This window comes from Nyctereutes procyonoides, unplaced genomic scaffold, assembly GCF_905146905.1.
Source record: "Nyctereutes procyonoides isolate TBG_1078 unplaced genomic scaffold, NYPRO_anot_genome, whole genome shotgun sequence".
Taxonomy (NCBI): Eukaryota; Metazoa; Chordata; class Mammalia; order Carnivora; family Canidae; genus Nyctereutes; species Nyctereutes procyonoides.
In genome coordinates, this window is record NW_026575117.1 from 22,169,882 (window position 1) to 22,241,262 (window position 71,381).

General features: G+C 47.0%; 2 protein-coding genes across 2 annotated transcripts in view; both read left to right on the forward strand.

Moving 5' to 3' along the window:
• Positions 1 to 10,875: 10,875 nt before the first annotated feature.
• LEMD1 (LEM domain containing 1) lies at positions 10,876 to 35,164 on the forward strand. Its single transcript, XM_055333963.1, has 5 exons — positions 10,876 to 10,957; positions 11,569 to 11,691; positions 14,289 to 14,359; positions 33,408 to 33,484; positions 34,677 to 35,164. The coding sequence occupies exons 1-5, from the start codon at positions 10,876 to 10,878 to the stop codon at positions 34,873 to 34,875; spliced, it is 552 nt and encodes a 183-aa protein (XP_055189938.1). The 3' UTR covers positions 34,876 to 35,164.
• A 33,215-nt stretch (positions 35,165 to 68,379) lies between these two features.
• KLHDC8A (kelch domain containing 8A) overlaps positions 68,380 to 71,381 on the forward strand; it is a 7,861-nt gene continuing 4,859 nt past the window's right edge. The window contains exon 1 of the mRNA XM_055334156.1: positions 68,380 to 68,755. Within this exon, the coding sequence (XP_055190131.1) occupies positions 68,380 to 68,755 (376 nt within the window). The remainder of the gene's footprint in view (positions 68,756 to 71,381) is intronic.

Below are 71,381 nucleotides of genomic sequence, written 5' to 3' on the forward strand. Positions count from 1 at the left end.
AGCTGCCTCGTGGCCCCTTCCGGATCCAGGTCGCATTTTGAGGCCCAGCCCCCACCTGCACACAGCATCCCCACCATCAGCCCGTCCCCGGGGGGATGCAGCTGAAGGGTTCTTCGGGAGTCGGCGCGCACGGGGGGAGGGGGCGGTGCCTGAAGATCGGGACCCTTGGGGGTTCCCGAAGTGGAGACGGTGACTTAGCCCTAAACGCCCGGAGTGGCAGGCATTAATTTTTCTCTGCAAAGTGAGGGACCTGTGGCTTTGACACTCCTGACGCTTCTTTCTGGCTCTCTCGCTCTCTCGGGGGCAGTGGGATTTGAGACAGACGCTGGCTGGCCCTGCTGCCATCAATATGTGTCCCAGCCCTGTCCAACGTCTGCTCCGTAATGAGTAGTGTTTCGGAATGTCACCTCTGTTAATGGGGAAGCGCCACCTGTGCACAGCCGGAACCACCTCTCCGTCTTCATTAGGCGGTGCGCGGCCTGGCTGCCGGCGGCCCTCGCTGGGTGACAGATGATGGGGACGAGAGTGAGCGCAGTAGCCTCCCGCTGTCCAGGATTCATTCCCAGACAATGACTCCGAATGCCGGTCCCAGCCCTCTCCCCTGCCCCCCCGCCAAACAATAGACAGCTGAAAAAAAAAATTGCCCTTCTAGGGCAAAATGGATAATCGGGTGGGTGAAGGAGAGTTGCTGTCATTTCCAGAAACAGACACCTGCCTGGCCACTGTGGTATCCCGTCTAGATTGCATTTGGGGCATCTTCCTCCTCCCTCCCCCAGCTAGCTTCACAGACCACCTTTTATATCCTTTCGAATTGGTGCACCGTGCACAAGTCACAGGATTGAAATTCTAATGCTGGGCTTCCCTGTAGCCAGACCTACATACGGCCTCCCCGCAAGATCCTGCTCCTTTTGAATCTCAGCTATCATAACCGCCCGAGACAGGGGACATTGAGATAAGCCCCAAAATGGCATGAGGCACAGACATGGTTTCAGAGGACTCCTGCTATGATGATGAAAACATCACCATGGAGACCATATTCCTCTGATTCAGATTAATGTTCCCACCCTCCCCCAGAGGCTGTGGCATCTCCTTCATCTCCTCCACTGCCCAACCAAATTAAGCTGGACCCAGAAGCATCCATCCATATGCCATATGCTCTATGTGATTGGAAGTGGAGGTGGGTTAGTGTCCCTTTGGAGGGTTAGGGGTGAGGGCGGTGATGGTTTGGATTTTCTCAAGGCAACTGTCGGGTCCACAAGCTACATAGATAGTTGGTTTCTTGACTGGAGCTGGTGGTAGAAGTAGCTTCACTTCGAACAGCTGTGAGGGGCCCCCTGGGAGCCTGAGTTCTACACATGTCTCTTCTCTGTCTCAGTAAAGGTCACCCTTGTCCACCTAGATATCTGAGCCAGAAATCATCCTTCAAGCCGGAGAGTCGTTCTTGACACCCACACTCTCCACCCTACATTTGACCCATCACTAAATCCTGTTGGCTCTCCCTCCTAAATCTCCCCCAAACATGCTTACCTGCACCTCCACCGCCGCCAACACCTTCATCGGAGCCATCACCTCTTCTCACCTTGCCTCTCTGGTCTCACCTCTCCCACCCTCTTGCTGATGCTGTTGCGGCCACCTGGCTTTCTTGTTCCGGGCATACAAGCATGACCCTCCCTGACCACCCAATCTGAATTAGCCCCCTGCCCCCCCGCCCAAGTCCTTCTCTGTCACATCAGCTTATCTCATTATCACACTCTGAAATGTTCTTGTTCACTTCATGAATTGAAGGGAATTCCTAGGACATGAGCTCTAGGAGGGCAGGAACCCCATTACTTTATTTACTCTTTTTTTTTTAAAGATTTATTTATTTATTTAACACAGAGAGAGTGAGAGAGAGGCAGAGACACAGGCAGAGGGAGAAGCAGGCTCCATGCAGGGAGCCCAACGTGGGACTCGATCCCGGGTCTCCAGGATCACGCCCTGGGCTGCAGGCGGCGCCAAACCGCTGCGCCACCGGGGCTGCCCACTTTATTTACTCTTAAATCCAGAACAGTGTCAGGCACGTTCCTGAGGTAGACCTCAGGAATTATTTGTTCAATGAATGAATGATTTGCTGCGACCTAATGATACCCCTGTGTGCAATCCTGCGCCACTCCTACCATCCTCTCTACAGCATCTAAAGGCATCTCTTCTAGACACAAATGTCATCATGTCACTCCCCTGCTCAAAGCCCTGTGCTGACAGGCAAAATGTTCACAACCGTTGAAGCAGAGTGAAGGGTTTGTGTGAGTTTCATGAAACTTTCACTTTACTTGCTTATAATTTCCTTCTGCCTGAAACTGTTTAAAATTAACGGAGTTTAAAAGTTATGGCTGGCTCAGTCAGTGGAGCATGAGACCCCTGATCTTGGGGTTGTGAGTTTGAGCCCCATGTTAGGTATAGAGATTCCTTAAAAAAATTTTTTTTGAATCCTAGAAACGTTGTGGAAATTAAAAAAAAAATGGCTCCCATTGTCCTCAGGACAGAGCTGAGAGCTCCTTGTGCTCCCTAATTCCTCCCTCGCCCCCACTGCCACCAGTCGTCAGCCTTGCACCTTAGCTGTCACCTCATTGCTCTACACACTCAGGAGATCCCCAGGAAACATCAACATTCCTTAGTACCAGGAACAGATAGAATTCTCTGGAACAGTTTTGTTTTTATTTTGTGAGTATGGAATGGGCTAGATTTTTGTGTGGCTGTGGAAAGCTAGGTCAAATCGGAAATCCTCCTGCATGCACAGTAACCATATATATGGGCTATTAGGGTTTCCTTCTCTTTTAGCCTTGTTCTTGGTTCCGTTTGCTGCTTCTACTTGTTCTTTTTTATTTTGCTTCCACCTTGATTCTCTTTCCGTGATTGCCCTCAACTCTTGCATAGTTTCCTTTAAATCGCGAGAATTGACCTCTCCTGGGTTTTAAGGGCAGGTCTGGATCTCCCACCATGCCCTCTCCATCTGGTTTGTCTAGCCTTTTTTTTTTAAAGATTTGATTTTTATTTATGAGAAAGGGGGGGGAGGAGTAGAAGGAGGATCTCCCACCATGCCCTCTCCATCTGGTTTGTCTAGCCTTTTTTTTTTAAAGATTTGATTTTTATTTATGAGAAAGGGGGGGGAGGAGTAGAAGGAGGGGGATAAACAGACTCTTAGCTGAACTGGGAGTCTGACTTGGTGCTCGATCCCACAACTTGAGATCATGACCCGAGCCAAAACCAAGAGTCAGATATTTAACCAACTGAGCCACCCAGGCACCGCATGTCTAGTCTTTTATTAAATGTGGCTGCTCCTTAGTGAGTGTTCTGAGTGTTCCTCTCACTGAATGAATACCCTCCCTTTACTGCACTGGAAGTCTGTTCCCTCTCTCTGGAGTGTTCCTTGGAGGAAAAGCAGATCCCTGACTGTTCTTTACAGAAGGACAGTTTCCCTGGCCTCAGGACAAAAGGTGGGCTATGATACTGGATGAGGTTGGAAGATGTCCCTGTCATCTCCATGTCCGTCCTCTCCCCACTGAGAGCCCTGGGATATGTCCCTAATGCCATGGCATAGTAATGAGGCTTTACTCACAACTCACACTTTTGAGCACTTACTTGTGGGCACTTATTGAAAATAGTGTTTCAAGCACCTGAGATGCAGTAATTCAGTCCTCAGTAATTCCACGAAACATGTACCGTTATTATATTTCCATTTTGTAGTTGTGAAAGCCAGGGCCCAGGGTAAGAGAGCTTCTAGTATGTCGCAGGTCCAGGATACAAGCAGAGGCAGACAGTCATGACACAGTCCTAACCCCTCTGCATTTGCCTCTCAAGGTCCTCTGGTGGCTTTCGAGCTCCTGGCTGGGACTCTGGCAGTCCAAAGCCTCTTTGCGTTCCTCCACTACCATTCATGACCATTTCATGGGGACACTAGGGCCAGGAGCCCATGACATCTCCCTGCTGGTGTCTCTTCCCCTGAAATGCATCTTGCCCTGCACTGTCAGGACAGTCTTCCTGTTGGCCTTGCTGTCAGACTGAGCACCCCATCAGCCGCATGAAGGGGCGACCTAACATTGTCATCAGAGGGCCTCAGAATGGGAGGATCCTGGAGGCAGAGCGGTGCTGGGGGCCTAGACCTAGCCAGGAAATCCTAGGGCTCTGGTTCCACCGTATCCATCCACTTCTCTAAGCAAGCGCTTTGCTGAAGCCAGCCTACTCCATTCCTTTGTTCGAGACGTGTCCTCGCCTAGAATGCCCATCCTCCTGCTTCCTGCCTGCCCGGACCTTGCCTGTGCTTTAGCTCGCACTCTGAATTCCACCTCCTCCAGGAAGCTTTCCCTGAACACTTGCCACTCCCAACCAGCGGGGATGCTTTTCTCTGCTTCTGAACCGCTGCGGCACTCGCGGGTACTGCTGTGTTGGCGATTGTGAACTTTGATTTACCTTTTCCCTTGTGTGTGGTTTGGTTTCTCCATTTAGAACATCATCCCTTTGAGGACAAAACACACGTTTCTCGTTATCTGTCACCCATGGATTATACAGAATTTCTTGCAGACTTATGCACAATGAATCTCCGTATCAGGACTTCCGGGACACCAGGAAGGAAGCCCTCAGGATCAGAACTTGTCACTATCTAAGGTTTGATTTGTGTTCATAACAGGACTAGAGGTCATTTTGGTTTTAGGAAGCAGTATAGGGAACAGTCTAGATGAGTAGCTTCCTAACTTTGTGTGGCACTCAAATTTTTCCTTTAAGGGCACCTGGGTGGCTCAGTCAGTTAAGTATCTGCCTTTGGCTCAGGTCATGATCTCAGGGTCTTGGGATCAAGGCTCTTTGCTCAGCTGGGAGTCTGCTTCTCCTTCTGCCCCCTGCTTGTGCCCTCTCTCTCTCTCTCTCTCAAATAAAATCTTTAAAACTTTTTTTTCCTTTAAAGCAGTCTTCTGGGGCACCTGGGTGGCTCTTTCAGTTAAACATCCTACTCTTGATTTGCACTTAGTCATAATCCCAGTATCAGGAGTTTGAGCCCCACATCGGGCTTCACTTTGGTATGGAGCCTGCTTAAAGATTCTCTCTCCCCCTTCCTTCTGCCCCCTGCCCCCGCCCCCCTAGTACTCTGAAAGAAAGAAAGAAAGAAAGAAAGAAAGAAAGAAAGAAAGAAAGAAAGAAAGAAAGAAAGGCAGTCTTCATAGGAGCTCCATATGTAAAGCAGTCAGGGTTGGGCTTGCTCTGGGCCCTCAGCCCTCCATGGCAGCTAAGAGAGAATCTTGGGGCCGAAGTATTATAGCTTAAAAATCACTAGGGAGGATCATGTCTTACTTCACAGAAGAGGAATTTACAAATTTGAGCCCCTGAAAGAAGAAACTATATGCACACATTTTAGTAAAAGCATATTTGCTGGTGTGTTTATAAAACGGCAATGAAGCGACTTTCTCCCTTTGTTTAATACAAATTTGTTTTTGTTTTTTTTCCTCCATTAACCTTGTTCATGCCTTATTCTCTTGAGAAGATGCTTCTGCCAGAGGCCTGCCTGCATTTGATTAAACGATCTGTTTACTCCTCCCTCCGTTGTCCCCAAGAAACAGGCAGCTCCTTGACAGCAGAGACACTGCTGTGTTCTTACCTTCAGGCTGAGCCAGGTGCTCAGTGCATAGTGGGTGCTCAGGGACGAAACTCCCAAGGGAGCTAGACCCAGCTCATGCCCACTCCCCACCCCACCTCACCCCCAGCAGATGATTCACCCGAATTTTAATGTGAAGTGTCTTTCTCCTGCTGCTCAGCCTAAGTCTGAGCAGCTACCCTGCCCTCCCCTTCCCTGCTCTCCCCCTCCCCTGCCCAGCTGTTACAGGCTCAGAGAATATTAGTTAATTTTAATATTAGCCTAAGAAAGATTAATTAGGAAGGCAAATTTGCTCTAAAAGGTGTAATTAATTCCAAAGCCAAATAGAAGAGCATTATGGATTATCTGCATCACTGCTGCCTTCAAGTAGTGTTGGATAATCAAGGACTGACTAGACAATACAGAATCATTGCAGTGTCGGTGCAGTGTAGACCAAACCCCATATGGTTCCTTCTGTAAGTGGGCTCATGACTGAAACAAAAGATTTAGATGGAGCTCATGCCTGTGACAGTGAAGTCAAGAGGAAACATCCAATCAGACATCCTGTCCTGACTATTCCAGCTCCTAAATCCTTCAGGAATCAGTCCTCCCTCCACACTGGCCTGGTCCAAGTCTGAATCAACTCTTCTCTGGACTGTTGGAACAGCTCCCCTGGGTATAGCCTCCAGACTCTGCACAACCAGCTTAGTCTCCACACAGAACCAAACTTAAGTTGTATCAAATGCACAAACACAGGAACCCCCAGCCAGTGTCAAACAGAAATTTAATCTTGCCAAGTCCCATCTCCAAACTTGCAAATGTGCCCAGAGGTGAAGAGTGAATTCTTTTAACGTGGCCCACAGGCACCTTCCCAAATTAGCCCCAGACTATCCCCCAGCTCATTTCTCTCATTGCTCTTCTATCACCGCACTCCTGGAATGACTGTCCCCAGCCCCCCTTGTTATAGGGCACACTGCTCATTCTGGAGGTCTCAGCCTAAACACATCAACACTTGGGGTTGGGGGTTTCCAAATCTGGGTTCCTGTAGCACTCTGCTAACAGCTTACCTTATTTTCCTGCCATTACTCTCTTTTTCTTGAAGGAAGAAATGAGCGCCTTACAAGGAGAACTGTATCTTTGTTTTCTCCTCTCTACCACTTTATAATTTAGGCCAAGCATGATGTCTGTCTCGTAGGAGATGATCAATAAATATTTGTTGAAAGGGGGATGCCTGAGTGGCTCAGCGGTTGAGCATCTACCTTTGGCTCAGGGCGTGATCCCGGGGTCCTGGGATCAAGTCCTGCATCGGGCTCCCTGCGTGGAGCCTGCTTCTCCCTCTGCCTGTGTCTCTGCCTCTCTCTTCGTGTGTCTCATGAATAAATAAATAAAACCTTAAAAAAATATTTGTTGAAAGGGATGGGTCAGTTAATGACTCCAACGATGATACCAACAGACTTTGCCCATGTGAAACCCAAACTTCCTCTTTTCTCCCCGGGGCAATAGTAAATTCAGTTTGAAATATCTGGGGAAAATGCCTCCGTTCTCTGCTTCCTTTTGCCCGCCTCGCTGAGGCTCAGAGACAGGTGCCTTCAGGAGGGAAGTCGAGGATAATGGCAAGTGATGCAGACTTCAGCCTGACAGCTGCTGATCTTTGCTTTAGTTGATTCCCCCCTTTGCAAACGGTTATTGGCAATTGAAACTGCAAATCTACTATCTGCTCCCCTACGTAAATTGCATTTACATTTAAATTGTGCATTCTTCCAAAGGACCGGGTTAGTAAATAACAGCAGATTAAACTTGAGGAGAGGAAATTGTGCCCACGTCAAACCTGAGACCGAAGTGGCATCTGGCTTTTACTATTTCCGTTATTTCGGTTTAATAACAGCATGTGGCATTAAGGGAAAAGAAATTGGATCTACATTTTAATGAAAAGAGGAAGCTCTCAGGGTTTAGATACCTTATCATGTTGAATACCTCCTCGATTGGCAATTAAAACTTACTTCCCTCAAGAAATGGAATAAAATATCTTTGCAGCCATGGAGGGAATAATAAACAAAAAGACAAGTGAATGCCCAGGACTTCACAGATAAAACCGAGGGAAAGGGATGCTGCAAACATCAAAACCAAGTATTTCCAGATCCTGCAGAGTGTAGGAATACTTAAACAGAATAACGCTGAGAACAGAATCATGGATATGCTGGTGGGATCTTCAAGAGAATAATTTCAGATAGAATGGTTCGCACATAATAGGAGGCTCAACCCAATCAGATCATCTGATTGAATCCTTTGTCAACCTAGCTTCCTTTAAACTGCAGAGGTCTAAGAAAATATTCTAGAAATGCCTGTTTCATCCTAATAGTCTAACTGTTTAAATGCAAGCAGTTCCACCTGCTGGCTGCTTTTTGTTGAAAGCAATTCTGGGAAATGTAAACAAAATGCTTATGCATCCTAATAACCCAAGCCTATCATTTATTTGCTTTGATTGAAACAAATGTGTCAATTTTCCAAGTCTTTGTTTGGTGAATCCAATGTTTGGGTGTTGGCAAATGTTTGCATTACATGTTTGTTTGGAAACTGATGCTCTATTCAGAAAGTCTAGAGCTATAGCCCTCGGAACCGCAGCCTGGAATCATTCAATGAGCCTCCCTGAGGATGCACACAAAGATGCTCAATCTTTTCCCAGAATCTGGGTGGTGATGAAATGGTAGAGTCTTATGGGCAGGTGTAGATGGGATGGGGCCTGTTAGGGAAGAGACTAGATACACCGACTTTGAGGACATGGCTCATGCATAATTAGAATAATGGGAAACATTTATATAGTGCTTACCAGGTGCCAAGTGTTTTATGTATATCATAAACTCATTGCCTCTGAGGAACAGCCCTATGAGGTAGGTCCCATAGTCATCCCAGGTACAGATGAGGAAAAGGAGACCCAGTGAGGTTACTAACTTACCTTACCCGATGTCCCCCAGCTGGTAAGAGATAGAGCTGGGATGTGACTCCAGGCAGGCTGGCTCCCTATCCCCTGAACCCCTCCGGGTGACTCCCTCCTATCCCTTAATTAAGACAGCGTGTTCTTCCATATTTACATCTCATCTTGTGTAATTTTTTCTCAGGTCTTGGCCTCCTTTTAAAAAGACTCAAGCTAGGGATCCCTGGGTGGCGCAGCGGTTTGGCGCCTGCCTTTGGTCCAGGGCGCGATCCTGGAGACCCGGGATCGAATCCCACGTCGGGCTCCCGGTGCATGGAGCCTGCTTCTCCCTCTGCCTATGTCTCTGCCTCTCTCTCTCTCTCGCTGTGTGACTATCATAAAGAAATAAAAATTTAAAAAAATAAAAAAAAAATAAGACTCAAGCTAATAGACTGAAGGGTCTTCTTATTCTTAGATGAGCAATTCTCTGAGGGAGGTTAGTATAGCCTCCCACTCTGCCTAGAGGTCATGGCCAAATTACCCACCTCCTACTGTAGATCTTTTGAGGATGGCCAAGACGTTTGGGTTTGATTTTTTCCCTTTACCTTCCCATTTTCCTGGCTCTGCTAGGTTCGGTAGTATCTGTTTCCCCTCACTTCTTGTGCATAATGATAACTTCTCTGCATCTCTTGACATTTTATCATGGCAGACTGCCTCTAAAGTCAACCAGTGCCTCCTCCTGTCTGAACTTAGGTTAAATTAATCATCTGGTTTTCACCTCAGTCTGTTGCTATGGGGTTTACTGATGTCACACTGTCCGTATTGTGATTACCATAATATGTAACAGGCAAAAAGGGACTAGTTGCTACTAAAACCCTTAGGTGAAACTCCCGCAGCTTTAGTAACCAATTCAACTGCGTGGACATTAGACAACCATGTAAAGGGGTAAGTGGATTAATCATCCAGTTGGATTCCATTTGAATATTTTTCTTCCATATGTGTGTTCCCTCTAGGCAATTGTCTAGTGTCACTTGAAATTGATGAGGGTTCTTTTGGAGGTTATTCTGGGGAAGGTGGTGAAACAACAGACAGCTGTTCTCGAGAACAAATGTCACAGGATCCGTCTTAGCCAGCCTCTAATGATAATAGTACTAAAAAAAAAATCTGAGGCTCATTGTCTTCTTCCTTTCTATATTAGGTTGTTTACTAGGGGCCAAGAATGGTAATTCAGCTTCCCCCACATAGAAAAGAAGGAAACTTCCATTTACTAAACCCCAACCGTGTGCCAGAACGTGATTCTGGTCCAAGCGTAGCTTTATGGAGGAAAACTGTAAAGCGACGCATTCTCCAACGACCCTGTTATACATGACAACTCACAGCTTCTTTTAGCTTGTATACAATGTTCTTTCTAATTGGACATTGATTGATCACCAATAAAGGCAAAGTCATTACTTAAAATTGGTCCAGATCCTCTTATGCTGAGCGATCGTCTTGTAGGAGTTTTCACCGCAATATTAAAAAGCCTGGAAACGTGAGAGAAGTGAGGTACAATAAATAAACTCCTAAATTACAAACCTCCGTTGAAAGATTTGACAAACGCGTCTTTTTTCAAGATTTTTGTTAAGTAGGTAGAGGGGTCCTTTTGAGAGGATAAAGGGATCAAGTGAATAAACCTGATTGAACTTGAGGCTGGTATAGGGCTAGAAAGCCAATCAAGACTTGTGTAAGCCTATATAAATCAATTTATGTGCCAGAGAATGAATAGCTTTTTTTCAAATGCCAATTCAGCAATTACGAAGTCTGCTGGCGGTTAATTAAAAACTACCATCTCGTTATGTTCTGAGTTAAATTACAAGTGTGAAAACTACTAGTGTTTGCAATAACTGAATGCTCTGGACTCTCTGTACTCTCATCAAAAGGAGGGCAGGGATAAATAACTTTTATTTAACTCACTAGAAAATCTCTCTCAGCTCTTTCATACTTAATTAACTTCTTATCTTCTCAGAGTCTGGGTCTTAGAGTTCCTAAGCAGTCATAGAAATATTTGTTCATGTGTTCATTTGGTGCGGAAGACTTTTCTCACATTAGCTGTGTAGAAAAGTTAGAAATAATTCAACCCCAGAGACACTGGGGAATGTGACACCCACCCAAAGCTTTGCATCGAGGCAACCTAAACCCAAGAAAGATTTATGGCAGGGAATGGTGATTTGGGGATTAGTGCACCTCCAAAAATGGAGAGGTGGGGTTGTAAGCACATTTGTGGACTTTTGGGAAAGTTCTTATTTGCAAGGCTACCTTAATGAATTTAATGTTTTTCTCTTTCAAAGATTCCACTGTCTGAAAGAGACCAAACCCCTATCACACCATGGTGGATGTGAAGAGTCTGAGTGATTATGAATTACAGAATGAACTTAATAAGCTTGGATTTTCACCTGGCCCAATATTACGTATGTATGCAGCAAATATTAGAGACTGGTCATTTCTCACTTATAAACTACCTGCAAAGATTTAAAATTATTTACAGTGGAAGGAACATATGCAATAAAAAAGAAAAACCATCAAAATGGAAATAGAAAAAAAAATTTTTAACACAGAAAACCATAAAGAGAAAAGAAGTGATAAATATACCTAGATGCTACACACAAATTACTAAGTATGTTGCCACAGAAAAAGGATTTTTTTTCCCCAAGGAAAACCCAGTTACTTTTGATTATATCACCCTGTTGCTTTTTTTTTCGTTCCTAGCATATGCACTGTTAACTATTTATGTCCTTACTGTTTATACTCTCAATAGATAGGATGTGCAACTTTGTCAGTCTTACTGTCAGATGTATCCAATGCCCCCCTCCTTGGCTAACCCAAGGAGGCCTCACCTTAAGTGTTTGTGGAAGGAAAGGAATACGTTGAGTAGCTGTGGGGTGGACCTGATTGTCAAAGCCATAATTAACCAACAATGTAAGGTGCAAGAATAAGGATCTGGGTGGTGAAATACGGCGGAGGCGGAGAGATGGCATTCGCGAACGGAATACCTTACTCTGTTCTCCACATTCTTCTTCAGCTTCCACCAGAAAAGTGTATGAAAAAAAGTTAGTGCAATTGTTGGTCTCGCCTCCCTGTGCATCAGCTGTGATGAATGGACCCTGCGAGCTGGACAGAGCTCAGGATGATGACGACAGTGAAGGTACCGTCAGAAGCTGTACTGTTAGCCACTGTGCGCTTATTCATACCTTGTCTGGGATGATCTATGCAGCTTGAAATGCTATGCAGGGTGACCTGTGTAATGTCTGAAAGGCCTGTTTGCCCACAAACAGCCTGGAGAACAGGCTCCTGGCCTGCAAAAGGAATCTGTGACTCCATGTCCATATTCATGTCAGTGACTCCCCTGGGCTGTGGGGGGTGGGGGGTCAATTTGCATGTCCTCTTATTAACCAGGGCCAAATCTGTGTTTGATTTCTAAAACCAGAAGTTCCTGCAGGGAATTTCCACATCTCCTTTGAGGCACCAACCTCTGCTTTACCTCTATCAATAAATTTGACAATTATTTTCTTCAGATTAAATGTTTTCAAATCCGTTCAGAAAGATGAGCCAAACTGTACCTCTCTGAACTCCTCTATGCCTCCTGCCCTCTTGGCTCCATGGGAGCTGACCACAACTGGTCTCCTCTGGGCCCCAGGGTAGTTGCAGAGCTGTGGTCTCTGGGATCCGGGAGCTTCTGGTCCAATGGCCTCTGCCCCCTATATACACCATTCTCCTGTACAAAGTGGGCTTGAAGATTCCTACAATCCATCCCAAGGCTGTTTCATTAAATAAGTTTTTATTAGGAGTCCTCTATGAGTCACAGTAAAATAACAGGAATTACCATGCATTGATAGTCACCAATGCATTTCCTGCCTAATGTGCAATATCTCATTTAACCCTCACAACACTTTTAGCTGAAGTTCAGAGAGGTCAAGTGACTGGTCCAACATCCAATAGCTAGGAAGCGGGCCCAGAATGTGTCCAGAATGTGCTATGAAGAGCAAGGTCCATTGTCTCTGTCACCACTACATGGCCAACTCCTTGCACAGTACCAGGCATGGAGCAGGAATTCAGGATATGTTTATTGAAAGAAGGTGACAAAACTGAGATTTGAAGCCAGGTCTAGTTCTCATAACTGTGCTCTTCCCATCACATGTCTTAAACTTTTCTCACAATTTCTGTGAGGATGAACACATTAACTATCTGCCTCTGACCTACAAAAAAAAAAAAAGACAAAAATGGCAATTTCATACAGTTCAAGTGAATAGTTCAACAAATAAGATAAGTGCCTAGGGCCCTTTGAAAAATCCCCCGTGGTGCCTGGTATTGGAGGGTAGTACAAGTTCTGAGAGCTTTCCCTAAGTCACACATGGCCGACCTCATTTGAAAGAGCAGCAGGGCTGGGGATGGACCCTACCGTCCCCTAAGACCAGACCCTTTCTGGTTGGGGGCTATCTTCAGAGTCCTGTCCCAGACCTGGGACTGCATGTGATCCCATGTGATCAGGGACTAGACCAGTCCTCTGATGAAATGAAGTGCCAGGTTGGAAGGTTCGAGAGAGGAAGGTTAATGTACGTACTGCTCACAGCTGCCCAGGACTGCAAGTCAAAGCTGTACAGCCAAGCTGTTGTGGTCACAGGTCGAGTCCTCCCGCTTCCCAGCACGTAGCCCTCCAGAGGGGAAGTTATACCCAGGCTGGGAGAAAATGGGCCCTTCAGTTTGTAAGCTTTGCCATTGCTTTACAGACTGTGTCCACCTGATGTTAGCTCAGTCAGGTCAGAGGTGGCAGCTCTGGTTCAGTCGCTGCCTTGTAGTGCAATTCTGCGGTGTCAGTGGATGGTGGTTAGGTCAAGTAGGAAAGGACAGCTTTCTTTGGGTCAGGTCTGAATCATCGGACATTTGAATCTGCCCAGTGGAGAAGCCTCCTAGACCCTGGTGCCATTAGAATGAAGGGATTGCCATAGAACTGATAAGGTCCTGGGGAGATTCAGTGCTGAGCATTTCACAGAAACACCTGGTCCTGGAGTGGGGTCGTGATGGGGACCGTGTGGCCACGGCCAGTTCAGACCCAAGGCTAAGCTTTAGGTTATTCAGACAATGGGTAGGTTTGATTTTTCTCATTTTCACTCATTGTTTTGGCACCAGCTGGACATAGCTTTAATGACTGAACCTCTTTTCAAGCTTCCCAAGTATTTTTGAATCGGAAAGCTCATTTAAAATCCCCTCCTAACATCTCTGCTGAATGTGCAACAGCGCATGATTGCTCCAAGTTTATCAAAATGCTTCTCCACAGGCTGAAGCCAAGGGCTGATGAGCAACCACCTCTCTTGTCCTTGGCATTTGCCTGATTTTAAAGCCTTTTAGCGCAGCTCTGGCCTTCCCTCCTCTGGGGGCTTCTTCGGACACAGAAGGAGAAAATCCTCCTGCCCTATCTTGACATTCAGAGGTGCTTGAAGCTTGCGGCTGGTGCAAAGGGGCAAGGACCAGGCTGAAAACAGCCTCCCAGAGGAGCAGCCAGCTTGGGCTCAGCGATGTATTTCTTTCAGAGCCATACCAATACAACAGTCCTCCTGTCGGGGAGCCCTCCCCGGGTCCCCAGGGGTAGGCCTCAGTACATTGCACAAAGGCCACTGCAGAGATGCCCTCACAAAATTCTTCTGCCCCGCAATGGGGAGAATTGCCCCCCAAGATTGGTGTTGACTTCCTTTTCTAGCTCTTATGTTCTCATGGCCTATTTTCCTTTTGTTTTCCATGATCCAGAGCTTAATGCCACTATCATTTTGAAAGGAAATATCATTCTCTCATCAGAAAAAAACAAGGCACTCAAAAAAGTATGTACAATTCTAATGCATGAATACTTTTACCCATAATATATTGAATATAGGAAATAGCGCTCCTCCTGTGTATTTTTTTTCCTCCTGTGTATTAAGAAAGGAACTAGCAAGTCACTACATTCTGTTCTAGGGGTAAAATCCTAGTTTAAAGCAGCTAATTTTAATGCAGGCTTCTGTTTTGTGGAGCTATTTCCACATTCTGGTCATGACCCGGAGTAACAGGGTCCTCCCAGCCAGCCCTGAAATTGCAGCTACCCCCCAGATGCCATTCCCTTCCCATTTCCCCGGCCCAGGGTCTGCATTCATAGGGAGCACTGAGCAGTGGAGAATGAACAGCAGCTCCTGTTTCCTTTGTTTTCCCCGACCCTGAGTCCTGGCTTCCACCCTCACTGCCATGTTGAAGCAAGTGGCCAAGTGTGTGAGGGTCACAGGTTTTGCCGTGAGGCCTCGCTGGCCGAGAGACCCTGTCCTTCCCCGTGCTTAGTGCTGGGGCTTTGGGGGAAGTCACTTAACAGACGTAAACTCCTACTGCAACTTAGTAGCAGTACCTACCTTACAGGGTGGCTGCCAGGTGAAAGGCCACCAAGGGAAAGCTCTAGGATGAGGCACATTAGTTCACGTCAACCCCAGGGATTTTTTTCTCAGCCTTCTGACCACTGTCCCTCTGTATTTAGAGATGCCTGGGTCTCCTTCCATGGCAACAATACTGTCCTCGCTCAGTTCCTGGTTCTGCACCTCTCACGGTTTTCACTCTGACTCTGTCTTTTGGCTCCTGTGTGAGAGCTGTCTCCAGCCCCAGCTCCTGCTCTGCATCATTTCCATTGCCTGCCCCATTCCCTTTACCTCAGGTCATCTTCCCACACAGAATCCTCCACATGGGCCCCCTCCCCTGAGGCAGAGGCCTATACATCCAGCCACCTCCTGGAAAGCTTCCTTTTCCTTGTCTTTCCTTCCTCCCCTCCTTCCTGCAGTAGCACGCAGGGTTACTTATAATGGTGAACATTTCATAGATTACCTAAGGGTGTTTATCCTTCTCCCCATAGCAGTCTCTACCTCCCAGCTCCTCACACAGAGGACCTCTAGGACCACGCTCATTTTTGCTTACCCCAAACCTGCCATTTGTGGCTTCTGTTTCCCTTGATGGTTTCACCATTTTCCCACTGCCCTGGCTCATGGCCTCACAAATAAAGAGTTGCCAATGGATTTGAATTATGATTTTTTAAAATATTTTTTTCTTTATTTATTTATGATAGTCACAGAGAGAGAGAGAGAGAGAGAGAGAGAGAGAGAGGCAGAGACACAGGCAGAGACACAGGCAGAGGGAGAAGCAGGCTCCATGCACCGGGAGCCCGACGTGGGATTCGATCCAGGGTCTCCAGGATCGCGCCCTGGGCCAAAGGCAGGCGCCAAACCACTGCGCCACCCAGGGATCCCTGAATTATGATTTTTAAAAATCTATTGCTCCTTTCTGCTATCCTAGCTTGCACCCATATCACTTTTTTTTTTTAAAGTAGGCTCCACACTGGATAACATGGAGCTTGAACTCAGGACCCTGAGATCAAAGACCTGAGCTGAGATCATGTCTCACCCTTAACCGACTGAGCCACCCAGGAGCCCCCATATAACTCTTTATTTTTTTTACTGGAATGATTGTAATATCCTCCTGACCAACCTCCACCTCTAACCTTTCCCGATTCCAGTTCAGATGTACAAGCAGAGTTTGAGTCGCATCATTCATCTGCCTGGAAACAAGGTGCAAACTTAGCACACACCACGAGGAGACTCCCTCATCATCCTAGAAATTTCTTTCCTGGTTTCCCACTTCTCTCATTTCCTTCCCTGTGTCTTTGCCTCAGTGGTTCCTTATGCCTGGAGTTCTTTTCCTCCCGCCCTCCCTCCCGCAGCCCATTTCCCTTCTGGTTAAAATCCTCTGATTATTTAAGGACCGACTCCAGGGCCATGCCTGTGCATCCCCTTCAGTAGCTGTCATAGGCTCTTGCACAGAGCAGGAGCCCAGAGCTCACCTCATCAAACCACCAAACAGCTCTAGCAACAAACTGGTTAGTTTGCCAATATGGTCTAGTATTTCAACTACTCACTGAGTTTCAAGAAATGAAAAGGAAACCCCAAGTACGCGGTCCTGTAGCAGACTGTAGCTTTGGCTTCCCATTTGAACATAATTCAAATCTGATGAAGTAATTCTGATATCTTATAAAATTTTCTAAAGGAATTTTAAAAATCTTCCAAAGGGCTCATCAGAGGAATCCTCTCCCATTCAGAAAGCCTCATTTTGGCAGAACACCCCTTTGTCTAGTTCCTGCAGACACAGAAGGGGAGAAGAAGCAACCTGAGTATTTAAAATGTATGGGGTGGGACCGATGCCCTTCAGTCTTTGCTTTACATAAACCTGAAATAAAACCACATCAATATTTTGAATTGGCAATAGAATTAAATAGAAAGTTTGTGATGGCCTGAAATGGTTTGATCTGAAGGATTTATATAAGCCATTCTGATTCTCAGAAGGGCCTCAAGACATCTGTTCAACTTTAAATTCTGAAGTAAATGTAAATAAGCATTTAAGTTCCCATGTAAAAGGTGCTAAAAGGGGTGTTTAGGAGACACTTGTCTAACACCATAGACTTTAATTACCTAAGAGCAGTGGTGTGTACCTAACTGTCCTCTGAGTACCTGGAGAGGCAGTATTTACATTTCTTTGAAACACCAAGGAACACCCGTTTCCCTCTTATCCTAGTAGGGTTTCCAGTGAAATACAGACCACTTTGAGATTTGGATTGCATCTATTTCTGGACGCTTTCTCATCCTGCTATGTGTGTCTTTTATCAGATCACATATGCAGCCCACTGCTTTGGAGATTAAGGCCACTTAGAAAGTCAAGCCAATATTTTTTTTTTAATTGGGGATTTATTTTTCATCAGATGGACTCCAGGCACAGCATGTGCTTCCAGTGATGAAGTAGGCAGGAAAGCCAATGTGTGTATCTCAAGCTCAAAGTCCCTTCTACCAAAGAGGACGAAATGGGACTTGGGGTGTTGGGGAGGCAGAATGATCTGCAATGTCAGGCTGCATAGAGTGACCTCTGAGTAAGGCAAGGGGATCATGTTATTTACACCCCCAACAGGATGTTTTTGAGAATGAAAGGGGACACTCCTGGAAGGGATGCTGGAATCCAACGGGACCGTCCGGCAAACCAGGGCATCTGGGCACCCTGGGCTATAGAGTGGTTCTGGAGTGGAGGTGTTTGCACGTGCACTCCTGTCTGCACAGGGCTGCCGGCCGGGAGCTGTGTGCTCCTGAGTGCTCCTGGCCCTTTTGGTGTCTCCTTGTTCCCTCCCAGAACACACATGCTCCTCTCTGCCAGAATCCCGGTTCACTCTGTTCTCCCAGCCTGGGCAACTCGCTCATCTCGCCACCTAGTCTACACATTCCGCTAGGAGCTCCTAAAAGTGTGTTCTGGGGGTCTGAGCCTAGCAATCTGCTCCTTCAGTCTGCCCCAACTCCCACCCTCTGCCTAAGAGCTTTTGCTGATTCAGGTTGTAAACCTTTGAGGGTGGGCAGCGGGGTGGCTCAGTGGTTTAGCGCCACCTTCAGCCCAGGACCTGATCCTGGAGACCTGGGATAGAGTCCCACATCGGGCTCCCTGCATGGAGCCTCTCTCTCTCTCTCTCTCTCTCTCTGTCTGTCTCTTATGAATAAATAAATAAAATCTCTCTAAAAAAATAAGTAAACCTTAGAGGGTGAAAACCTGCGGCTTTGAATCCTCTGCACTGAATTCAGTGCCAGGTGTATGGAGGGAGTTACAGTCATTCAATCTCTGTTGGTGGAACTGAAGGGAACCGTTGTCATATATCATGCAGATGACCCCCCCCCCCGACTTCTTATTCTGTACCATCTCTTTTGTCTCTTAGACATACCTTACCCTATTCTCCCAAAAGACAATGCATAGGGCACAGCGAATTGATGACCACCCAGGGAATGGTTGCAACAGAGCTTCTACCTCGGGTCTCAGCCTGTGAGCTCACAACTGTTTATCTCTACTGGGCATTGTTCTAGACCTTTTTTTAAGAAAATAGATGCGAAAGGAGTCCTAGTTCCTGCCCTGAAGAAATTTTAAAAGGAAGTCTGGAAACAAAGAGAATAGATGTATCAAAAATATGGACTCTAGAGCCAGGCTGCCTGGGTTCAAATCCCAGCTCTGCCACGACTTGGACAAGACACTTGACCTCTCCATGTTTTAGTTTCCTATCTACAAATCAGGATAATAATGGGCCTGACATCACAGATCATTGCGAGGATTAAGTTAAAAAACATGTAAAACGAGTAGTGATGGCATGTCATAAGGGCCGTACGAGTACAATACGAACTACTATCATCAATACTATCACGTAAAAAAGCATGATACTTAGTTATCTACAAAACAAAGCAAAAATACTTAGTGAAAAATAATACGATGGCAACTGAATCTTCAGTATTGAACTCCTAAGTACTGCAGAGGATTTATCAGAGTGCCCACAAGTGTATGTCTATAAGTAAATAAACAGATATAATTAAAGACTCTTCTCTGTAAGTGCTGTGTGTTGAAGGAGGCAGACCAGCCTTTAAAAAGAAAAAACATCATATATGACCGCCTACTATATAGGACTCCTTCTTAATCTTATGCTAAATCCTTCCCCTGCCTTTTGAAACATTGAAAAAATAATTTATTTTGAAATAACCTCAAACTTAGGGACAGTGGTAAGATTAGCATAAAGAACTCCCAGGGATCCCTGGGTGGCTCAGCGGTTAAGCACCTGCCTTCAGCCCAGGGCGTGATCCTGGAGACCCAGGACCGAATCCCACATCCGGCTCCTTGCATGGAGCCTGCTTCTCCCTCTGGTTCTCTCCCTATGTCTCTCATGAATAAATAAATAAAATCTTTAAAAAAAAATAAAGAAGTCCCATATTACTTTTCACCCAGATTATCCAGCGGTTAGCTTTTACCACATTTGCTCTGCGTGTGTGTGTGTGTGTGTGTGTGCGTGCCCCCACACGCACCCTATTGTTGTATCTTTGAACCGAATGAGGGCCAACTATAGACAGGAAGTCCCCCAGCTCCCCTGCATGTCTTCTGTCTACCCCCACAGGACACTTTCCTCCATAACTACCATGTGATGATCCAAATAAGGACATTCACATTGATTCAGTGCTACTGCCTAATATTCAGACCCCATTCAAATTTCACCAATTGTCCCCAAAATGTCTTTCTGCTCTCTGGTCCACAACCAATCCAGGAATGCACTTGGCCTCTCCCGCAGCCTTCTTTGGTCTGAAGGAGTGGTGCCTCCATCTTTCCCTGTCATTCATGTCCTTGACTATTTAAAAAAGTACAGGCTTTCATTTTGTAGGGTGATTTTTTCCTTTTGACTATTCATAGAGGCCTTGAATTCTGGGCAGAAATTTCTCAGACACAGTGCTATGCTCTTCTCAGAGCATCACACCAGGGAACAATGTCATCCTGTTCCACTGGTGGTGATGGTAACCTAAGTCACCTGGAAAAGTTGGTGTCTGTCAGATTTCTCCATAAAACCATCACTTTTCCTTTTGTAACTGAATGATATTTCGTAGGGAATTATTCTGAAATGATACCAACATAGTGTTCCTCATCAAGCCTCATCCATTAGCCCAAGCACCCACGGATGACTGATGGATTCCACTTCCATTATGACGGTGGCCCAGTAAGATTTTTTTATATCTAAGGGTACCTGGCTCAGTTGGTAAGGCATGTGACTCTAGATCTCAGGGTTGTGAGTTCAAGCCCCACACTTGGCAGAGAGATTACTTAAAAAATAAATAAAAAGATTTTCTATTTTATTCTTCTTTATTAGTTGACATTCTACTGTAAGGAAGATCTCCCTTTCTCGTTTATTCATTCGTTCATATGTGTTAGCGTGGACTTACTGATTCTTTATGATTCAGGAGATTGTAATCATTGATATTATTTTAATGCACAAATTGTTCCAGATTTGGCCAGTGGGAGCTCCTTCAGAATGGATAGTGTGTCCTTTTAACATGTCCTCATTACTCCTTAGGGATTTTCTTAACTTCTGACCCAAGATGTTTCAGCCCCTTCTTGTGCTTTACCTGCCGCAGGAGCATTGGTTTCTTTTATTGGAGATTTGGAAACCAAAGTCAAGGCCTTTAGGGAGCTCATTGCTGCTGGGGAGTCATTGCTTCCAAGGCCCTCTCAGTGAATAGAGCTAAAAAATAAACATCGGTGTATGTACACATACGCATAGATGTCTGTAACTATTTTTATCTCTTTCTCTCTATATATGAAGTTAAAAGCCATGAGCCCATGTTCATCTCCATCTCCAGCCCAATATTTCAGTGTTCCTCCTAACCTTTCCCCTTCCTGTGACACTGAGAAACCTGGCTTCCATTATCTTCAGTATATGTACATTTTTTGCTCAATTTTTAAATTTTTCTCACTGTAACCAATCTCCCATCGTAATAGCCACCACCTCTTCTGCATAAGCCCCATCACCTCCTCCTTGGCCACTGGACATGGCAACCCCTCCATGTGGCCGTCCCCTCATTGTCTCTCATCCTTGGACACAGGGCAAGCTAATGCCTTCATGCTGGCTCCTCTCCTACCGCTCCCATTCTTCAACCACCAGGCACCCCATTACCCCCTCCATACACGCAGCCTTCTGCACTCCATCTCTTTGGCCTCTGGGCATGCTGACACTCTGCCCCATTTCCAGTACAGGAGACACTGACAACCCAGGGGAGGGAAGGAAGGGAAGGAAAGCTCATGTCCCTTTTTCCCTTCCAATTCTGAGATCGGTTTCCATATCTGCCAAAACTTAATAGGGTTTCACTCTCCTATTATTGCTGCTAAGATACCTTGTACACCTAATATTAGCATCTGCATTGCCTACCCCAAGTGCTGCCATCGGAAGGCCCAAGGTGCCAAGGGAATATATGTTAAAGGACTACTTAAGTGTGCAGTTTGAGTTGCGCTTTAGGAGACCTGATGTTAAACATCGCTATAATAGTTTCTTAATCAATTGAAAAAACATCCTTATTCCCAGTAGGAGTTGTATATTCCACTTGGGTCAAAGTGAAGAGTAAATTACATATTCTATAACTACTTAATAAGCCCTCTGTTCTTACCTGTAACATGTGCTAATGGGAGCTAAATGCTGTCTTTACAAGGAATGTAATTTAACATTCTCCCTATAAAAATACTGACTTCCTGGTAGATGTGCTTAAATATGCTTAATGATCAATGTATCTTTATCTTATTGACTACTTGCTGATTCTTTCTGTGTAATAGAACCCAGTTTTTGAAATACAAGAGCAGCAGGAAGAGATAATGAAATCAAACTCTGATTATAGTGATAACATGATAATAAAGGTAAACTTATTTTCATAGAACTGAATTATGAGCAGTGGTGTTCTCTTTCTATAGGGAAATATGAATTTATTTAGAAAATTCAGCTTCTCTTTTTCACCTCCAAATATAACCATACTGGACTTCAGCTAATTTATCATTTGCATTATGGGTATATAGCTATATGTACCCATTTTAGGGAGAGGAAGTTCCCATTGTACCTCCCACATGAGAGCCCCGGATTATTTTAGTATGTTGGGATTTGCTCAGGTTTCATAAGCACCAGGCAGTATTCGTCTTCATGAGCCCAGGCTTGATTTATTGCAATTACTGACCACGGAATTCCCTATTTCAAAGGCATCTGGAAGGAGGCTGTATGGCTTATTTTACAGATGAGGAAACCGACCCAGAGGGATTATGGCTCGCCCAAGACCACACAGATAGGTTGCAGAAAAATAGGGAGTGGACTTCCCAGTCTTCTAATTTCCATTCTACTGCCCTTTCCATTAGATCAGGCTGCCAAAAGGGGAGGAAAAGCAACCAGGCACCTGAGCAGTGAAACAGCTCCTCCCAGTGTCTCTCCCTGGTATCGCAGAAGGACTCCTGGACATCTGTTCTCCCATGGAAGCCAAGGCTTCTTTTTGATGATTGCTTTGTAATTGGAGCCCACATGAGCCACTCTTTGGTGACCCTTCCACTCACACGTAAAAGCCCTGGTACACAGCCCAGCGCGGTTCAAATGGGCTGATATAAATGCAGGAGGGTACCTGGAATTTGCCCAAGGGGATGGAAAAAAATTCAAACCTGAAAATATTTTTTGACGACTTATGATAATATATCTTATGCATCTAAAAAGGTATAAAGAATTCCACAATAAGCAGTTAGATTCCCACCCCAGAGATCAAAAAAAAATAAATCAATTCCATTGGAGACCAATGTAGACTTCCCTGATCATATTCCCATTCCTTCCTTTCCCCCAAGGTAAACACTATCCTGAATTTACTTTTCATTCTTTTCCTTTCCTTTATAGTATCCACAAGCTTTAGTTTCTCCTGATTTTAGATTTTATTTAAATGACATCATCATGGGGTGCCTGGGTGGTTCAGGTGATTACACACCCCACTCTTGATTTTCAGCTAGGGTTGTGATCTCTGGGTCGTGAGATTGAGCCCCGCATCAGGTTCTATACAGGGCATGGAGTCTGCTTGGGATTCTCTCTCTCCCTCTCTCCCTCTGCCCCTCCTTCAGCTCAATCAATCAATCAATCAAATCATGCAAGTAATCTTCTATAACTTCCCTTTATCATTCAGCATTATGCCATGCGTTTCTCCCAATATTTTTGTGCTGGTTCATTCATTTGCATGGCTGTATAATTATTGTAAAAATATATTGATCCATTCCTTATTTATTGGACATTTGTATTCTTTCCAAGTTTTTCTAATATGAACAATGCTGCTACAAACATCGTGGTATGTGACCCATTGCATACATGTGCAATAATTTTTTTCTGTTTGAGTGAATACACCTAGGAGTGGAATTGCTAGAAAATCAAGGATACAGACCTCTTCCACGTTGGATGTCATGTTAAACCGCCCTACAAAGTGACTGAACCATCTGACAGTCCTACCAGCAGTATATGAAGAGCTCCATCACTCTCAACCTTCTTCAAAATTTAGTATTGCCATACTTAATGTTTGTCCAAGTAGTAAGCATAAGGTTGTATTTCATTATAACAATTTGCTTATAAGGGTGAGCACCTTCTTATACGTTTGTTGGTCATTTGTGTTTTCTCATCTGTGAAGTGCTGGTTCATGTCTTTTTCCCATTTTTTCTATTAGGTTATCTTTTTCTTGTTAACTTACAGGGTCTCTTTATATATTTTGGATACTAATCCTTTGTTGGTCATAAGTTCAGTACATATCTTCTAGTAGTCTGGGCTTTTTTTTTTAATAGCAGTTTTGGGTTCACAGCAAAATTGAGAGGAAGGTGCAGAGATTTCTTATCTATTCCCTGCCCCCACACATGCATAATCTCCCCCATTACCATCCCCCAGTGAGCCTATCTTTTCACTCTTTCCTCCGTGCCTTTAAAAAATAGTAATGAGGGGTGCCTGGGTGCTCATTCGGTTAGGCATCTGCCTTTGGCTGGGGTCATGATCCCAGGGTCTGGATATCAAGCTCCACATTGGGCTCCCTGCTCCGTGAGGAGTCTACTTATCACTTGGCCTCTGCCTCTCCCAGCTCATTCTCTTTCTCTCTCTCTCTCTCTCTCTCTAATAAATGAATAAAATCTTTTTAAAAAAATTCTGCTAAGATTAAATTCACATACAATTTACTATTTTAAAATGCACGATTCACTGGCATTTAGGACATTCAGAGTGCCAGAAAACCACCACGTCTATCTAGTTTCAAAACATTTTCAGTACCTCAAAATAAAACTCAGTATTCATTAAGCAGTTAGTCCTCAAACCCTTCTTGACAACGACTAATCTCCTTTCTGTTTCAGTGGATCTACCTCTTCTGGATATTTCATATAAATGGAACATTCAGGATGTGATACTTTGTGACTGGCTCCTTCCACCCAGCTGACTGTTTGCAAGCTTCACCCACATCACAGCATGTATTTGTACTAGTGCTTGAGTGAATAATGTTCCATTGTATGCATAGACCACAGTTTGCTTATTCATTCATTTGCTGCTGAACATTTAGATTGTTTCCACCTCTTGCATATTGGGAAAAGTAATACAGTAAAAAATTCAAGGACAGGTATTCCAATACCTGTTTTCAGTTCTTTCAGATATATACTTGGGAGTGGAATTGCTGGATGATACGGTATTTCTGTGTTTGACATTTTTAGTAATGGCTAACCCATTTTCCACAATAACTGCAGCATTGTACATTCACACTAATGTCCAAGGGATCCGGTATTACCATACCTTGACAACACTTGTCGTTCTACACCAACTTGTTCTTAGTAGCCATCTTAGAAGATGTGAAATGGTATCTCAGCGTGGTTTTAATTTGCATTTTCCTAATGACTAATGATACTGAGCATCTTTTCATGATTTACTGGCCATTTGTATATCTTCTTTGAGGAAATGTCTAGCCCAGCCCTTTGTCCATTTTTTAACTGGGTTGCTTGTCTTTCTATTGTTGAGTTGTAAGAGTCTTATGTATTCTGAAAGCTAGACTGTTATCATATAAGATTTGGAATTTTTTTTTTTTCATTCTGAGGATTGCCTTTTCACTTCCTTGGTGATGTCTCTTGATGCACAAAGGTCTTGAGAAGTTTGATTATGATGTATATTTGGCATGCGTTTCCTTGCATTTGTCCTGTTTGGAATTCACTCAGTTTCTTCAATCTGTTCATTTATGTCTTTTGCCAAATTTGGGGAATTTTCAGCCATTATTTCTTCAAATATCTTTTCCAGCCTGACCTCATTCTCTTCTCCTTTAGGGACTCTGATGACACAAATGTTAGATCTTCTATTGTAATTCCCCAAGACTCTGTTTATCTGTATTTTATGCTTCTCCTCCACCTCCATTTTCTCTCCGTGCTTTGTTGTGGGTGATTTATACAGCTCTGTCTTCAAGTAGATTGATTCTTTCCTCTGTGTTTCCTATTCTTCTGTCAAGCCCATCTAGTGAGTTTTTACTTTGATGGTTGGATATGTTTTTTTTTCACTTCTCAACTTACACAGGGCCCTTCTGTATATATTCTACTTCTCTGCAAAGTTAATAATTTTTTCATTTCTTACATACCTTTTTGTATTGTTCCTTGAAGCATTTGATGATGGTTGCTTTAATATCCTCGTCAGATAATTCCAACATTTGTGTTATCTCAGTTTATTGACATTTATGAGACTCTGGATCTTATTTATTTATTTATTTATTTATTTATTTATTTATTTATTTATTTATATTTGAGAGACAGAGAAAGAGCTTGAGTAGGGGAAAGGGAGAAGCCGACTCCTCACTGAGCTAGGAGCCTGATGCGGGGCTTGATCCCAGGACCCAGAGATCATGACCTGAGCTGAAGGCAGACACTTAACCAACTGAGCCACCCAAGGGCTCCTCTGGATCTTATTTAAATCTTTTGCTTAAGCAGGCCTCCTCAGACTCCACACTAGTGCTTTCTCTTTGCTGTCAAGTGGGGCTAGAAGTCCAGGTCCCCCACTGGTCCTCTATCACCACCCTGGTCTGTGCACCCTGTGGGCTCCCAAGTAGCCTCCACTGGTGACCACCCCTGTGTGGAGGGGGAGGGGTCCACACCTGGGGGTGGTAGTCCAGGCTTCCCCTGCACCCGGGCCGGTGGGCACAGGGTAGGCTGTCTGGCCAGAGTAGAGTAGCTACTGTCAAAAAGTCTTCTTCTTTTTTTTTCTTTTTAAAGATTTTATTTATTTATTCATGAGAGACACATAGAGAGGCAGAGAAAGAGGCAGAGGGAGAGCAGGCTCCATGCAGGGAGCCCGACATGGGACTCGATCCCGGGTCTCCAGGATCAGGCCCTGGGTCTAAGGCAGCACTAAACTGGTGAGCCACCCGGGCTGCCCCAAAAAGCTTCTGTCTCGCTTGGCTGCCCCCTTCTCCTTTCCCATCTTTTGATTTTTCTGGGGGCTTTTTTCATTTGCACCCGTTCCATTTTCAGGTTGGTAGCTTGTCCAGGACTCCCATCTGGGATGTACGAGGTCAAAAGAAGACCCAAGGCACTCACCATGTGTCATTCCTCGGGTGCCCAGGTCCCTCATCCCTCTGCTGCTTGCCACCTTGCAGCGTCTTCTTCTGTCTGCTTGATATATATACTGTCCAGGTTTTGGAGCAATACTCAGCAGGATTGCGAGAAGCATATCTATCCCATCGTGTTCCCAGTCCCATTTTTGAAGTCTGTCCTTTTTCTTTGGATCTGCAGCGTTAGCCCTTGCCATATGTCAGATTTCCATAATACACGAATGTTTTGAAATGTCCCCAGGATTTGTTTTATTCAGGTATTTGTTTTATTCAGGTTGAGTACCATTGAAAGAATTCATGGCATCCAGCACCATGTGGGGGAACTACAGAGTCAGGCAGGGGGCGAGAGTGAGGAGAAAGTATGGGCATCCCACTTTATTGTGGGTTTTACAGGAAGAAATTGGTCAGGCAAGGTAAGCATTTTAGGATTGGCTCATTTGAACAATTCCAGTGAGCTCCAGGCTACAGGGGTGGTTGCTAGTTGGCCAATCTGGCCCTAGGCTGAATTACAGCAGGGGCAATATTGACTCGGTATGGTAGAGACAAAGGAGGTAGTTGGGGATATGGATTTGGGGTTAGTTGACTTGCCTCTGAAAGGCTTGCTCATGTGCATTCTCTCTAGGACTAGCAAGGCTCCGAGATGTCAAAGCATCATAAACCAGAAAACAAGAGCCATGAGTGATATGACGGGGTCTCTGCTCTGATCAGTTTGTCCAGCCTATGCCCAGAGCAGAATGTTGTAATTACCAGAGCAAGTCCCCGTCCTCCTTGTTGTTTTAAAGCAATGTCTCAATTTTACTTGTCCTTTTGTCCTTCCACATAAATTTTTGAATAAGCTTATCGAGTTCCATGAAAAATTCAGATAGGAATTTTGATTGAAATTTTATTGACTTTAAGAATTAATTTGGAAAGAGCTAAATCTTTACTCTGTTGAGTCTTCCTGTTCATGTTCTTTACATTAATTTAAATTTTCTTGTCCTTCAGTAAGATTTCATAATATTTTCAGTGTGGGTCATGCTCATTTTTTGTTAGCTTTAGTAGGTAGCTGTGTTAGGTTTTTAATTTTTGTTCTTATCGGGAACAGTATCTTTTAAAAAATCTGTTTAAATGGTTTGTTGCTAGTATAGAGAAACACAATTGACTTTTGCATATTGACCTTATAACAGTGACTCTTGCGACAACGCCTGGGTGGCTCAGCAGTTGAGCTTCCACCTTCTTTTTTTTTTTTTTAAGATTTTATTTATTTATTCATGAGAGACACACAGAGGCAGAGACACAGGCAGAGGGAGAAGGAGGCTCCCTATGGGGAGGCCGATGCAGGACTCGATCCCAGGACCCCGGGATCATGACCTGAGCCGAAAGCAGACACTCCAGACACCTGGGTGGCTCAGCAGTTGAGCGCCTGCCTTCGGCTCAGGACATGATCCCGGGGTCCTGGGATCGAGTCGTGCCTCAGGGTCCCCACAGGGAGTCTGCTTCTCCCTCTGCCTGTGTCCCTGCCTCTCTGTTTCTTGTAATGGATGAATAAAATCTTTTTTTTTTTGATGAATAAAATCTTTAAAAAATAATAATAATAATACTTTTTCTGTAAATCTTTTAGTCCAGTTTGTATACTTTTCATTTTTTCTGTTTTGTTTTGTTTTACTGGACTAAGACCCCTTTATTACAGTATTAAGTAAGAGTGATAATAAGACTTCTTCCCTTGGTTCTGATTTTAAAAGGAATTCATTTAGCATTTTACCTTTAAGTATGATTTTTGGTATAGGTGTCGGAAGACACTTTTTGTCAAGTTAAAGACATTCGTATTCTATTCCTGGTTTGCTAGAGAATTCCCTTTATTTTATTTTTTTTTAAGATTTTTATTTATTTATTCATGAGACACACAGAGAGGCAGAGACACAGCCAGAGGGAGAAGCAGACTCCATGCAAGGAGCCCGATATGGGACTCGATCCCAGGACCCCAGGATCATGACAGGTGCCAAAGGCAGATGCTCAACCACTGAGCCACCCAGGCGCCCCAAAGATTCCCTTTAAAACACACACACACACACACACACACACACACACACACACAGAAATGGTGATGATCTTCAACCTTTCCTTTGTTAATGTGGTAGAGATTATTTTAGAAGGCTTTTAATTAATTCAAAATCATAACTTAGGTTAACAGAGCACAATGTTGAAAATGAGAGCTTTATTAAATCAAGGAAGTAAAAACAATGAAGTAAGAGTCTGAAATTACTGTAGAATCTTTATTAACTGAATCCTTTTTAGTCAATGAAGGGATTTGAAGTTAATTCAATTTTAAAGAGATCTAAATCAAAAGGTTTTTCCTGCCTGGGAGCAGGTTCACAACTACCAGTTTGTCCAGCCATTGGTAAAAGAATATCTGGTTCTGTAATATAAGCTGTTATTTGAAAAACTGCATCCACCAAATAGAGTGATTAGGAAAGTGTAACACATTGCAGTTAGGAGAGGATTTTGTCCTCTCCCCCAGGAACAGCATTGCCTCCTGCCTCCCCAGAGGCCAACAGTAAGAAATCCTGGGAGAGTAAGAGAAAGGAGTGGGGAAGAAGTCAGACAGCAGGGCACACAGCCCACCGCACAGCCTGGCACCGCTGCTCTGATTGCCTGCAACTGCAGGTGTCAGGCTGTGACATCTCTGGCTAGGTTTGGGTTGACCTTGTAAAATGTACACCTTGCGGAAATGCAAACAAACGTATTTCCTCGTGCACAAAAATGAATGGCTTTAGTCAAGGTGGATCATTTTCAAAAACCAAATACGTTTTTTTGATGAGTAATGATTGAATGAGAAAACAAAATGATTCTTACTCGTCTGGTTCTGGATATAGCCCAAGGTTTTGTAGTTCACTATAATACAGTAGGACATAATATCTCACACACGCTCCATTTTTGGATTCAATGGATATAATAAGTAGGCCAGAATTAGCACAAAATTAGTCTACCTAGAGAAATCTTGGAAAAGAAAACTCATCTCAAATATTTAAGAAGAGATCAGATGGCTACAAGTGTTACTCCCACAGGAAATTAATTAATGATCATTTATTAATGTCTGAAAACCGTTTTTAAGATTTTTCTTAAAGATTTTGTTTATTTGAGAGAAAGGGAGAGAAAGAGAATGACAGAGAGAGAGAGCATGGGTACAAGCAGGGGGAGGGGCAGAGGAAGAGGGAGAAACAAACTCCCCACTGAGCAGGGAGCCTGATGTGGGGCTTGATCCCAGGACCCCGGGATCATGACCTGAGCCAAAGCCAGATGCTTAACTTACTGAGCCACCCAGGTGCCCTAGAAATATGTTTTCACTATATTTTTCATGATGAGTTTCCCCAATAGAAATATTACAAGACAAAAATACAGGTCACTGGAGCCAGAAAACGGGGGTTTTAAGTCGTAATTGTGCCTTTTCTGATCGCATAACCTGCACAAATAGTTTTACTCCCATTAAAACTCTATTTTCTCATCTAGAAAATGGTTACTACAGAGCTGTTAGAAAGATTACATGGATCCGGGGCATGTTGAATGCCCAAGACAACAGACACTCAGAACTCGGTATTTCTAATTCTCTTCTAGTTAAAGCTGCATTATCCACCCTCTGCAGGACAGCAGGGTGATCAAGAGCAGGGACTCTGAGACTACACTACCTGGTTTGGATTCTGGCTCCACCATCTCACCGCTGTGTGACCAAGGGCGCGTGACTTAAACTCTCCAAGCCTCAGTTTTTGTCATCTGTGAAATAGGCGTAAAAAAAGCACCTTGCTCATAGGGTGGTATTGAGAATTAAATGAGTTTATGTAAAACGCCTAGAGTGGTGCCTGGCACACAGGAAATACTATATAAGTGTCAGCCAGGATTGTATTAACACACTCATTGTTTATTGCATTAGCATATCTCAGAATTATTATGACTACAGCTGTGATCAAAATATGTGGATGGGTGTCATTATCTGACTTGAATGCCAGCGGTGTAGTGAGGAGGGTGGGGAAGCAGAGGCGGCCACGTATCCCTCCCACCCCCAGCGTGAATGCTTTGAAACAGCCAGCTTTGCAGATTCTAGCTCTAGGTAGGAATAGGGAGAAAGGAGCATTATGCTCCCCCGTGGGTGCAATTCTTTTTTTTTTTTAAGATTTTTAATTTATTTATTCATAGAGACAGAGAGAGAGAGGCAGAGACACAGGCAGAGGGAGAAGCAGGCTCCATGCAGGGAAACTGATGTGGGACTCGATCCAGGGTCTCCAGGATCACGCCCTGGGCTGCAGGCAGCGCTAAACCGCTGCACCACCAGGGCTGCCCCCATGGGTGCAATTCACCCCCACTAAGCCATTGCTTTAATGAACACCAATATTTTTTAGTTCCATTGTAAATGGTGTTTATAGTGAAAACCATATTTAACAACTTTAAGGGAATTTTTTTAATGAAAAATGAATCAACTACAAACATGCCACCTGACAACAAAAACTGATTTCATTGTTTATATTTCTCCCTAGTTCCTGTTTGTGTGTGTGTGGTATGAGTTTAGCCAGTTGCCACCACTGTGTACCTGCAATTTTATACTGTTTACTGTGATCGATAACCCTTTCCCCAACCCTATAATTATAATTATTATTGATGGCTGCACAGTCAAGTTGATAGGCCATGATTACTCTTTTTTTGAAAATCTAAATGTCCACGTTTTACATGCTGTAGGAGAACTTTACATGTGGATGATAGTAAAGGAAAGAAATTCTGAAAGAAAAGGCAATCAGAGACCTAAACCTTATGGCAAGAGAGAAGAGAAGGGAGGGAGCATTTGATTGCCTAAAGCTGTGAAATCCTATAATTTGATTTTGCAAAAGACTTCTACCCCAAATGTTTTATTTAACAGACCTATTTTTACATTTAAGAGAATTAAAAAGAATTTGCATGTGACGGGTACGTGGAGGCTCATTATACTGTTGTCTACTTTTGTATATGCTTGAAACTTTCTGTAATTAAAAAGGTTGAAAAAAAGAATGCGCTTATAAATGATTTTAACTACGCCCTTGAAAATAGTTTGAAGGGGATCCCTGGGTGGCTCAGCGGTTTGGCGCCTGCCTTCAGCCCAGGGCGCGATCCTGGAGTCCTGGGATCAAGTCCTGTGTCGGGCTCCTGGCATGGAGCCTGCTTCTCCCTCTGCCTGTGTCTCTGCCTCTCTCTCTCTCTCTCTCTATGTCTATCATGAATACATAAATAAATAAATCTTTAAAAGAAAAAAGAAAATAGTTTGAAGCATCTCTCAGTAAGCAAACCACCAGTAGCCCACATGGCATCTTGGTGGGAATTTTCAAGAGTCCCCCTCTCCCAGGAAATCGTAGAGGTATGTACATCTGTGACCTCTGCTCTGGGCACAGTGCTTCCTTGGATGGCACGCTTGTGCTGTGCACAGCTTCCCACCATCAGCAGAGGCCCTGCTCAGGTATCATTAAAACACTGTTAAGAACATCTTCTTTAAGAAGGCAAGGCCGTAGCTGCTTTGACGCCCATGGCCTATATTGGGAAGCGGGTGACCAGCCTTAAATGATGGTACACCAGGCCATGCCCTCCTCACCCGCCGTGGGCTGACATCATCAGACCTGCCGACACAATACACCCAGCCTGGACACTGCAGACATTTGAGGATGCTGAGGCCTGAATCATAAACACAAATGGGCAATCAAGGAAAACCAGATGCGGGAGGAAAAACAGCAACACACAATTCATAATAATGACTATGGTCATAATCTTTATTGCTAGCATTCACTGAATGCTGACTATGTGCCAGGAGATGTTTTAATCGTTTTTCATGTGTTAAGTCACTTAATCTTTACAACTCTATTTCATGGGGAGAAACCAAGGCATAGAGAGCTATCCTTTTTTTTACTATATTGGAAATATAACTACACAAAAGAAAGTTTTGGGAAAAGAAAATAAAACGTGATTGGTCCAGATTTCTATCCCTCTTATGAGATGACATTTTCATTTTCAGAAATTACTTTCTTGTTTTTGTCCATAGCCAACTTGCTTTTTATCTTAATTTTATTTTTTAAAAGATTTATTTATTTATTTATTTATTTATTTATTTATTTATTTATTTATTTAAGAGAGAGAGCGAGCTTGCAGGGGTGGGAGGAGAGGGAGAGGGATAGAGAGAATCTTTTTTTTTTTTTTTTTTTTTTGGATAGAGAGAATCTTAAACAGATTCCTTGCTCAGCACAGAGCCCACTGTGGGGCTCAATCTTACAACCCTGAGGTCATGGCCTGAACTGAAACCAAGAGTCAGTCGTTCAACTGACGGAGCCACCCAGGTGCCCCCCCTCCGCAACTTTTTTTTTTAAGATTTTATTGATTTATTCATGAGAGACACAGAGAAAGAGAGAGAGGCAGAGACACAGGCAGAGGGAGAAGCAGGCTCCATGCAGGAAGCCGGATGTGGGACTCGATCCCGGATCTCCAGGATCAGGCCCTGGGCCGAAGGCAGGTGCTCAACTGCTGAGCCACCTAGATGTCCCGCCAACTTGTTTTTTAAAATATCTTTATTCTTTGTAAATGATGCCTGGTCACACAAAAAAATTTTTTTTAAAAACCCTCAAATAAGAGCAAAACAGAGAGTTGATATTTAAGACCAGAATGCTACTCACATCATGTGACCCTAGTTACCAATGTGCCTATAGTTAATGTATGAGTCACTGAAGTAAAATATTACTCCATGGCACTTGAACATTTTTGCTAATTATTGAGTAAAGGAAGCTTAAAGTTTGTGTTATGAGGTGGCTAAATAGATAATGTACCAAAAACTTCCATATCAACCCTCAGATTATATGATTTTTTTCTAGAATAAAAAAAATAATAGTCTTTTGTACAAGACATTGGAAAAATAAATTCTTCTTGATATTTTCTTTCTGTTCATTAGAGACTCGAGGCTTCCATCACTAACCCAGAAGCCCTAGATATCTACTACCTGGCTTATAAGCATCCTGAGGGAGTAAGGTAATGCTTTTCCTAGCATATGAGAGGATGTTGTTGTCTTATATAATTCCCGGGGAAATTTTTGTTATTCAGATTTCTGTGAAGGGCTTGCGGCTGAAAAGAATCTGTTGAGAAAGAAGTTTTTTTTTTTTTTTTTAAAGATTGTATTTATTTATTCATGAGAGACAGAGAGAGAGAGAAGCAGAAACATAGGCAGAAGGAGAACCAGGCTCCATGCAGGGAGCCCAATGTGGGACTCTATCGCAGGACTCCAGGATCAGGCCCTGAGCCAAAGACAGACACCCAACCGCTGAGCCACCCAGATGTCCCATGGAGACATTTATTCCTATGTGTGTCCTGGGAAATAAGGAAAGAGGGGGGGAAAAAAAGGAAAAGGTAGTTGATAAAAGAGCTCAAGACAGGCCATTTTATTTGTTGTTCAGAAAGTAAAGTCTCCTGGAAAGTTCGGTAACTTCTGAATGAAGTTAGGCAGATTTCCAGGATTAGACAAGCGGGTACATAAAAGTCTCCCTAAGAGAGTTCAGAAAGTACCACATTTTAAACCAACATTAGCAGATTTTATTTTATTTTTTTTAAAGTTTTGTAGTTTTTTTTAATTTTTATTTATTTATGATAGTCACAGAGAGAGAGAGAGAGAGAGGCAGAGACACAGGCAGAGGGAGAAGCAGGCTCCATGCACCGGGAGCCCGACATGGGATTGGATCCTGGGTCTCCGGGATCGCGCCCCAGGCCAAAGGCAGGCGCTAAACCGCTGCGCCACCCAGGGATCCCACTTTAGCAGATTTTAAAAGCACTTCTCATCTCACCCCTGAAGGGCACTCCTTATTCACATTGGTGAAGAGAGAAAGGAGAGGCTGTGTGTACTGGTATCCCCTATCCACCTGTACCCATTCCCAGTGGGGATCAAAGTTTCTGCTGCTCCCTGAATCAGGCCTTGGGCCAGCATTGAAAGATGCTATGCAAGTAGGTGGTAATACTAAATAAATGCTTTTTTTGGGTTTTAGGTATCTCATATCCCTGTGATACCTCATTAATCTCACTTGTCGAAATCAGCGTAAATTTTAAACAAGTAGAGGGCTGTTCCCTAAAAGCCCCACCATGGTTGCTCGCCGGGGGTGAAGGGTCACATACTTTAAGGAGGTGCTTGAGTCATCGCTGTACGCAACCCTAAGAGCCACTAATGTTTTCACAGGTTTCCTAACAGAGCATCAAACACCAGATTCGAAGGATGGAGTTGCATCAGAGTAACAGACTACTGCCCGGTGAACAGGAGTGTTGAGTTCGGGAACCTAGAAATTCTTCCAGTGGGCCTGAAGCTTGCTGTGTTTGGCATCTTCATCATTGTGATATTTGTCTACATAACAGTGGAAAAGGAGCCGTTCTTTGGCTAAGTGCTTTAGGAACAGAGCAATGAGTGAGCACCTGAGCATGCCTCTAAGCCGTCCTGCTGCAGGGAAGGACAGAAAGAAAGGCTGCTTGAAAAAGGGATGCCCAGCCCCATAGCCAGGTAGCTTTCCTCTCTGCTGCTCTCACAAAACCCTACCCAGGCTCATGATTTCAAAGCCAATGGGGCCTTACATACTGTCTAGTTCACCGCTTATGTTTCGAGATAAGGGAACAGGCCAGGGAGGTTGAAGGAAATGCCAAAAGTCACAATGAACTGAATCCAGAATCCAAGGTGCAAAGAAACAAGGTAAAGAAGCAGACACTCTCATCAAAGAGCTTGAGGATAAGGAATTCCCCACATGACGGCATGCTGCCCATCATTAAAAGCGCTGCCACATCTGAAGCATACTTCAAAAAGAAAACCATGCCTGGTGTTTTTCTTTTGAGCTGTGGTGGTGAGCCATAGGTCCTGCCTCACGCTTCCAATGATAGAGTGAACTACGGGAAAGGCCCCCAATAGGTGATTGATGAAAAAAGGAATGCATATGGTTTGGCAAACACAAAGCCTTATCCGGCATCACAGGTCATGAAAGGAAAACAATTTAGAACAAGACAGCATTTTCGCCATTAAAAACGTAGCAAAGTTCGAAAAAAATTAATGCCCAGTGAGGGAATGTTATAGGAACTTGGCCTCTGGGATCATGCAGAGCTGGGGAGGCATCCAGCTCCTCTGTTTCTTAGCTCTGTGACCCTGGGTGAGTTAGTTGTCATTCTCTGTGCTTCAGTTTCAACTTCTGAAAATAGGGGTGGAATAGATCTCTTAGGGGGTGAAGAATTTGAAGAAATAATCCATACAAAGTACTTACTGCGGTCCACACCTGATTGGTAGTAAGCCTTCAAAAAGTACTCAAGCAATGTTACGCTTCAGCACGATATTTCTACTTCTTGAAGGAGCTAATGCTAGATACAGAGAAGTCTCTCCCACCCCTGCTTTTTAAAGTTTTTATTTAAGTTCCAGGTGGTTAACATACAGTGTAATATTAGTGTCAGATGTACAATACAGTGATTCAGCACTTCATACAACACCTGGTGCTCATCACTAGTGCACTCCTTAATCTCCATCACCTTTTTAACCCATCACCCCACTCCCCTCTAGTAACCATCAGTTCATTCTCTATAGTAAAGAGTGAGAAGTTTTTTTGTTTTTTGTTTTGTTTTGTTTTTTTAAGTAAACTCTACATGCAACGTGGGGCTTGATGAACTTATGGCCCCAAGATCAAGTTTCATGCTCCTCTGACTGAGCCAGCCATGTGCCCCAAGAGAACTCTTAAATACCAAGAAGTTGACTGTAGTGATTTTTATGGTAACCAACATGTAAAACCAACCCAAATATCCAACAATAGGGTAGGGAATAGTTTAATAAATTGAAATATAGCCTCTTGGGATCCCTGGGTGGTGCAGCGGTTTGGCGCCTGCCTTTGGCCCAGGGCGCGATCCTGGAGACCCGGGATCGAATCCCACGTCGGGCTCTCGGTGCATGGAGCCTGCTTCTCCCTCTGCCTGTGTCTCTGCCTCTCTCTCTCTCTCTCTCTGTGACTATCATAAATAAATAAAAATAAAAAATAAATAAAATAAATTAATTAATTTTAAAAAATGAAATATAGCCTCTTAATAGATTATACAATTAAAATACTAACTGAATTTATCATAACAGAAAATGCCTATTTATAAACATGTAATAACAGCTTTATTGAGATATAATTTACAAGTCATACAATTCACCTAAAGTGTATATACAATTCAATGATTTTTAGTATATTCATAGAGTTGTACAACCATCACCACAATCAATTTTAGAACATTTCATCACACCCAATATACTTTTTTTTTTTAAGAAAACTCTACATACATATGGGGCTTGAACTCATGACCCCAAGATCCAGAGTTGCACACTCTACTGACTGAGCCAGCCAAGTGCCCCACCCCTAATTTACTTTAAAAAATTTTTTTAAATGTTTTTTCTAATGGCACACAAAAGACACGGGTTTATCCCAGCTATACAAAACACACCAGAAGAAAATACACAAAAATGTTAACAGTACTTCAGTGATAAGATTCTCCCATTTTATTTTCCCCATTCCTACTTTTCCACATTTTTATTTATTTATTTATTCATGAGAGACAGAAAGAGAAAGAGACATAGGCAGAGGGAGAAGCAGGCTCCATGCAGGGAGCCTGACGTGGGACTGGATCCCTGGTCTCCAGGATGGCGCCCTGGGCCAAAGGCAGGCGCTAAACTGCTGGGCCACCCAGGGATACCCCTCCACATTTTTCTATAAGCAGGGGGTGTTAATTTGCTAATGAGAGAGAATAAATTTTAATATTTACAAATGATAATACTGCAAGGAACATAAAACTCCGGTAAGGGGGCTTGAACAAATAAGAATTTATTTTTATCTCACAAAAAGAAATTTGGAGCTTAAGACCTATACCATTGTTAAAAATAACCAAACATAACATGATTCTGATTCAAATAAACCAGCTCTAGAAAAAATTATGATAAAAAAATCTGAAACTGGGGCACCTGGCTCAGTTGGTTAAGCATCTGCCTTCGGCTCAGGAATGGTCCCAGGGTCTTGGGATTCAGTCCCGCATCTGGCTCCCTGCTCAGTGGGGAGTCTGCTTCTCCCTCTCCCTCTGCACCCCCCCCCCCCCGCTTGTGCTCTCTCACACACACACACTCTCTCTCTCTCTCAAATAAATAGAATCTTTAAAAGGAAAGAGATATTTGCTCTTATTGAGCAGCAGCAGCTATTTGGTGACCATGAGGTAAAAAGCATATGAGAAAGGCTGAGAATCACAAAGACGTTAGCCTGCTATCTTTGAACTGCTGAAATCAGTTTTGCAGCTTACACCTGTGCATTAGCATTTTAGGCAGAACACAAGAACCACATCCCATCCGTGTTCTGTGTTTCATCTAGAACAGTAAGGGAGGCTAGAAGAGTGAGCATTTGAGCTTTGGCAGCTTCTGTATGAGACAGACAAGGGAGAAAGGGATTATATATAAGAATAAAAGGAAGCAACCTACACTGATAGTCACATGTTCTTTAAAAAGGACACTTCTGTTCTTAATATAATCAAGCATTAAAAAAAATAAAAATAAAAACCAAATGTCCTCTAGAAAGGCCACTTCAGTACTTTCCTTTTTTGCCAATTGATTTTTATAAGTCAGAATCCTGGAATTTAAGAGATTGCACAAGGCACCTGGTTAGCGCCTTTCCACTCAAGGGGTGGGTCCCTGACCAGCAGCATTAGCACCTCTGGACCTACCCTCACCTACTATGCTGGAACCTGCATTTTCATGGGATCCCAGGATTCACACACATATTAAGGTTTCAAGAGCACTGCTATGTCAGAAGAGTCCTGGCTTAAGCCTCAGCGAAGCTGACCCTAAGGGTCAGGTGAGAGGACCAGTGGGGTAGGCCTATCCGGGATCTATGCACTCTGGGGACTGGTTTTCCCTTTGGGAAAAACTTGCCTAAAAGGAAAATATTCAGGCATACAGGTTTGATTTCAGGAAATATTTCCTCATTCATTCATTCATTCATTCAAGAATATATTTAACACCTCCTGCATAATACTCTCAATAAAAAGACAAATAAAGGGGCTCCTGGGTGACTCAGTAGGTTAAGCAACTGCCTGCAGCTCAGGTCATGATCCCAGGACCCAGGGTCCTGGGATTGTGAAGCCCCTCTGAGCACGGAGCCTGCTTTTCCTTCTCCCTCTGCCTGTTGCTCCACCTATTTATGTGCTCTCTATCTATCTATCAAATAAAATATTTTTAGGGATGCCTGGGTGACTCAGTGGTTGAGTGTCTGCCTTCGGCTCAGGGTGTGATCCTGGGTCCAGGGATTGAGTCCGCATCGGGCTCCCTTTGAGGAACCTGCTTCTCCCTCTATGTCTCTGCCTCTCTCTCTCTCTCTCTGTCTCTCATGAATAAATAAAATAAAAACCTTTAAGCATAAATAAATTCATTTTAAAAATGACAAATAAATCAATATGAAGTATAGTCCTTATTCTCAAGTAATATGCACTTGATATGCAATCTGATAGGAAGACAGGGATGCCAGTAGATATCACAGTGTTAAGCGGTATCTTTGAGATGGTAGGACAAGGTGCCCTGGGAGCTACTAGGAGAGCAACTTTCACAGATGTGGGGAGCACACATGGGTATCTCCTTGGGGAAATATCATCGCTGAATCCTGCATGATGAGCAGAAGTAGTCAAAAGAAGGGGTAGTAAAGGGAGTAAGGCCGAAGAAAACATCTTCAGGCCAAAAGCACAGTATTTACGGAGATGAGGATGTGTGAAAGAGCAGGTAAGTTTGGGGAACCACAAGGAAAAGGAAAGGGGGATTGGTGAGAAATGGGGCCAGAAGGAAGGCAGGATTCAGATCACGGTCTTCAGGACCAGATTAAGGAGTCTGAACTTGACTCACAGGCTAAAGTGTGAGAAGAGGACGGCCTCTAAGAATTCCTGCCTCCCTAATTGTCATCTATGTTGGTTCCCATGGCTTCTCCGGTGTTTCTTAAAGAGGCGTCAAACCAAAGAAGCCATTTGTCAAAACCCCCAGGGACGTGGGGAGGGCAGTTCTCAGTGTGTGTTGGGCCCTGGCAGCAACAGGAATGGCGGGTGGGGTGCCCAGCCTTGGTGAGAGGCAGCACCCTGTGACATACATTCCACCTGTGTGTGCCTGCGGCAAGGGCAGCAAATGTGGCAATGCTGCTGGAGCAAGAGCAGCAGAGAAGACATCGGGAGAACAGACATGGGGCACCCTCATAGGATGCCCAGGGAGAAAAGGGGTGGCCATGGTTGCACATAGAGTGGGGGATGAAAGGGAACAGTTCAAACCCCTAAAAATGCACCTGCCCTATTGCGTGAATATTTGTGATGTGACCCAAGCATTTCATGACCCCTTCAAGGCTCACTTTCCCCTGGTAATGTGGGGGAAGTGTGTTGGGGACTGGAGCTGACTGTCCTCCCAGGACCGGTGTCCTCGGCAGGAAATGCTGTCACCACGCTTACCTCAGCAGGGGGCAGGAGCAGAGAAGGCCACTTTTTAAAAAAATATTTTATTTATTCATGACACACACACACAGAGAGACACAGAGAGAGAGAGAGAGAGAGGCACAGGCACAGGCACAGGGAGAAGCAGGCTCCATGCAGGGAGCCCGACGTGGGACTCGATCCCTGGTCTCCAGGATCAGGCCCTGGGCTGACCGTGGCGCTAAACCGCTGAGCCAGCGGGGCTGCCCGGAAGGCCACTTTCCCTGCTACGCCCTGCGCCCAAATTCCTCGCAGTACTATAACATGAGCTGTGTGGCGGGCTTGTCTGAAATTTCAGACATAACAAGGAAGCTAAAATGTGGGCAGGAAACAACTGAGCCTATTCGGGTGCTTTCCCAACAGTCACCTACCCACCAGCCGCCCTGCCTCAGGCTCCACACACATCCAGCAGAAGCCACTGACACTGAGGTTTTCTTACCTTGGGCCAAATCAAATTCCGGGGCCGGGCTCCCTCTCCCACCAGTCTCAGGAACAGAAAAGGAATCAGTATAGAGATTTATTCTCCTCTCATCAAGAGCAAACTCCCAGCCATCAGGATGTTGTATTTTTCCAGTGCTAACTACACGTCTGCCTTCCCTGCGAATCCTGGGGCTCCTTGGGTTGGGAGCTGTCTCTTAATCATCTCTGGGTCTCTTCTCAAAGTGCCAACTTCCCTCTATCCAGAACGAGCCCACTTCCTTTTTAAGCCGTTTCCAACCCAAATAGACAAGTGAAACCACAAAACCAATATCCCAGATTTTGCCTCCTTTTTATCCCTGTGAGAAGTTCCTAAAATGAGCAAGGCCCTGCCGCAAGGCATTCCTCATCAACCTCATTATGCAGTGTTTACCCTTATAACAGGCTGTCAGTCCCAGAGCAGCACGGAGCTCATTCCTGCGAATGTCACTACCTACCTCCGGGAAGACCTGCCGCCCAGAAAGGGGGCTCTCTCCCCCGATTGCCAAACAGTTCAGCTGGGCGCTGGCTGGCGGAGCAGAATTCGGCTACTTGTGTGTCACGGAGGGCCGCTGGGTTTCATGGGCTTGTGTTCTACATATGGGGTGAGGAGGCCCATTCTAACACATGTGTGCTGTTAAAATCCCTACCCAGCCAACATCCAGGCTGGCAGATGGAAGAAATTCGTAAAGGCTCTATTTCTGGTTTTCAACATTCAAAGAAACACTATGTTACCACCTCTTAAAACTAATTGGTTAAGTACCAAGCTATTTTCATTGCCACAGTCATAAATAAAAGAAGTGCTAGACCACATTATTCATATCTATAGTAGCTGATGATAATTCTTCATGCAAGGAGAAGGATTATTGATGTTTGGGAGGTTGCCTTTTTTCTCTCTCTCTCTCTCCCCAAACCTCACCTCCACCCCCAGCCAAGAAGCCTTGTCGATTAGAGTAATGTGAGGGGGCTGATGGCTGGGAGTAAAATTAAACTCCACTCTTCCCTGAAGCAAGAAATGATGTCAAGATGAAAATGAGAAAGTGCCTAAGCACCGTAGCATTTACTTGGGAGGAAGGCTCCCCGCAGACACCTGCATGGCAGAAATTGAGAGGGAAGCCAATTAGCTTGGGTGAAGCCCCACCAACTTTTAACAAGCTTGCTCAAGGAGGAATGAGCCTGTGAAGAGTAGAGAAGGGCAGCGCTGCCGTCACCCCGGCCGCCCCGGGGGGCACCATCCTCCCACTTCCCGCCCTCCTGCAGGTGTGTTCTGGCAAAGCAGGTTTGCGCGGGGCAGGTGGTGCGGTGGGAGAGCACAGGCTGCTGATCTGCATTGTTACCACGAGCTTCCTCTGCTTCCTCTCCCAGTTGGAGGACCACGGTCTGCAAAATAATGGTTCCTGAGAATGTTCTCCTGTGCGTGGGGGTGGGGTGGGGGGATGTAACCTGGTAAATCAATCTCCAGAGAGCCAGAAGAGGGTTATTCTAGAAACCCTCAGAATGAATGAGGGTGGCTCTTCTCATTTCCTGGCAATGAGAATGGTGTGACAGCTACAATTTCCTAGAGAGCCATTGTTAAAATCCTCTTTGGAGTTCAAGGATTCACTTGAAAAAAAGCATGTGGAGGGGACAGGAGGAGTTTGTCTTTTTCTTTTTTTTTTTTTTTGGTTGCAACTGTGTTTTGGCCCTTAGGAGGGGAAGAGGTTATTAATGTCTATCACCGTCCCGGTTAGAGGGCACTTCTCTCCCCCTTCACAAGACTGATGTTGGAGAAGGGCAGGTTCACCACCCGTATGAACAAGGATGGCTCTGCTGCTGTGAAGAATACATCTTTCCTACTTACCCTACTGAGAAGTTGACATCAGGTCTCATCAGAAGAGCAAAATGGGGCACCTGGGCCACTCAGTTGGCTAAGCATCTGCCTCTGGCTCAGGTCATGATCCCAGGGTCCTGGAATCTAGTCCTGAGTCAGGTTCGTGCTCAGCAGGGAATCTGCCTCTCCCTCTCCCTCTACCCCTCCCTCCTTTGTGTACCTGCGCTCACTCTCTCTCAAATAAATAAAATATTTTTTTAAAGTGAAGGAGAAGGTGAAGGAGAAAAAGAAGAAGGAGGAGGAGGAGAGCAATGTGGAGGAAAGTGCCTTGAGCAGGGTCGAGAGGATCCAGGTTCCAACCCCAGGTGGGCCCCCAGCTGCTTGTAGGAACAGAGGAGTTTCCTGGCTTCAGTTTGATCTGTAAACTGAGCACCAGAATTCTGAGTCAGAAACTAAGCCATGAGGAGTCTTGTAGACGTTGTGCTAAGTGAAGTGAGCCCGCCAGAGAAGGACACACACTACGGGGACTTCTTTCTACAAGGCCCCCAGAGGAATCAAATTTATAGAAACGGAAAGTAGAGTGGTGGTTGCCAGGCGGGCGGTGGGAGGGGGGTGGTGTGGACAGTTGCTGAACAGGCATAGAGGTTCCATTTTGGAGGATGAAAAACATTTTGGACATGGATGGTGGTGATGGTGGCACAGTAGTGTGGGTGTGCTTCGGCACAGAACCATACACTGAAAAACGGTTAAAATGGTAGATTTGGTGTATAGTTTACTACAATGAAAAAGAAAAAGAAAAAGAAAAAAGAAACAAAGCAATTACCTACAGCATTTGCTCACAGTATCGGGGTCTCAAACTCACACACCCACAAGGGCCACACAAGGTGTATAAAGGGAAGTGTGAGCCCAGTGACTTGCAGAGCGCACATTATGCCAGAGGGGGCAGTGGTTCCCCAACCCAGCCAAGATTTGCCTCGTAGATTTCTCAAGAAAAGAGAAAATTCTGGACATTTAGGTGAAATCTCTGAATTCTTCATTTGGCAACTTCAAAATTTGTAAGACAGGGGCACCTGAGGGCTCAGTGGTTGAGCGTCTGCCTTCGGCTCAGGTCGTGATCCCAGGGTCCTGGGATCGAGTCCAGCATCAGTCCCTCCCCTGCAGGGAGCCTGCTTCTCTGTCTCTGTCTCTGCCTCTCTCTGTCTCTCATGAATAAATAAATATAATCACTTTAAAAATTTGTAAAACAGCAACAAAACTGTGAGTCAAACAAAATACATCTGCAGTTTACATTCTACTTACAGACCCTCTAGTTTTCTCCCTTTGAGTAAATGTCAGTTTGTATCACCTGGTGTCCTTTTCTTCTTTCTTTGCCAGCATCTTACCCTAGACAAGCTGTATTTGGGTGAGTCCCTCAACTTCCCACATTGTGACCATGAGTATACCCAAGCAAGGTGTACTCAGGTCCTGTAACAGGTTGGGTACCTGGGCATTAAGCTTGTGGTGGTTCTAGAAGAGCCCATTTGAGATCTGAGGTACTTGTGTGCATTTTCTAGCCCCCAAATCACTTTCACCACCTGCCAATTCCACTAATTCTTACCATTATTTTGTTTTGTTTTAATGGAGACCTCATGAAATAGCCCATAATAGTCCCATCTCACTTGGTGCCTTCCACCTCTTGATTTTTGTTTTGAAACCAATCAACTCCCCCACTGTATGTGGTGCCCATTTTCCTTCTTCTTTTTTTTTAATTTTTGTATTTATTTATGACAGTCACATAGAGAGAGAGAGAGAGGCAGAGACACAGGCAGAGAGAGAAGCAGGCTCCATGCACCGGGAGCCCGATGTGGGATTCGATCCCGGGTCTCCAGGATCGCACCCTGGGCCAAAGGCAGGCGCTAAACCGCTGCGCCACCCAGGGATCCCCATTTTCCTTCTTCTTCTTTTCTTCTTCTTCTTCTTCTTCTTCTTCTTCTTCTTCTTCTTCTTCTTCTTCTTCTTCCTTTTTTTGGTGTCCACTTTTATAACAATACTCAGAGGCCAGCCACTATCATGCATCTTTCTTGATTTTTAACAAGTGTGGAAAAGTGAAAGTACATTCCAGTATGTGAGATCCCAGGGCCAAGGGATTTTTCTTTATCAGAGTAGTAGCAGCCATGCAGATTCCAGAGGTCTCCTGTATTTCACTTACAACTCCAATACTGCAGCTTGGCAAAAGAACACAGGCAGCTTTCTGTATTTGCTAGCAGCTTTATTTAAAGGTGGGATGTTGCCTGCAAAAGTAGGCCATTTGGAGAGGTGTAGAGAACACATCACTAATCATCTGCCAGTCTACTTCTTGCTTATACCAAATCTGGTAGCAAAAAAGGAGGAAATTGGGCATTTCCTTAGGCTAGGCTTTCTACAATTAATTCTCAGTGACAGCACATATGTCTCCTGCTTGTGAGAAGCCATCAAAAGGTTCTTTTTGATGTGATATGCTCTCCCGAAGTGGAGAAACAGGATTGCTTAGATGAATAGATCTGCATTCTCAGCAAACCCCGCTGGTGATGGAAGTTTGTGGCCTCATATTCAGTAAGTCTTTCTGCCTATCCTCTCCTGAGCTCCAGTGTGGCCCTAAGCCCAGTGATACCTCACTTAACCGGCAATTTTTTCCAGATGACTATAGTTTGCTTCTTTGAAAGCAGTGGCAATTTTCCTCCTGTGAATCATTCTGCTGGTATTTACGGAGAGCCTATTATGTGCCAAGCCCTGTGCTAGGAACTGAGATATAATGACATGGAAGCTCACGCTCCAGTGGAGAAAGTAAAGACACAGACAGAGGATTACAACTTGTCCAGAGTGTACCATGGATGCTGTTCTGGTGCTCTGCCCAGATTTCCTTCCCTGGCCCAGTGTAACCAGCCCTGTCGTGTGGGTTGGCTGCTAAAAGCTCGTGGATGACCCCTCAGCTGCTTAGGGCCTTCTCCTACTCAGATTATACCCACCCTGGGCAGCCCATAGCCAAAGATGAACTGATACAGGAAAATGAAAGGGTAGCCCCCTTGGCATCAAGGTGGGAAGAAGACAACTCTGTGATTTTGTTTTTGATCCAGAGGACTGCCCAGCCACCCACCTAGTGTAAACCTGGCCAGGGTTGCATTTTGCCTCTGACCAAAGCTCCATGTGGTTCTTTCCCTTTGTCCTGTTTCAGAGCCTTATAGATTTTTCTGAAGAACACTTTTTTTTTTTTTAAGAGGAGAGGGCAGGGGTAGGGGGTGGGCAGAGGGGAGGTAGAGAGAGAATCTTTTTTTTTTTTTAAGATTTTATTTATTTATTTGAGAGAGAGAAAGCGAGTGGTGGGGGCCGGGGGAACAGAGGGGAGAGCGACAAGCAGACTTGGCACTGAGCCCGGAGCCCGACGCGGGGCTCACTCCCACAACCCTGAGATCACAACCTGAGCTGAAATCAAGAGTCAGCCAGTCAACCAGCTGAGCCACCCAGGCACCCCAGAGGAACACTTCTTAACAAGTTACAGATCCCAAATGCCTATCTCAGGTTCTGTGCCTGGGGAACCCATCCCATGACGGTGTTATGGGGACAATATTTGGCGGAAGTCTTCCTGACATGTTATACCCTTCTTTGCTTTCTTAAGCAAGGAATCTTAATAAATAAAATGTTGTATATTTGGAATGACTTTTCCTTTTGTTTCCTCCCCTGTCAAATGAGGGCCTCCCTGCCAACTCTTACATGCCTTCGACTTCATAACCGTAAGCATCACTTTGGGGATGGGTGGAAAGAAAGATGGACCTGGGTTCAAATTCTGACCTACCCCTGACAGCCGAGGGGCCTTCAGGCTGCAGGGCTGGGCTTCTGTCCTCTGTCTGCCAAGCAGGGAACTGATAATCACACCAGGTTGCTCTGATGGCTAACTAATGCCCTCTAGACCTGAGCAGGTGCTACGGCATCTAGCAATAAGTCATAGCTATTATTATCACTCATATTTTACTGCCGTATTAAAATAGGGGTGCCCACAGAGGCCTATAAGACAGCTTGCCCTGCAGTAAATGGTCCCCGACTGCGTGCTTTCTGAGTTGTTGGTTTTTTTTTTTTTCTGAGTTGTTGGTTTTGTTTTTTTGTTTTTTTGTTTTTTCCCTCTTCTTTCAGGCTATCAACTACCTGTCACAGTTCTTCCCTATATTTGAATTTTCTGACCATCATCTTCTGGAGGTTGGAATGTCATGGAAGGTCATCAGGAAGATGTGACTCCCAGTTGATGGGTGAACTAGACCCAGGCACTCAGAGGCACCTCACCCTCTCCCTTGTCCCCTTGCCTTTTCTGCTCCCAGAGCCTGCTCCAGGGACGTGGCCATGAGGTGGTGATGTGGTGTTGAGAACACCTGGAGAGGATACTTGCCTGAACCCAGTTAAGGCCTCTCTACAGATTTCAGATGTGGGGGGGTGGCTACGGGGATCTATTCAACTTGCCACTACCCAAGACAAGTCTCCTGTATAGTAAGTTCCCTTCGCTTGTTAAAACTGCCACCTGCCAACAGTGGCCTGCCTCTGTCTTGGTCTCTCCCTAAAATCTGAGAGTACAGGATGTGCTTAGCGGGGAGGCTTTGGATTTTACCAGGGAAGCTCCGGAGGACGTTACAAATGTGGAGAAACCCTCTAACCAAACTTATTAGAATTGATCAGGGTATTAATTTTTTAAAGACTTTATTTATTTATTCATGAGACACAGAGAGAGGCAGAGACATAGGCTGAGGAAGTAGCAGGCTCCATGCAGGGAGCCTGATGTGGGACTCGATCCCAGGACTCTGGGATCACACCCTGAGCCAAAGGCAGATGCTCAACCACTGAGCCACCCAGGTGCCCTATTATTATTATTATTATTATTATTAATTATTATTATTATTATTATTATTATATATCTTAGTCTCGTCTGACTCAATACCTGGTAAGGGCAGATGTGTAACTTTCAAATAGATTGTGAACTCAGAGCCCACGGGCCATGTCTGGATCCTTGATGAATCTCCGATAGAGAGTAACAAGGACATCATGAATAAATAAATAAAATCTTTAAAAAGTCACCAGTATGTGGCTTACAGACAAAAGAGAAATCCCCAGGAAAAGCCACATGGGATTTGACTCCCATAGCTTCTGATTATCCTCCTGACCTCCCTGGATGTCTGCCTCCTGTGTTTCCCAAAATGACACAGATTCTCCCAACCTGTGTGGGGGCCAAGTCATCCCTTGCTCTTGGAGGGTTGGAGAGAAGCCAGATGAGAGAGGTAGGATGCTTAATCCGCTTTCCTGTCCAGGCTACCAGGCAGGTGGGGGAGGAGAGCCTGTTTTCCTTGCATCAAATTCCACAAACTGCTTCAGTGGTACATTTTGTTCACACAACTATCAAACTGGTTAAGCAACTGCCTGACCCCGGGATTGCTGGCTCAGAGCCCAGGGTTTAGTCTTCTTATCTAACAGGAGCCTACAAGAGCTTTGGCCAGGGTGCCTTTAAGCCTAGTAAGGGAGTATTTTTCTTCTTTATCTTAAAGGCCCAGCAGCTTCTGGGCAAATCTGATCTGGCCACGGGAGTGGAGATGGGGCATCTCCTCAGAGTCCTTCACGATGCAGGTTTGGACGGAAGGCTCAGAATCATGACCACACAGATTCCCCTGATCCAGTGGTCCTCAGCCTTGCTGCTCATTAGAATCACTTGGGAACTTTTTTTTTTTTAAGATTTTATTTATGGTGGGATGCCTGAGTGGCTCAGCAGCTGAACATTTGCCTTCTACTCAGGGCATGATCCTGGAGTCCCAGGATCAAGTCCTGCATTGGGCTCCATGTGGGGGAACTGCTTCTCCCTCTGCCTGTGTCTCTGCCTCTCTGTCTCTCTCATAAATAAATAAGTCTTTTTTAAAAAGATTTTATTTATGTATTTATTTGAGAGAGGGAGAGAAAGCAAGTGGTGGCAGGGGAGGAGCAGAGGGATTAGGACAAGCAGACTCTAAACTGAGTGCAGAGCCTGATATGGGGCTCGATCCCACGACACCTTCCCCCAATCATGACCAGAGCCAAAACCAAGAGTTGGATGCTCAACCAACTGAGCCACACAGGTGCCACACCTGGGGACCTTTTAAGTGCTCTCTGACCCCTGGTTGTACCCTACACCGATTCCATCAGATTCTCTGGGGGAGGGACACGGGCATGGATGCAGCCAAGTTTGGAAATGAGTAGCCTTAGAAGAAGGCCACTGTGGGGAAGGTTAAAAGGTTTCAAATGATCCAAACTCAGAGAAGAGGAGGGGGTTTGGCTTTAAGACTCTTCTTTACTGGAGAGCCAGGCCAAGAATTAGAGAGGCCCACTGATGGGTGGTAGAAAGCAAAGGAGCTTCTGTATAGTATCAGACCCATGGGGCTCAAGTTTGGTGCAACCACCTCCTACCTCTGTGATCTTGGGAAATTCACTCTCGGCTTCCATTTTCTCATCTATGAAGTGGGAGTTAAAATAATCCCCCCTCCATGGGTTTTGTGCGTAGATAATAAATGAAAAATCTTTGTACATAGCAGATATTCAGAAAGCAGTATTTCTGGGGCGACTGGGTGGCTTAGTCGGTTAAGCGTCTGCCTTCAGCTCAGGTCATGATCCCAGGGTCCTGGGATTGAGGCCCACCTCAGAGTCCTTGGGCTCCGTGCTCAAGGGGGAGTCTGCTTCTCTCTCTCCCTCTGTTCCTCCTCCTGCTTGTTCTCTTTCATGTGCTTTTGATAGAGCTTTTACTCTATCAAATAAATAAATAAAATCTTAAATTTAAAAAAGACAGTATTTCGGGATCCCTGGGTGGTGCAGTGGTTTAGCGCCTGCCTTTGGCCCAGGGCGCGATCCTGGAGACCCGGGATCGAATCCCACGTCAGGCTCCCGGTACATGGAGCCTGCTTCTCCCTCTGCCTGTGTCTCTGCCTCTCTCTCTCTCTCTCTCTCTGTGACTATCATAAATAAACTAAAAAAAAAAAAATTTTAAAAAAAATAAAAAAGACAGTATTTCTTATTAATGCGGGCAGTGTTTCTTTGCCCCGGGTGAGAGCCTTTTGGTTGCCTGTCTTCTCTACACTTGTAAGCCTTTCCCCATGTAAGTGGGACAAGAGGATGAGAAGAAATTTAAACTGTTTAAGTTGCTACTCCAAATGATTTCTTTTTCGCTCTATGCCTTTTTAAGAAAGATTTATTTTATGTATTCATGAGAGACACAGAGAGAGGGGCAGAGACACAGGCAGAGAGAGAAGCAGGCTCCCTCTGGGGAGCCCGATGCGGACTCGGGACTCGATCCTAGGCCTCCAGGATCACACCCCGGGCTGAAGGCAGCGCTAAACCACTGAGCCACCGGGCTGCCCTCACTGTTCACATTTAAATGATGGAAACATAAATGCACGTGGAGGCTAAAGAAACTGTGGTAGAACTTTTCCTTCTGTTCTGGACCTGACTATTACTCTTTTAGCCAATCACATATCTACCCACGAGGTCTTCACTGAATTCCACTCAAAGGTGTGACGTTAACATAAATACCCCGTGCTGAGTTTGCTGTGAAACTCTTTTTTTCTTTTTTAAGATTTTATTGATTTATTTGAGAAAGAGAGGAAATGAGTGGTGGGGAGGGGCAAAGGGAGAGGGAGAAGCAGACTCCCCGCTGAGCAGGGAACTCAGGGAGTCTGAGGTGGGACTCGATCCCAGGACTCTGAGATCATGACCTGAGCTGAAGGCAGCTGCTTAATCCACTGAGCCACCTTGGTGCCCCTGCTGTGAAACCTTTAACCAAAGTTAAACCATGGGTGTTTTCTGTTTTGTTTTGTTTTGTTTTTAAATTTTGAAGATTGTATCTCAATAATTGAGAAGTATACTTCCTCATTTTGAAATACTACATTGAATGACACAGTCGTGACTTCCTTAAACGTATACACAGGCCCATGAAATTTCCAGAGCCTACTTCTATATTAGTTAAGGTGCTAGAATTAAGTGCGGTCTGTAGTCACGCAGAGTTGGTACTCACCCAAACTTAGCGGCATAGGTGACGTTAATTCAAAGCTTACTGTATGCCTGGAATGTGTAAATGGTTTACATGCATTATTTCATTTACTTCTCTCAGCAATGCTGTGAAATAGGTACTATAATAATTCTGATTTTACAGATGAAGAAAAATTAAGACCCAGAAAGTTTATTTATTTAAGATAAAGTGGAAAACTGGGATACAAACCCATATCTACATGATGCCAACAGCTTTGTTCTTAAAAAACAATAACTGGGGCATCTGGGCAGCTCGGTAGGTTAAGCCTCCGCCTTTCAGTCAGGTCATGATCTCAGGGTCCTAGGATTGAGCCCCACGACCGGCTCCCTGCTCAGTGGGGAGTCTGCTTCTCCCTCTCCCTCTGCTACTCCCCCTACTTGTGCTCTCTCTCTCTCTGTCAAATAAATAAATAAAATCTTAACAACAACAAAAGGGCACCTGGGTAGCTCAGTGGGTTAACTGTCTGCCTCTTGATTTTGGCTCAGGTCATGGTCTCAGGGTCATGGGATTTAGCCCTGCAATGGGCTTTATGCTCAGCAAGGAGTCTGCTTAAGATTCCCTCTCTATCTCCCATGCACTGCCCCCACTCCTATTCGTGCCCACACATCACATGTGCATTCTCCGAAATAAATCTTAAAAATGGATAAACAACAAAACCTCACAAACTTTAGAGATATAATTAACATACCATACAATTCATCTATTTAAAGTGTACAATTCATGGCTTTTACCAAAGTTGTGCAACCATCACCACAATCAATTTTAGAACATTTTTACCACCGCCCTCCAAAGAAATCCTATCAACTGATGAATAGATAAAAAGATGTGTTGTGTCCATACAATGGAATACTACACCAAAAAAAAAAAAAGGAAAAGAAAGAAAGAAAAAGAAAAAAAAAGTATTGATACCAAAGATTTTTTTCTTTTCTTGCTTTTTTTGTTGTTGTTGCTTTTTTTTTATAAAGATTTTATTTATTTATTCATAGAGACACAGAGAGAGAGAGGCAGAGACACAGGCAGAGGGAGAAGCAGGCCCCATGCAGGAAGCCCGATGTGGGACTCGATCCCAGGTCTCCAGGATCACACCTCGGGCTGCAGGCGGCGCTAAACCGCTGCACCACCGGGGCTGCCCAGTTGCTTCTGTTTCTGATGTTATAGCTAAGAAACCACTGCCTGACTAGTTAGCAGTACTGTATTATATACTTGAAAGCTGTTAAGAGAATATATCTTAAGGGATCACTGGGTGACTCAGCGGTTTAGCACCTGCCAAACCATCCGTTTCAGCCCAGGGTGTGATCCTGGAGTCCCAGGATCCAGTCCCACATCGGGCTTCCTGCATGGAGCCTGCTTCTCCCTCTGCCTGTGTTTCTGCCTCTCTCTCTGTGTCTGTCATGAGTGAATAAATAAAATCTTAAAAAAAAAGAAAGAATATATCTTAAATGTTATCACCACCAAAAAAAAAAAAATGGTAATTACGCGAGGTGATGGAGGTGTTAACTAACCCTACTGTGGTAATACTTTTGCAATATATACATGTGTCAATTATATCATCACTTATACCTCTGACACTTACATATGTTATATGTCAATTATATCTCAGTAAAACTGAAAAAAATTGCCTGCTCCAAGGTCATGAAGATTTATGCCTCTATTTTCTTTTAAGAGTTTATGGTTGCAGCTCTTATATTTAGATCTTTGGAGGTTTCAGATAATTATGATTCCTTCTTTGTCTCCACTCCCAAAGAGCAGACTGATCATATGCCATTCAACACATGCCTCCTTCCACTCTGGAGATATATGTCCTGTGTTTTATGCCCTCTGAAGCCACAGGCCATATCTGATGCCACCTCATGCTTTGTGCTCAGAAGGTATCCTGTTTGTTAAGTGAAAAAAGTGAGACTTGCTTGTCCTAAATCAAAGCTATTTTCTATTTTCATTTGCAGAGTGGATCTCCACATACACACACACACACACACACACACACACACACTTAAATCCTAGAATCAGTGGCACATGGGCATCCCTGACAAACGTGGCTTTTAAGAGACTTAAGCTGAAATCTTCCAATTTGGGAGGAAGGGGAGAAATGTTCATCTCTTCCTTCTCTGGACAAGCCAACACGAGTTTATGAAAAGGAAAAAAAAAAAAGACTGGGCATTGGCAAACACCTTACAAAATAAAATAATTATTATAACATTAAATGAAAACATCTCACTGCGAATGAAGTTCTCTTTTCTTGCATGTGCAGACAGACAGATGTATTTCTGCATCTGTTTGGGTAGGTTTGGACTGAAAAGTGAACAAATGAAATCTCCCAGGTACTATTTGCCAGAAGATTTGCTCCCTTCCTCTGACTGTTGTGTGAACCCTGGAGCGGCTGAAAACCACCTATTTTGTCTCTGGGTTCACAAAGAAGGGAGAAATCTTTTCCAAAATAGCCCATAAGATGGCTGGGCTCCCTGAGACAGGATTTGGGGGAAGACAAAGGCATCATGTGGGCATTTTAGGAAGGGTGTCTGGATTGGGGGCTCTGTCGGTTGGAAGGCATCTATCTGCTCTTGCCATTTGCACATCTTAGGGTAATCCTCTCCCGACTGCCTGCCTTGTCTGGTGCTCCCTCCCGCCCACTCGGACTGGCCCTCCCCGCCATGCCCTCTGATGTCAGGCCCCTTCTCTTGCTGCTCTAATTTGATGCCTTCTAATTGGATGCTCTGCCTGGCTAATGGCTCCTACCCAACTGCAAGGCTGACATTTACTTACTTGATTTCTACCCCTCCCTGTGCTCTCTGGCCTTCTTTGTGAGCAGAGCTGAAATTAGGCAGGATTTCAGATCCAGCACCTTTTTATATTTCAGCTTGGGCTTCTTTTTGGGAGGGGGCAGGGCTGAGGAGAGAAGAGCCTTGGAAATAGACCCTGGACTGATCATTCCTGACACCTATAGATAAAGCCAGCTTTGTGACTTATCTGTATCCCAGAAGCCCATCTGACTCCAGGCTGCTTTCCTTTGTTTGCTTTTTAACCTGGACGCCAGCCTGCTAATTTCAACTGGAGCACGTTTTCTTTACTTCATCACTTAATATCAGATCACAGCCAGAAGAGTCGTTTTCATCATTGGAAAGGTTCTGGGCTGCACATCAGACCCTCCGGTCCCCAGGATTTCACGCTCAGAACTGTCATTTAGGGCGGCCGTCATCCTAATGCCTACCGTTGCTGTCATGGTCTCGCTTCCTTCCCTTCTCTTCCCTGCCCCTGAATGTGAGCGTCACTGGAGACATGAGGGAAATTATCCTGAAAGGATTTCACATTTGAAACATCTTCATCTATCACCGTCTTTACGTTTGTCTCTCATTCAGTCTTGTAATCCCGAACGAAACGGAGAAGAAATAGGAGCCAGAGCCTCCAAATACTTGCTCAGAATGGACCATCACCAATTGAGTTTCAAATTATTCTCAGATTATGGATCATGGAATTTATTTTTTATAGGTATCGCCCCCCTGGACAAACAGGAATCGACAAGCTTCCCTTTGGTCTGGGGCCGTTTGGCAGCATGGCTCCAACCTCCAGCATCATCCAGGCAGTGCTCGTTTAGGCAAGCTGTTTGCCTGCGGTCTGTCATCTGTCTCCAGGGATCAGTTTCACTTGATTCTTAATTATATTCTACTTTCCACCCCCTCCAGTGGCTTTATACACACACACACACACACACACACACACACCCCTTCTCTTTAATTGGGCTTCAGCAATCTCTCAGCCATTTCTAATGTGGCGCATAGTTCATTCTTGGGCTGTTCTGATGGACAGCTGTCTCCCCGGGCCAACGCTTCATTAGGTGTGACAGCCTGCAGCCAATGGTCACCATGCCACCCTGTGCAGAGGCCAAAGTGCAGCTCCGAGGGGAGTGTGGGAGACAAAGGGATAGTTCTGCCAGCGAGGCAGTGGGGAGGAAATGGCTCCCAGAACAGATGTTGAAAGCAAACTGTAGGGCCACTCGCTCCCTTAGACCAGGTCATGAAATGAGGAGCTGCATTACTGAAGGCAACTCAGGTACCCAAGTGTTCCCTCTGCAGCTGAGAGATTGATGTTCAAGCCTCAGGAAACACCCAGGATATCTTGAGTCTCCATAGGTGGCCCATTACGGACAACATTAATATGGCCGATGTACAAGCACCTCCTCCCTCAACAACCCCCACTCTTTAACTTTTAGTGCTCACTCCCGGTCCTCTCTTCCTGGGGAGAAGGCCAGGGCGGAAGGAGGGAGTGAGCACCCCCTTGAAATGCTCATGCTGATGCACCTGGTCACATAGACTCACATAAACACCAGGGTGTCAGTTACATACAATAAAATGCACAGTTGGATGGTTGCAAACAAATGTATAGACCCTTTTAATCACACCATCAAATGTGACCTCATAATTAATCCTCACATTTAACTCCCATGAGACAGATCGGTGTTACGGGCTCAGTCTTAGAGCTGAGGAAACAAGACCCAAAGCCTGATGACAGTAGCAATGACAATGGCAACCACGTGGGACTAGGCACTGTTCTAAGGTCACTACACACATTTCCACATTGAATCCTCTCCACAATCCCACTGGTCCCATTTTATAGGCGAAGAAATTTGCCCAAGGTCTCACAGCTAAATAGTTGGAGTGGATGTCTGGTGTTCAGTTTATATCCTTTTAAAGATCTTTAAAATTTTATTTGTTTGAGAGAGAGAGAGAGAGTGAGCATTAGCAGGGGGAGCAGCAGAGGGAGAAGGAGAAGCAGACTCCCCACTGAATGCAGAGCCTGATGCGGGACTCGATCCCAGGATCCTGAGCTAACGGCAGGCGCTTCACTGACTGAGCCACCCAGGTGTCCCTTCAGCTTACGTTCTGACCCCAACATTACCATCTCAGAGAATACAAAAATGTTCCCCTCCTTAACATTTTCTTTTACTCCAGAGAAACAGTGCCCCAGACAGAACCCAAAGTCCTAGAAGAGAAGAAGCACACGGCCCCCATCTCTGTGAGCCCGCACCTGCTTTCCCTCCACTCCAGAAACGGCTCTCACTTCCTGGACAGAGGCAGCGGGGCTTAAGGGGCAGCCGTGTTCTGTGATCTCTTGCAACACTGGGCTTTTCCTCTAAGGAATTTCTGTGGGCCACCTCTGCAAGCGAAGTGACCCAAACTGTCCTGAAAGGTTCAACCCGACCTTGTAGGATGCATCTAGCTTTGCCGGCAGCGCTGAGCATTTCTCAGGGAGGTGCTCACCCTCTCTGAACGCTGGTGCCCCCACCGGAGAATGGAAAGGCAAAGGTACGGGCGCCCTGGGACTTTAGCACAAAAGGTCCCCTGCCCCTCTGCCTTTTGCCCACAACACCCCCACCCTAGAGGGAGGAAACCCGCAATCAGTGGATGGGGGCTGAGGTGGGTTCTTGCCCAGGCATGAACCCCCTCCCCTTCCCCCCTTCCATTCTCTTCCATCTGGCAGAGGAGTCCAGCTCCCTAAATCTGTCTGTTGGTTAGTTTCCATGGCGGTTGTTGTCTGTGTGCGAGCGCATCGCCCCTCACCCTCTCCCCTTCGGAGCCGGCCTCGCAGCTGAGGCTCGGCAGGCAGCCGGGGAGGCGGGCAAAGACGCCAGGGCTCTGCCAGTGGGCTTGGGTCTTCTTGGCGGTGGGGCTGGGGGTGAGGGTCAGGCCTCCTGGAGCTCGGGGACCCCCAGGCTTCCGTGCATCCCGGGTAGGGCCCTCTGCAGTCGGGCCCGGCTGTGTCCCGGTTCATGGGTCCGAGGCAGCAGCCGTGGACTTGTGTCAATTGTGGAAGAAGCTCTCAGGACCCCGGGGACGCAGCCACCTCCTAGGAGGAGCCTCCGAGCCGACCCCTGCCCGACCCTCTGCCGTGCCCTCCCCTGCTTTGCCTTTGGCAGATGATCACCTGATACCCTTTTATCCCCCGTCAGGTAAGTTTTATTTCAATCTGTCTCTGCCGAGTGTGGTCTGGGCATGGCCAGTGCCTGCTGCCGGGGACGCGGCTGGCGGCCGGGAGAAGGGCTGCTCTGCTCAGACAGGCTGGCAGGAGGTGGGGACAGATGAGGGTCTCAACGTGCCTTTCTTCCTCAGCTGGGCCTCTCTGGCTTTGAAGTTAAGGGTTCCTTCCCAGCCCGTTTTAACCCAGATAATTAAATTCAAAGATCGGCACGTAGGGTACAGCCAACACCCAGGACTTCTGGCTTCTGGTCTGAATTCAGTTCAATGCATTCGATATCAACTACATACGAGTTGTCATGCTCGGCTCCCAAGGAGCTGCATGAATGACCTGCAACACGGTCCCTGCTTGTCGATGCTTACCATCTGGTGCAAAAGATAGAATAGCTCCAACGACGGGTGTGCGGGCTCCGGGATCAGACAAGCTGGACTCCATACTCAGTTCTGGCCATGTGACCGCGGCCAAGTCACTTATGCCCCCAAGTCTCAGTGTCCCCCTCTGTAAAGTGTGGATAATGGGAGTGCCTGCCTTGAATGCTAAATTACACACGCACACAATCAGTCCATGACATGTAATGATCACTATATGCTTGTCCACCATTATTACTATTATTCAAGTTATAGAAAATGTGTAAAGGGATCCCTGGGTGGTGCAGCGGTTTAGTGCCTGCCTTTGGCCCAGGGCATGATCCTGGAGACCCAGGATTGAATCCCACGTCGGGCTCCCTGCATGGAGCCTGCTTCTCCCTCTGCCTGTGTCTCTGCCTCTCTCTCTCTCTCTCTGTGACTATCATGAATAAATAAATAAAATCTTTAAAAAAAAAAAAAAAGAAAGAAAGAAAATGTGTAAAGAATTTGGCATAGCCCCCTGAACACCGGCGATGGTCATTATCATGCAAGGAAGTCATTAGGCATGAACAGAGTGGCACTTACAGAAAGTTCTGTGGAAACATGAGAAAGCTACCTGTCACCTCCAGGGACAGTGTCAGCCTCCTGGAGAAGGTGGCATTGAGACTGGGCACAGGAAAATGAATAGGGTTTCAGCATGCCCGGAGGAGTATATCCAGCAGAGAGCACCAAGCCAAGGTGAGGAGGCTGGAGACAAGCGGCCCCTTGGCTGCCAATTCAGAGAGCAGCTTGGCTGGGGCCCAGGCTGAGGCTGGGCTGCACTTTGGGCTCCCCAGCAACGTGAGGACAAAGGGCCACGCTTGGAGTGTGACACTGTGAATACTTGAGTAACCTAGCTAGCATTGGGAGGAGGGGGAGTGTGATTCCTGAAAGACACCCAGGCTGGGAGCCCGGGTTCAAGTCCTGAACCTTCCCAACTGAACTGGGTGCTCTGAAGCCAACCTTTTCACCCGCTTGGGGTTTGTTACTCAACCTAGGAAACAGGAATACTGAAGCTCGATTTACCTCTCACAGCCTAACTATCAGTATTAACTATGGCATTGGAATACGACATCGTAAACCAGTAGGCAAAATGCAAAGTGCTCTTCTTCAAGATAAAGGAGAATTACTGTATCATCTGTACGGCTCTGGGGGAAATGCTGAGGACTAAATCATTTAACAAGGAGGCTTATGAAAATCATCTAGTACTATACCTGACTCATAAAAGTAGTTGAATCTCTCTCTCTCATAATTGATTGATTGGTCAACTCATTCATTCATTCATTCATTCGTTCCATGTTTTGGGAGGCTTGGTGATGGGAAAGAAGGGTAAATCGGACAGGCATAGGTCATGCCCTGAGATGCTTACAAGCAACCCACTGAACCAGCACTGAGAGGTTGTCCCTGTGCCCCACTAGCAGCCTCCATCCCGCTGGCACTCTCCTGCTTCTTATTGCTGTTAGACATTTATTTTTAGTGGATTTTAGTTCCCCACCCCCATGGATCCTCAGAACACCTCCTCTCTGCCCTCTGCTGGCGGGGAGTTGTAAGGGCTTTGCAGTAAACAGCTCAATATTCATTACTCCTAAATCCGGAGCATTCCCTGTGCCTTCCATCACCCCTGAGATGAACTGAAGGGCCTTAATATTTAAAAAGGAATGAATTTGTAATTAGCACCTTAACGTTATATCAGAGGTTTTCTATTTAAACGCAAATTGAACCTTCCCAAAGGAAAGCTAATAAGTGATGAAAATAGCAAGAGAAGGGGAAGCAGGCAGGAGGCGGGAGGTGTAGCAGATGTGGAGTTGTCACTGTTGTCGTGTTGTTGCTGCCTGTGGTCCACACTCCCCTCACCTGAAGACCAGGCTCCAAGAGCCTGAACAGGGCCCTAGGTACCTAAAACCTGAGTCTCAATTTCCCCTATCTGTTCGAGGTGTGTTGTGGGGGAGTGGGGAGAGCGATCTCCAAACCAGTGGCCATTTAAGTGGGCCCTAACTGGGGTCATCACAGCGTCTTGGTGGCCTGGAGAGGATAGTGGCTTGGGCGTCAGCCAGACCAAGGGTTTGAATCCAGGATCCTCTTCTGAGCAGCTATCAGAGCTTGGGTGATTTCCTAATCCCTTGGAGCCTCGGGGCCTCCATAATGTAATCAACTTAATAGTGCCTGTGCTTCTCACAATTGCTGTAAAGATTATGGGATAAACAAGGAAAAAAATACCTGGTATACAGTAGGTGCCTAACTAATGTTAGTTTCCTTCCATTGTCTCAAGATATTGCTGTACTAATTTAACCTGTCAAGGTAAGTAAGAAGCAGGTGGGAAAGAAAGAGGTGGTATCCCTCTCTTTCCCCTAAAATAACCTAGGTGAGGGGTGGAGGAACACAAACATTTTCTGTAAAGGGCCAGATAGTAAATATTTTACACTTTGCAGGCCATATGCTCTCTGTTGCAGTGACTCCACTCCTCTGTTGTAGCGGGAAAGCAGCCACAGGCAACACGTAAGTGAAGGAGCGTGGCTGGGTTCCAATATAACTTTATTTAAAGACACTGAAATGTGAATTTCATACAATTTTCACCCATCGCAAAATATTTTTCTTTGGATTTTTTTCCCCAAACATTTAAAAATGTAGAAACCATTCTTAGATCACTAGCTGTACAAAAACAGGCAGTGGGCTGGGTTTGGCCTGCAGGAAATCGCTTGCTAATGCTTCCCCTAAGATATGACAAAAGACCTTCACCTGTGATTTGAGTGGCGTCTGTACCAAGGAACCTCTCAGAACATAACTCCTGCGGCTAGGACCACAGGGGAGGGATGTCATCCAGGGAAGCAAATAGCCCTTTCTGGGTGGGGACCACAAAGGACCAAAGGACATGCAGGATCCCTGGTGATGGTCTCTGCTAGGGAGCCAGTCGTTAGGGCAGGGCAGGACTACAGGTGTCATTGTACTTCCTAGTGAGGCCCAGGGAAGGACTAATGGCCCTTGGGTGCTATGCAGGCAGACACACTGTCCTGGTGACAAGCCCTAGCCCAGCACCGAGAGGAGGTAGACTGTGACACCTGCAAGAGACCCAGGCTATGGGCCTGAGACCAGGGTTCTAGCAGGATGCTCAAGGGCTCAGACCCTGCTGCGCGTTCCTCAATCAGGAGCACAGTGCTCGTTCCCTGGGCTCCTCAGCCCCCCTGGGGGTGCCTGCTGATGAGGACGGGCAGGCCCCCTGATTCAGCCGAGGCTTGGCCTGCTTCTTCCCTCTCCTGTACTCTCTGACGTGTGTTCTTAAACAGGCACACAGAGCGCACGTGCAGCCAGTCCGTCAGGCCTCCCCAGCCCGTCTCTGTCTCTTGCACAGAGAGAACAGGTCACCACACCAGATGGCAACCTCACTGCGGTGGCAGATTGCCAGTCTCCCAGGGGAGGAGGGGTTAAAGCAGGGCACTGGATGATGTCCCCACCCCTCCTCTCTAACAGGCCTCTGCAGGGTCCCTTCCTCAGAACCTCTGGGGAGGAGGGCTGGTGTGCGTGCACGTGCGTGTACGTGTCTGTGCATGCGCATGTGTGTGATGGGAAGCACCAGAGCAGAAGGGGAAGGGGTGAAAAGAGACGGTGCCAGGGAGAAAGCTACTCTGTACCTCTGTAGGCCCCTCTTTCCAGCCGGAGGCCGAGCTGGGCCTGCCTCTCTGGCACTGGGCAGGGTGGGCTCTTGGAGGTGAGGCTGTGTGGAAAAGGAGGCTGCTCTGTTTTAGAAGCTGCCCCAGGGCCTGGCTAGAAGGGAGAGGCTGAAGTGGGGCCAGGACCTCTGAGGGTGACCGTGCTCACGTCCTGGCTCTCTCACGACAGTGCACCCGTGGGCCCCCACCAACCTCTTCCTAGCCCCATGAAGTGCTCAGAGCCTTGAGCCTTGAGCTTTGAGGCCCATGGACAGCAGGCTCAGATGAAATGTGGTACACGCCAGCAGGAAGGCCAGGAAGGGGAGAGGGACCACGAGAAAGCCTCCTCCCAATTTACGTGGCAGTGACCAAATAGGAGCCCAAGAATATTACTGATCAGGTGAGCAGTATCCAGCTAGAAATAAGGGGAGCCTCTAAGGAATGACCCCTTTCTCTCCTGGGGGGTGGGACAACAGCCTCACAGCCTTGAGCGTTTGTCCTCCAGGTAAGGAGCCCCAGCAGGAGGGGAGCAGGAGAGCCTTTTGTTTGGCCTTCTGTTGGTAGAAGCCTTTACCTCTGGGGCCTGCAGAGATCTACGGGGCCTGCTCACTCAGAGCCTGTCAGCAGGAAAGCTCGCTCCCCCCACCACACCGCCACCCCCAGCATGGGCACACCTGCTCCATCCATGACAGGCAGGCTGGCCCATCTGCCAATCGATTTTCCTTGCCGATTTCCTAGCTGGAGCAGCGGGGCTGGTGTGTAAATCATTGGGAGCCCTCTCTCAGCTCTGCCAGGACATGGAACTCTTTTTAATTAAGAAGAATGGAGGACACTGCTGGCTCTGGAAATGGCGATATTAGCTTACTAATGGGCATTTAAAGAGCCGCGTTCGAGGGGTAGTCTGGTGCTGCCTTCCCCAGCCTGCAGCCTCTGCTCCTCTGCAGAGTTGCCCAGGCCCCCACGAAGCCTCTGCTATCCTCCACCTGAGAAGACTTGGAGTATAAGCCCTCCTCTCCACCCCCCCCTCCACCCCCACCCCCGCCCTCCTCCCCCGCAACTGGCCTGAGCACCCAGCAGGGCCAGTGACCTAGGACAAACAGGCAGCTTTGCATTTGGAAAAAGGGCCAGAATCAGGACTACTTGAGCCCTTGAGTCCTCTGCCTCCTGCCCTGGCAACGTGTAGGAGGGCAACAGGCCCCCCAGCAATGTCAGGACCCAACAGGAAGCATGGTTAGGCTTCCAGGTGGGTGTCCAAGGCCCACAGGGAGCCAGCCGTCAGGACCAGCTGTTAGAAATGAGGGTGGTGGCAGCTGCAGGGCCAGGCAAGGGCCCTCAATGCGTCCCTTCCGATGACTGGGCCTTGGGCAGCTGGTGATGCTTTTGAGAGCCAATGGAGTCAGACCCTTGCATTCGTGCCACCTGGGTGAATGTGAGGATGTCCATTCTGGAACCCGCCGCTTTGTCACATTGGTTGAATGACTCTTTCTCTAGGGCTTCCCACCCCGTAGACTTCTAGGAGTAAAAAACACTCCAGCTGGGAGAGACCTCAAACCGCTGCGTTCTTCCTTTTTCTCCCTTCTAATTTTACAGACACCAGAATGGACACGACTGGTCCAGGGTGCACAGCCCAGTTATGACAAAACATGGCTGGAACAGACGGGGCAGAGGTCTCCTGACTTGCAGGTCCCTGTCTTCCCTATTTCCAGTATCTCCCGGGGCAGGTGACACCGTGGCCTCTCCGCTCACCTCAGGCTGGTGTTTTCATTTTCTGATGCTCTTGGCCAGGAAGTTCTTCCTTATTTATAACCTAGATCCTCAGGCAATTTTATTCTAAGTCCCAATTTCCTTTTACAACCTCCCCAGTAAGCACAGGGAAGGGGCCAAGGTCTCTCAGAGAAGGTCACTCTCATCTCTATGCCCTAAATAATGCACTAAATGGTACAGCTCCTGAGTCTGAAAACCAAAATGCCCCCCAGCCTGCACTCCACCATCCCATACCCGAGACTCACTTTCCAACAGGTGTACCCCTTAACTGATACCCGCTAAGTCTCTCTAAGCCTCAGGCCAGTGCTCTGCTGTGGAAGAGACGGGGCGGGGCAGGTGGCTGAAGGCATGTGACTAAGTCAACTGTCTAGTCAGGACTGTGGGGCCCCAGGGGCAGGAGGCCATTCCACAGGACCCCGGATTGCCAAGCCAAGGGTGGCAGGGCCAGGGGAACAGATACCATTACATTTCAGGCTGCTGGCACCTGTGTCACACCATCTCCCATCAAGTCCTCTGGAGCCCTAAATCCTTCTTCTGGGCCGATGTTGGGGACTGAGTGGGAAGAGGTCCCAGGGAGGCTTTTCCATGTGGGGGAGGAATCTACCCCTCCCTCAGTCTGCTGGAAGCTTCAGTCCCAATGGGGTGAGCCATCCTCACTTCCACCCCCTGAATGTAGCCACACTTCTGCTGAGAAAGGAGAGGGTGATTCTCTGCAGGAAGGGCACCAGCTGTTCGTTCTCCAGATCAGAATGCCATTTAGGCAGTGGAGGAGATTTCCGCATGCAAGGAGGGAAGAAATCCTGTCCGTGACATAGGCCCAGACATGGCTGGGCACAGTGGGCTGTGAGCCCTGGTGACGTGCCTACTTTGTGAGCCAGGCACCTGCTGTTTGGGCTCGCTGGCCTGGATGCCCAGAAGGTCAGGGTGCAGGAACTTGCCGTCACACAGGGAGGGAGAAACTACCTCCTGCATGCCCAGGATCTATGCCTGGCATCTCGTTTCTCCCATAACTCTACAAAGTAGATTTCCATATTCCTCATTTTCCAGGTAAGGAACCAAGACTCAGGGACAGAAGTGACCTGTTCGTGGTCACACAGCTAGGGGTGGCGAAGCCAGGATTCAGGCCCAGTCCGTCTGATTCCAGAGTCCAGCCACCTTCCCCCTATGCCACGCTCTGTGGGGCACTGCAGAAAAAAAAAACACGGAGAGAAGGTGATCCCAGCCTTGGGGAGCTCCAGGTGCATCCCACTAGCCCACGTGGCACCCCGAAGAAGGCGTCTGGGTGGTACCCACTGACAGGAAGGTCAACTCCATTTCCAAGGAGGGAGAAGCAGCTGCTCCAGCTTCTACTAACTAAAAAGCTCTTGCCCACCGCCCCCAACACGCCCTGCACCTGCAGCTCTGTCAGTCCCTTGCGGCCCTGCACGGCTCCTCCATCCGCAGCCTACCACGCTGGGACCCTGCTAGCTACGGGGAAGCAGCTAGTCTCCCACCCCGCCCCTCCTTTGCCCATGACCTACCCCAAGTAGTGGCTAGGCAGGCCCCTGCTGTACCTAATGAACTCAAATGCTACAATGCATTTTATTATATTTAAAATAGACCTTAAGGGGCACCTGGGTGGCTTAGTCAAGTTAAGAGATCTGCTCAGGTCACGCTCTCAGGGTCCTGGGATCAAGCCCCGCATGGGCTCTGCACTCAGGGGGGAGCCTGTTTGTCCCTCTCCCTCTGCCGCTCCCCCTGCTTGTGAGCTCTCTCTCACTCTCTCCATCAAATAAATAAAATCTTTTTGAAAAGTAAAAATCAAATAGGCCTTAAGAAACCCAAGGTGTGACTTCAGACAAAAAAATACTGAGTGGCTTTCTCTGGAGCTGAGCACCCCTTCAAGTCTGATGCAGCAATGTCACAGTAAGAAAGACTCCAGGGTACCAGAGGCTTTATTGTTAGGGGCGTCCATCCCCACCCTCCCCATGCCATGTTGTAACCAAGGCAGAAAGTCAAACACTTTTTAAGAGACAAGAGCAACCAGGGCTGATGCAATGCAAGGTCTCAGAGTAAAAAGGGTTTAGGTTTAACATGAGGAAGAAGGTACCGCCGACAGGGAAAGTGGCCACCATTCTAGAGCCCGGTGGTGAGGCAGCAAAGGGGTCACTGGACTCCCTGCCTCTGCTCGGCATTCCTTAAGGCCCCGGCTTGGTGCACTCTGCCCAGGCCTGGAAACCGCCCGTGACTCAGGGAATCTTAAGTGGCGGTTGCTAGGTTACAAGTTTCCTCAATGTGCACTCAATGTAAGGATGAAAGGATGTCACCTGGCTGAGAGGAAGAGCCAAGGGGGAAGGAGTGGGGGAGATGGAGAAAAGCCAGTACTTCTAGAACAAGCAATTAGGCCATGGTCTGAAAGGCATCCTGTTCCTAGTACTTTTCCAAGGGTCTGAGTCTCTAGATCCCGTGGTCCTCACAAGAGGGTGGTGCCTCCAAAACATGAGCCTTAGGCTAGAGTGAGGCCCACGCGGGGGCTGCGTTCCAGACCTTTCCCAGCGATGCTGCCCAGCACACAGTCTGGCAATGGGCGAGAGCTGGAACCCTTTGGGGGGTTTGGGCTCTTTCCTTCACTGTAATTGGACAAAAGGCCGGAAGCCACGTGTGAATGGAAAAGTTTGGTGTCCTTAATGATACACAATTCTTTCATTTGTGATTTAACCGTTAAAGTGGAAGAGTGTTGGATTTGGAATTCCTAAACCAGAACCTCCCTGGTCCAGACCCTCAGGTGGCCATAAGTCCATTACTTTATCTCACTAAGTCTCAGATTCCCCATCTGTAATAGTGAGGTACCTTTCCTGGGCCACCTTTCCCAGGATTGTTTTAAAGATTATGAGAAAATGGGGATCCCTGGATGGCTCAGAGGTTTAGTGCCTGCCTTCGGCCCAGGGCGTGGTCCTGGAGTCCCGGGATCGAGTCCCACATCGGGCTCCCTGCATGGAGCCTGCTTCTCTCTCTGCCTGTGTCTCTGTCTCTGTGTGTGTGTGTGTGTGTGTGTGTGTGTCTCAGGAATAAATAAATAAATAAAATATTTTTTAAAATAAAATAAATAAAAAAGCCCCCTTAAAAAAAAAAGGTTATGAGAAAATGGATGTGTGAGGGCTTAGGTTAGCTCAACCAGTTTTGCAAATACAAGGTTGTATGGGACACTGCATAAAGGCTTAGTAAAGCTGCCCCAACCAGGACGGGTGGGGCACAGGGAGCCCTGCCTCAACACTTTGGTAAAAGGCTCAGTAGGCAAGGGGTGCCTGGGTGGTACAGGTGGTTAAGCATCAGACTCTTGAGTTCATTTCAGATCGTGATCTCAGGGCTGTGAGATCAAGCCCCAGGTCGGGCTCCACGCTCAGTTTGGAAACTGCTGGAGATTCTCTTTCCCTCTTTGTGCAGGCTCTCTGTCTCTAAAATAAATAAATAAATAAATAAATAAATAAATAAATAAATAAATAAATAAATAAATAAACAAATAAATAAATAAAAATTTTTTTAAAAAGGGCTCAGTGGGCAAAAGAGGCTGAAGACCCACCCCAACAAGTCTCTCTGAGGAAGGCCTCTGGTTCTCAGTCTTCTTCATCACCCTGTGCTGCTTTTGTGAAGACAGTTCAGGTTTAGAGTTGAAGGTCTGTTCCCGAGTCCCCAGGGGAGATTGTGATTCTCCGGACAGAAGAGAAATGTTTGGTGTTTCCGGTAAAACTTCATTAATTCAGACCACATTCTTTTGGAATTTATGAGTTCTTACTGAATAGAGAAAACAGAACACAACCTTCCTCTGAAGGTTCTAGAGGTGCTTACTTTGTAAGCACAGAGAATTCAAACTAAAAAGAAACAGTGGAATTTCTAAGCCAAAAACCCAAGATATTAAGGTGGGCCTATTGTGAGTCCTGTTTCTCACCGGAAGTCATTTCTCAGCAAGGGACAAAATGTTTGCGCTTACTTTCAATTTCTCTTTTTCTTCATTTTATTGACAATAGTTGGTCATAAAGGTATTCGTGGCAATTTACCAGGTCCTCGCTATGTGTCAGAAACTGAAGTGAGGATTTTACAAACAGTATCTCACTTAATCTTCACAAAAATGTATAAGGATCCATCCACAGAATGGAATATGATTGAGACATAAAAAGGAGTGAACTCTTGGCACGCATACAACAACCTGGATGAATCTCCAATGAATTATGCCAGGACGGGTATGGGTAGTCCATCCCCAAAGGTTACATACTGTACCATTCTATTTATATGACATTCTTGAAATGACTAAATTATAGAAATGGAGAACAGATTAGTAGCTGCCAGGGGTTGGAGAGAAAGGGGGGGGAGGGGGGAAGTAGGTGTGGGTATAAAAACTCAACATGAAGAATCCTTGCATGGAAATGTTCTGTACCTTCCCCGATCAATCTCCATAGCCTGGTTGTGATACTACTGTACTATAAATTTCGCAAGATGTTACCATCTAAGGAAACTGGATAAAGGGCATTATTTCCTACTATTGCATGTAAACCTAGAGTTTATCTCCAAGTAAAAGATAAAATAATATGAGGGCCACCTGGATGGCTCAGCCGACTGAGCATCTGCCTTCTGCTTGGGTCACAATCTCCAGGTCCTGGAGTTGAGCCCCAAATCGGGCTCCCTCTGCCTCTCCCCCTGCTCATGCTTGCTGTCTCTCAAATAATAAATAAATAAACAAACAAATAAATAAATAAATAAATATTTCTTAAAATGATAATATACGGAAATTGGGTCTCAGCGTAGTTAAATAAGTTCAGAGCCTGAATTCAAGCCCAGGTCTGTCAGACTCCCAAGCCTGAGTGTTTCAAGACCTGACTATATTGAAGGGAGCCCAGGAGAAGGGGGACCCCGCCGGTTTTGCAGCCCATCAGGTCAGGTGGCCCACTGGTGTCACAGGCAGCTTTGTAACAGGGACCTACGGATGTGAAAAGGCTATGAGAAAACTATAAGGCAAGCCCCGCGGGCTGCTGCTGGGGGCCAGCAGGGACTATCCGGTTTCCCCTTCTCAAGGTGTGTGAAGAAGGGATGGAATTGGGGGGGGGGCCCGGGGGGGGGGCTTATGGCTTATGTGTTCGTCTAACTCTGTTGGTGTCTCTGGTTACACACCCACCTATCTGTGCATTTGTCAGCTGCTCCGTGTGCTTCCAGGTGGGAGAGGGCCGGGTGATGCGTTAAGTCACGCAGAGGCGTGCAGGCCAGTGTCCACCTTATGTTTGGGTGCACCTGCGTCAGGTCTGCGCGTGTCGCACCCATGGAACTTGTTTCTATTCGGTGGAACCCTTTGACCGTACCGCCCCTCCCCACCCCCAGCGGGTCTGTGTACGGTAGATAAACCGGGTAATTGGGCTCTCCGCCTCCTCATCCCAAACACACACTCACAACCCGCCCACCCCCACGCCGGGGGGGGGGGGTGCGGGGGTCTGGTCCCCGGCAGCTGGGTTCCTGGCTCGGGCGTCCCGCCTCCCCTGACCCCGCGGACAAGGTGAGCGGCTGCGGCGGGCCCGAGCCTCCCCCGCGGGCGGGCGCCGCCGGCGCTTGTGCAAAGAGGTCACGGCCCGACCCCGCTCCGCGCCGGGGCGCACGCGGCCTCCCGCGCAGGTGTGGCGGCTGCGGGCGGGGCGGGGCGGGGCGGGGCGGGGCGGGCGGCTCCGCTGCTCCTTCGCGTCGCTCGCCCCTTCTCGGCTGCTCCTCGCCCGCCTGTGACGGCGGCGTGCGGGCTGCGGAAGGACAGCGCGCCCGGTGCCCCGCGCCCCGCCGCCCCGGGGGTCCCCGCTCCCGGCCGATGCGCTGTGAGCGCCTCGGCGCCGCGCTCCCCGGGCCTGGCCGTGTAAGTGGCGCGGGGCGGGGCGGGGGCGCGCAGCGGGGTTCCCTCCTGGCTCCGCGGGGGGGCAGCCGGGCGCCGCGAGCCCCGGAAAGCCCCCGCCCCGCGCGCCCGCCCGGAGGGGCTGGGGGGGGCGGGGGCACACGGCGCTGCGGGGCGCGGTGCCGCCGCGGGGGCGGGGAGGGGGGCGCCCTCGGCCGCCGCGTCCTCGCTTTAAAGTTGGCGGCGACCTGGGAGCCGGGAGCCCGCGGGCGGCGGGCGGCGCGAGGGCGCGGGGCCCCGGCCCCCCTTGATGCGCCCCATCCCTCCCGCAGGGCCGGGCGCGGACGCCGCCGCACCGCGCAGTCTGCAGGGCCTGGCAAGCGCTGCCCGGCGTCGGGGCCCTGGCCGGGGTCGGGCGGGAGCCGGCGGACCGGAGCCGGATGGAGGCGGCGCCAGGGCGCGCGGAGTAGCGCGCGGCGCCCCGGCCCCCGGGGCCGCCATGGAGGTGCCGAGCGCCAAGGACTTCCAGTGGCAGCGCCTGGCGCCGCTGCCCAGCCGCCGGGTCTACTGCTCCCTGCTGGAGAGCGGGGGGCAGGTCTATGCCATCGGGGGCTGTGACGACAGCGGCATCCCCGTGGACTGCTTTGAGGTCTACTCCCCCGAGGCCGACCGGTGGACCGCCCTGCCCCGCCTGCCCACGGCCCGGGCCGGGGTGGCCGCCACCGCCCTGGGGAAGCGGATCATGGTGATCGGGGGCGTGGGCACCACCCAGCTGCCCCTGAAGGTCGTGGAGATGTACAACATCGACGAGGGCAAGTGGAAGAGGAGGAGCGCGCTGCGCGAGGCCGCCATGGGCATTTCGGTCACCGCCAAAGGCGAGTGGGGCCGGGGCCGGGGCCGGGGCCGGGGCCGGGCCGAGGGAGGGCGAGGGAGGGCGAGGAGAGGGGCGCGGGGGTCACGGGCGGGGAGGGATGGAGACCGACACTGAGCTGGGGAGCACTGTCGCAGTCCTGATCCCATCTGATCCCTACAGTAGACCCTGAAACTGAAGATCTACCGGCCTTGCTTTGCAGATGGGAAAACAGACTCGGCAGGGCAAGTGTCTGGTAATTCCATATGATGCCAGAACTCCGCTCCACCAGGCTCCTCCCAACAGGCTGGGTGGGCCTGGCCAAAGAGGAGAGCTGGAGGCTGGGTGCAATGTCTCTGCAGACCCCCTTCTTTCAGCGGAGTGACAGCCTCCCACCCACAACAGCTCATCCCCTGAAATTTTCCTTTGAGGTGCCACCACCTCCAGACGCGTATTTGGGGTCCTGGGGATGTTCGCTGCCTCCGTGTACCATCCTCAGGCCCCACTCCAGGGCCTTTTTCCCACTATGCTCAACCTCTCCCTCTGCCTCCCTGATCTCAAAGATACTAAGAAATGGAGACTGGAATGTTCCAGAGAGTCCTACTCCTGCAGCATCTTTTCCAGATTCACAGATCTTGGGCTGTGCGTGTGCTAACCACAAGGTTATCTGGCCTCTTCTTTCTCAAAGTGCCCCATTTCTTTCTCATTGGGCCTGGTACAGCCCAGAGCATGGAGGGGGCTCCAAAGCTCTTTTGCTGAAACACAAAGGATTTTTATGGGAAATGGTCCAACAGGAATTAGAAGACCCCCAAATGCAACTGGGACAGCTTTGGTGGGATGGAACCCTCACTCCCTCTCTTGCAAAACCATCCCATTTGCCTGTTGAGTCTACTGTAGATCAGGAACCAGTCTTTCTTGAGCACTCGCTCTGTCCCTGGCACAGTTCTAGGTCCCAGGGAAGAAGGAAAGAGGCAGAAGACCTGGCCCCTGCTCTCAGAATGGTCAGTCTGGGTCTGACCGGTGAAGGTGACCAGTGAGAAACTCTAACCCAGAATCCCTCAGGGCAGTGGCCGGTGGGGCCTCCGTGAACTCTCGGTGAGAAGGATGGGAACCCTGGAGGCCCGTGGGGAAAAAGAGAGGGAAAGGGTATTCCTTTGTCCTCAGGCCTCGACAAATGCTGCTGAAAGATTAAGAACAAAGATTTATTGAGTCCTTACCGTAGGTGCTTTATATATTTTAGCCCCTCTGGTCTCACAACCTGACTGATGAGGTAAGTGCTATGATTATCCTCATTTAGAAGCAGTGTGGGTCCCAGCAAGTTTGAGTACCTTGTCCGAGGTCACACTGCTAGTGAGTAGTGACGGAGCCCGTGCTCTTCACTGTGGCCCTGAGTGGGTTTAGCAGTTAGTCTGATAAGCTTTCACATGCCTGTGTGTCGGGCATGGAAACAGATGCTGGTGCCTCAGATTAACAAGTTCTCTAACAATGTATTGGAAGAAGCAGACAAGGATTATTTCGGTAATGTTTGGCAAATAGGGTGAAGCCAGTGCCGTGGGAGGCACCGACCCAGTGCTCTCGGCCCAGCTTTGCAGTTGGGGGACGCCCAGGTGAATGTGAAGGGATGAGTAGGAGCCAGCATAGGAGCAGTGGTGTGTGGCGTGGACCAAGGGTTCTCCGCTGGAGGTGTGTTTTGGGTGACACACAGATAGGAGAGGCAGAGCTTGTGTAAGGGAAATCCTTCTAATACTAGCAGGCCCAGTCTCCTGACCTCAGGCTACTGCTGGGTTTGTTTTTTTTTTTTTTTTTTCCTTTTTTCAGTAAGACTAGAAGTAGTACTGAATAGAAAGAAGTAGTACTCATCCCTGTAATTCTCTTGAAGAATAAAAGCCTCTTAGAGCCAGAAGCGGTGAGGACTGGCTACTGGAAGACAGATTCCCAGGCAGGGGTGGGTCCCCGGGAAGAAGTGTGGCCTCTGGGGTGGGGGAGCAGGGGCAGCCGTGTCTCTGGTAGGCCATAGGAGGCACTGGGGTGAGGCCCAGGGAAACACGGATGCCTTGCTCATCCTGTCTGATGCAGTGAGCCAGGAATGTACCTTGAAAGGTTCTCAGCACCCCAAGAGCAACAGAAAATGGAAGAGAACTCACCTGTCAGGGTGCCCAGCTTCCTGCCCTGGCAGGGCTCCTTAAAGGGGCTAGCTTTGTGTCCTCAAGGCCTCACCCACATTCACCCCTGACCCTATCCCATCTAAGCACACGATGCCTTCTGGAGCCCACAAGCCTCCCAGTGTGTGAAGGAGGATGGCAGTCCCCCATGGGGGTTGAGGACAGAGAGAACCAGCAGCAGTCCAGCATCCCACAAGGCCAACGACAGCAGGGATGACCTCATTTCCCAAGGCTCCAGCTGGTCTAGAGAGTTCTGACCTGGGAATGCCTAAGGAACAGGCCACTGCTGATGGGCATTGGAGGAATACCCCCTCCTCTTTGGCATCCCTTCTGGCTGCCATGGAGGGGACAAGGGTGGTCCAGGCCTCAACCCCATCACGGTCCACCCTGTGGGCGGCTCAGCCCAGGGCTGGACACCGAGGGAGATGAAGGCATGCCGGCCTGACATGGCTTCAGGAAGACCCGGGCTCAACCTGCCAGAGACTTTCC

Coding starts and splice junctions, on each gene's coding strand:
- LEMD1 (XM_055333963.1), top strand. CDS start 10,876: ATGGTGGATGTGAAGAGTCTGAGTGATTATGAATTACAGAATGAACTT. Junction 10,958..11,568: donor TTCACCTGGCCCAATATTAC/GTATGTATGCAG, acceptor ATTCTTCTTCAG/CTTCCACCAGAAAAGTGTAT. Junction 14,360..33,407: donor AAAACAAGGCACTCAAAAAA/GTATGTACAATT, acceptor TCTGTTCATTAG/AGACTCGAGGCTTCCATCAC.